At 40.6% G+C, this 72089-nt stretch overlaps 1 protein-coding gene across 1 annotated transcript; it reads right to left on the reverse strand.

The window, feature by feature from the left end:
* Positions 1–4388: 4388 nt before the first annotated feature.
* SEC63 (SEC63 protein translocation regulator) lies at positions 4389–34312 on the reverse strand. The gene is made up of 21 exons (XM_075202878.1): positions 34060–34312; positions 29592–29691; positions 28354–28468; positions 25065–25177; positions 23900–23961; positions 23245–23303; positions 23013–23063; positions 21776–21884; positions 20626–20720; positions 20407–20539; positions 20231–20323; positions 18349–18503; positions 17567–17714; positions 14475–14557; positions 14253–14312; positions 13665–13838; positions 12563–12712; positions 11949–12050; positions 7130–7228; positions 6384–6488; positions 4389–6066 (listed from the first exon to the last, which is right to left on the reverse strand). The coding sequence occupies exons 1-21, from the start codon at positions 34181–34183 to the stop codon at positions 5926–5928; spliced, it is 2271 nt and encodes a 756-aa protein (XP_075058979.1). The 5' UTR covers positions 34184–34312; the 3' UTR covers positions 4389–5925.
* Between the last annotated feature and the right edge of the window lie 37777 nt (positions 34313–72089).

A 72089-nucleotide genomic window follows, 5' to 3' on the forward strand; every position in this document is an offset into this window, starting at 1 on the left:
ATCCAAGAACAAGGAAGGCCACCACACTGTGTGCAAGGATCTCAAGGGTTTTGGAGATACCCAGATGCCCGGCCAATTTGTTCTCATGGGCCTGAAAGGACAGCTCTTCATAGAGTCACTGGATCAAATAGGCGCCCTGCAGGCGTTGCAGGATGGGCTAATTTCTGTAATTGACGCACGGTGTTACCGAAGTCTTGAGATAAACCAGCATGAATAATGGAAGATGGAATGATGGACTGCGGTTCTCCAGCAGGTAGTTGATGAGGAATGAAACTCCTCGACAAAGCATTCGCCTTGGTAATTTTGGAACCAGGTCTATAGGTCAAGACAAAGTTAAAACAAGTGAAAAATAATGCCCATCGAGCTCATCTGGAGTTTAACCGTTTGGCAGTTTCAATATACAAAATATTTTTATGATCAGTGAAAACTGAAATTGTATGAACCGCTCCCTCAAACCAGTGACGCCACTCCTCAAATTCCCACTTAATTTCTAGAAACTCTCAGTTGCCAACATCGTAGTTAACCTCAGCTACAGAAAATTTGCGTGAAAAGAAGGCACATGGATGCAATCTATGATCACAGGGGTCCACTGGGATAGGAGGGCACCAGAGCTTACTTCAGAGGCATTTACCTCCAGGATGAATGGTAACTGCGGATTAGGATGCTTGAGGATTGGAGCAGTAGTAAATGCCTTTTTAAAGGCCTTCAAATGACGCTATGGCCTCCGGTGATCAATTACTGGAATCCACCTCTTTGCGGGTAAGAGTTGTGATGGGAGCCACCAAATCAGAAAAGGCTCAGATGAATCTCCGATAATAATTTGCGAAGCAAAGAAATCTTTGGATAGCTTTTAGATTCGTAGGACATACCCATTCCAGAAAGGCTTGCTAGGATCCAAAGAGAATGCATCAGGGGAGATTATATATCCAAGGTAGGACACCCTTTGGACATCAAATTCACATTTTTCCAGTTTGGCAAAGAGGTGATGCTCTCCGAGTCTTAAGAGAACTTGTTGGACATGGACTCAATGCTGTGGTAGAGACCGAGACTAAATCAGGATGTCATCCAAATATACTACAACGTACTATCCAAGGTAATCTAGGAGAACTTCATTGATAAGATCCTGAAAGACAACAGGCGCATTACAGAGGCCGAAAGGCATGACCAAGTACTCATAATGGCCAGATTAAGTGTTAAAAACCGTCTTCCACTCATCGCCCTCCCTGATGCGTATGAGGTTGTAAGCGCCACAAAAGGTCAATCTTGGTGTAAATAGTAGCATCCCTAAGTTGGTTAAACAGGACTAAGATGAGCGGGAGTGGATATGCGTTTCTAATGGTGATCTTGTTTAAGCCATGAAAATCAATGCACGGGCGTAGCCTACCATCCTTTTTTGATACAAAAAAAACACCCAGCTCCCACTGGAGACTTTGAAGGTCTAATAAAACCTTTCTGTAAACTTTCCTCCACATAATCCTGCATTGCCTTAGTCTCAGGGCCAGAGAGGGAGTATATCCTTTCTTTGGGTAATTTGGATCCTGGGACAAGATCAATGGCGCAATCAAAGTCACGGTGTGGAGGCAGGGAATTGGCCACCTTCTTGGAAAACACGTCCTGAAATTCACAATAAGAGGGAGGAAGTTGTTCCGGTAGAGGCTGCAAAAGCCGGAGAGACAAGGTTAAACAATTTTGAGAACAATGAGTACTCCAGCGAACAAACTCTCCTAGATTCCAATCAATAACTGGGTTATGAAGGGGGAGCCAGGGATGACCCAGAATTAGTGGAACGAAAAGATATTGATGAGATAGAGGGACAGGGTTTTGGAATGAGAGACCCCACTGTAAGTTGTAATGATGGGTCATGAAGGAAATCCTGCCTCCGGGTAAAGGGCCTCCATCCAGACCACAGACAGTGATTGCAGGGTTGATTTTCATGAGAGGAATCCCAAGAGACTTGGCATAACAGATATCTAAGAAATTACCTTCGGCACCACTATCAAGAAAGGCTGAGATGGCAGAGGAATATAGTCCGAAGGAAATACGAGCAGGAACTAGTAATGCATTTTTGGAAGAAATTAACTGCAGACCTAGATGAACCTCTTCCACATTCTCTAGGCCTGTTCTATTCCCAACTTGTTGGGACAGGAACGAAAAAGGTGACCTTTGGTTTCACAATATAAACAAAGACCTAAGGTGCATCTCCTACTTCTTTCCTCCTGGGAGAGGCGATAGGCCCCTAGCTACATAGGTTCTGCAGGTTCCATAGTAGTAGGAGATACAGAAAGAAATGTACTTGAAGTAGGTGCTTCCTTCTCAGCTCTTCTTTCTTTGAAGCGTCTATCAATCTTAACAGCGAGCTGCATAAGTCCCTCCAGGAAGGTTGGTGAAAAATATTGTATCAGGGAATACTCAATTTGTTCTGATAACCCTAAACTGAACTGGCTGCGTAATGCTGTGTCGTTCCACTCGCTGTCAGTGAACCATCGCCAGAATTCGGCAGAGTATTCTTCAGCAGAGCGTCGGCCTTGCTTTAATGATCTGAGGTGAGACTCAGCAGAAGCCACCCGATCTGGGTCATCATACAGGAGACCTAAGGCATTGAAAAATGAATCCACTGATCTTAATGAAGGACTGTCAGAAGGCAAGCTGAAGGCCCAGGACTGAGGGTCACCCTGAAGGAGCGATATCACTATACCCACTTTCTGCTGCTCCGAGCCGGAGGAGATAATAAAGTTTACAGCCTCTTTAAAATTACGGAACAGGCTTCTGTCCCCAGAGAACCGGTCCGGTAAATTTAACTTGGGCTCCATCGTAGGTGACGGGAGGAACCTGTGAGTTTCTGTCGGCTTCTTCTTGTGCAGATAAACGATGAGAAAGACTTTAGACCATTTGGGATAAGGTTTGGATTTGGACAGCCAGCACCTGAGCTGGAGATGGGTTCGTCCCGGTTTCATCCATGGAAGCGAGTTCTTCCAGAGTTTTCACTGGCCAGTTATAAGGTTATGGCCTACGATCACCTAGATGAACTTTTAGAACAGTCAGGGTAGATATCTACACCTATAGCAGCCGCTTTTTCCATAGAGCTTTATGTGCTCCCAGGTCTTAGGCTCAGCGTAGTAAAAGCTCATCAAAGATGGCTGAAACGCAGGTGGAATCAGGGGCGCTAGCCCAAACTAGAGCGGGTGGTCAGAGGCAGGCCAAGGTCAGAGGTCTGTAGCAAAACAACAAAGTCCAGAATACAAGCCAAAAGGTCATGATCACAGGCAAGATCCAAGGTACAGGCAGAGGGTCATAACGGTAGATCAGGTACACAGGAATCCAACAGCAGGTAAGCAACAATGCAGGACTGGAACGCTATTACTGGCAGGGAGGCTAAGCCCTCCCTGTCTTAAATACTGATAGTAGCCAATCAGGAGGCTTCATAAGCAGATAATGGGACCCAGCTGCTAATAATATTGTGCCCAGAAAACAGCTTGCCGGGTCGCATCGCTAATTTAATTGACTCACGCGCCCCGCTGTTTTGCCTGCTGGGACACGTATAATGGCTGGAGGAGGGTCTCCAACCATTGCCCCGGCAACGGCCGGGTAGTGGCGGAAGGGACGTCCTGGTCATTGTAACAACGGCCAGGACGAGGGGCAGTGAGGAGCGAGCCGCGGCTCTTGACACAGACCACAGCTAAACATATATGCTGGTTTCTGTATGGAGCTATGTCTAGGACAGGTTTTCTATATTCTTGCTAACTCTTCCCTTCTGATTCAATACAATTTATTTTTCTCCTACACCACTGTACTTGCTATGCTTGATAATAGTGAAGTCTTAGTTTTACTCTGCACTGTTGTATCTTAGTATACCGTCTGTACTGCAATTTTGTACGGCGCTGCAGATACCTTGTGGCACCATATAAAGAATACTACTACTCTCTAACACTGCCATGACTGTAAACATGTCATATGACCTAGCAGTCATAAGATGTGCCATGAGGAAGTCATGTGAGTAAACAGTGGCATGCAGGGATATGGATTTCATATTCACCTATTGTGCTAGGGCTTCCTAGTAGTTCCAATGACATAACCACTAGTTTATTCCCACTACATTCAAAAAACATGAGACTCTGCACATTATTTTTGATTGGGTATCAGAAGAGAGTATTTGAGTCCTTACTAAAGAAATGAAGTGCATGATTTTACATTATGTATGTTTTTATTACAAAGTAATTCTTATTTTATTAATCAGTCTGCAACAGGACACACAGCAATTGTTTATTCACCGTCCAGTCACAAAAATCAGGATTTAGGTTTTAAGCATTTGGGATATTCTTGTGTGCTGGGCATGACAGTGGTGCATCATTTGTCAGCATGTGATGCGTTTTAACAATAACATACAAATATCATTTAACCTCTGAATTTTATTTGCAACTAGTGCATTACAAACAATTTCTCAGTGTTAATTTGCATTTAAAGTGACAAGCTGTTTTCAGAAACATGGCAATTTTTGTTTTCAACCGGAGGGGCCACATAAATTGAAGAATGGGAAAAAAGTGCAAGGAAAGTGATTTGCAAAGTTCTTTACCTCTGTATGACACACACAGTAAAATTCCTCTCACAAGAACCTTGTCTTGTTATTTATTACTACAATCATTGAGAACAGCTAAATAATTCGCATTACTGTAATATGAAAGATCTGTGAGTAACATTTATATTATACAAGACCACCTACTATCGGAAAAAGTAGTTATTTACAGTTAAATAACAAATATTTAGAAAATTATCATTTCCTCCACATTACTAATCAGTTGGAGGCCAGAAGAGGTACACATTACAAATGCAAAACAGTCATCAATGATGTACTTATTTTATTGAGCATTACACAAGTTTATCATATCTGTGTAGCCCGTTTTCATTCATAACATTTCTGCAGAAAGCCCAGTGAGCCTACACAGAAACATGTTCCAGATGTCGATGTCACAGCATCAGTAGCGAGAGTGAGCTTGGCACTTTCTGGAGACAACTAGAGAGTCTGTAGTGTAACTTATTTGTTTCTTTTATTTTAAAAACCATATCTTCCGTAATGATGGCTGGTAGTCCATTCCTCTTCTTTATTACAGACATAGCGCACATCACTATTTATCCTGATATTAAGACTTTCCAGACTTAAGTGTATAGCCCCTCACATTTACCCTTCACTAAAAAAGGCATCTTTGCATAAAAACCACAAACATACTGCAACTTGTGGTCCCATGATTTACAGAGCAATTCCTTTACCTAACCTCTGCTTACATTAAGTAGCTAGTGGTAACAATAAATTTATCAAATTTGCTAAAAAGATTTGTTAAAAAAAAATAAAAATAAAAAAGATTTTGAAGCATTTTCTCAGTGTTACATGATATATTATACTCTGGTAAAATTATATTTTGGTGGAATGTTTCATCTAATGAAATGCTGAATAAAATAGATTATTCTTATTGTGTATTATGTTAAAATTAAACTTCTGAAGATGGAAAAAAAGAAATAGATTGAATGAGGGACTTTGTTGTTTGAGAGAAAACAAAATCAACTTAAATTACATTACCACTGAATCAAGCTCTGGGTGACTGCTACACACAGATAGATCTCTTCTAATACAAAAAAAAATATCCAGTTTAATTTGTAGACAGAATTAAAAAAAAAAAAAACTTTAATTTTGTTTTTAAATGGAGTATGCAGCACTCTGCAACGGATGGCTTTAACAACCACTAGACATGCCATTTTTCTATGGCAAGGGCTTGTTTTATCTCCAAAGCCAAACACAGAACACTCAGGACTATTAAGAGTAACACATAGGAAAAAATAACAACTTTCTCATAAACTTCTACACTGTAGTTCTGGCGAATGGAATAGCTCCGATATCAGATAGATGACCATGTGCAAATCTTTTGTCTTTTTAACTTAATCCTCCTCCTCGTCTTCCTCCTCCTCTTCGTAGCTTTCTTCAAAGCCCTCACTGTCTCCTTGGTCATCATCACCTTCTATGGTAGTATCCCATTGTGGGTGGTTTTCAGGTATTGGTTTAGCTTCATGAACTTCCAACTATGAAAGAGAATACAAGTGGTTTTGAAAGAAAATGTACAATTATTTTTTTTGCTGGATGGGAACAGAGTTCAATTGCTCTGCATGTTTGTAGCCAATGGTTTTCAAGAACGTCACTCGGTAAATCAAGGAAAACTGTACTCAGACAACCAGCATTCTGGTATACCTTTGAAAAGTGGCACGTTTAGAAATGGTAACATTTTTAAATATTTCAATTTGGCTTAATCATTTCCTTTTAATGATAAAATTAAGGCACATACTTAAAGTATTTGTTTAGAATGTTCTTTTGAACATAGTTAGGCATAACATGATGTTACCTTCAATGGTTTAATTTGATCCAAACCCATGTAAGAATCCGACCTTAAAAACAGGGTGTACTGATAATTTCCAGGCTTACTGGGTGCTGGAAATTTTAGCTCCACCTACAAAATAAAAATACAAGGTCAGCAACCAATAGTGTTCACATGTGGTAAAATAATGAACATTGTACAGGTACTATAAAGAGAAGGAATAAAAGTTTGACACTTGACTCTTTACAATTATTCTAGTGTCACCCCTCTCTCATGCAGAAATGCTGTGAAGCAGTAATTATCATCCTCTCCAATATGTGCAGGACTTACTCTTCTTGAGCAATCGTAAAATCATTACAGTCACAATGAGAAAAATTCAGGTGATTAACATTACTGTCCATTTAACCCAAGTTGATAAGCGAATGTCAACCTCTTCTGTCAATCATACATGTGCATATATACCCTATGGATAAAATGTCTCATGCACACTCTGGTACCATTTGCTCTAATTTCATTACCATATTCATAATTGTTATTCAGAACTATAATTCTAGTTCTTTTAATACAGACCAGTACTTTCTCAAGAGGTGGGTCATATAGCCATCATGAAAAGTTACACAGACAGGATCCGATTAAATTTTTGTATTATAATTATTATTATTTTTATTTAAATGTATTTCATTTCATGTGTCACATCAAATAAGTTCCACTGAAGTGTCCAATGGAGACAAAAAACAAACAACCCTGCTTAACTAAGGCAGCACTACACTCACCTCTTCTTGATCCTTAAGCGTACACACATGATACGGCATAGATATTAATGTTTGATCCTTTCTGTCTGCAATGTAAATCCACCACCATTCCTGCTTCTCCTACAATATAGTAAATGGTATGTTGTTTAACAATGGACCAGACTGCAGAAAACCAGCATGCCAATCATTATTTGTCTATTTTCTGACAATATAACAATTTAAAGTGGACCAGTTTCCTATGCAGATATCTGAATAAACATATCTAAATAGATACTAAGGTTATTGCTTTATACAGCCATATAATTTATTTTGCGTTTGGTTGTCAATATGAAGTTTGTATGAATAGCTATCCTTTGTGGATACATCAAATATCCATGCAAAATACTATGACATCACAAAAGTGGTACATTTAACAGTTTGTTCACACATATGCATTTGGCTGCTGTACATTCACCGCAGAAAAAGCATGTATAAAAACACCAGAGAGGAAAAATGTGTAGACATAGGGATCATTAGCCCTATCACAATGTGTTTAACAGCATGCTATATTTTGATGCATTGGATTAGAGTGTGCTTTCAATTGTAAATGAGAAGAATATGCCATAGGGATCAAATGAGCCCTATTTGCCATGCTTTTTATGCTCTAGATTACACGCTTCACCTGCGGTAAACATATGTATAGCATAAGCTATCCAAGCTCCTGACTGGCAGTGAGTGATCCAAAAATTTTACAACTAGCAGAGTCTGAACAAGCAGTTGCAAGTTTCAAAAGACTCAGGATTTTTAACTCATAGGACATCCTTCACCAACAGCTTTTTGCCTAATGTAACATAGCAGGAAGTACAATAAAGGAGAGGTGCTATTTTTTAGTTAATTTTCTCTAGAATGGCAGGCTAACTAAATTACAAATAGACTTTACTAATTGTGTTAATTTTTAAAAAATGTTTGACAGTTCCACGATAATGCACTCATTCTATATTTCCTTGGAGGAAACAGCTGTGCAATAATTGCCTAAACAATTCTAACCACAATGACACAGTAATTGGGGGCAAGTATAGGAAGAGAGGCAGCTTTTCTTCACAGGCCTATTTTTTTTACCCTGAAGATGTTCTGTCACACTGAAAAAGCTAGCATTGGCAGATAGATGCATAGAATTGTTTGCACTAACAATCATACTCGAACAAAAGACCCAGGAAAACCATGCGTTGAGTGGGCACTAGACTGGATTTTTTGAAGTTTATAATCCAGCCCTGAGACTGTAAGGTCTGTGCAGTCAAATGCAGATGGGACTTCAGTCAAGACGCAGAATCTGCCTTGATCAGGAGATTGTCCAAGTACGGAAGGACTGTTACTCCTTGCTGATGTAAGAGATTGCAGAGATCACTACCATGACGTTCGTAAATGCACTTGGTGCTCTTGCCAGACCAAAGGGCAGAAGCCTGGAATTGAAAGCGAGATTAGTCCACTGCAAACCTGAGGAGGTTGTGATGTCCCTGTCATATTGGTATATGAAGGTAAGCATCCTTGATGTCCAAGGATGCTAAAAACTCGTTCAGTTACATTGAATTTATTACTGAACAGATATATTCCATGCGGAAACTGGGAACCCTCAAGTGAGCGTTGAGGGACTTTAAGTTTAGAATGGGACTGTATGACAGGTCTGGTTTTTGTACCAGGAAGAAATGTGAGTAAAACCCCAACCCCTGTTGTCCTTTTGGGATCGGTACAATCACCCCTGAGCCCACCAGGGAGAGCATAGCTTCTTGAAGGGCCACCCACCTGGCTCCTTCTCGCGTGGGGAGAGTAAGCATTAAACTCCGTAGGGGCGGTCCCAAAAGGTCTACAATATAACCCCTGCAAACTATTCCTTTTACTCAGACGTCTGTGTTAGAACTGTACCATTGGTCCCGGAACATCATGAGACGGGCCCCCACACACCACCGTGCTTCCGAAGAGGGGGTTGGGGAGTGTCATGAAGGATGCTTGACTGTTTGCTTTGGGCGCCGCCCTGTCCAAACCTGCCTACATCGCTTTGCGCCTCCCCAAGGTACTGATGAATGACCTCTGGTGGAGAAGCCTTTGGATCTACCTGCAAAACGAAAGGAGCGAAAACGTCTAGCTTTTGTCTTGGGAGCAGTCACTGGCAGAAACGCACTTCCTCCCCCAGTGGCCAGAGAGATAAATTTTTCTAAGGGTGGACCGAATAATGCGGAGTCATCATATGGCAATGCCTTCAAAGCCTTTTTGGATTCAGCATTGGCCTCCCACGATCTCAACCACAGTGTGCGTCTAGCCGCCACTGCTAGGGAGGAGGTCCAGGATAATCCCTGACCTGCGTCAAGTACTGCATCTCCCAAATATTCGGCCGCCTCCTTAATGTGGTCGGCCAAGGAAGACAGGTCAGCTCTAGGAACTCCCGACTGAAAACCATCAGTGAGGGAAGAGGTCCACTTTTTCACCCATTTTATCAGCCATGCTGCTGCCGTTACTGGACGGAGGGAAGCCAAATATATGGATTTCAGGATGCCCTCACATTTTCTATCAGTGATATCTTTTAAGTTAGCAGCACTGGGTAGTGGAATAATGGTGGATTTTGCTAAATGCGCAATGGGAGCATAAACGGTGGGGTGATTTTCCCATGACACCACTTCAAAGTCTGGAAATGGATACATTAGGCAAAACCTTCTTGGAATCAGATATTTACTATCAGGTTTCATTGTAGCCTAATTGTTTGTTTCTTTTTCTGTTTAAACATGGATACCTGAGAGGTCACCTGTTCTTCCTCAGAAGTGTCTAGCACTTGTTTTACCGCTAGAATGAGATCCTCCACTCCTTTCCTGTTGGGGGAATCATTCTACCAGGCAGATAACTCCTCAGGGTCTGAGTCTTCAACAAGTTCACCATCCTCAGTACGAGAGGAGTCAGTATCTGACTATAGCAGCTCTTGGGCCTGGGACTGAACTTGGCATTTGTGCTGTATACCTGAGCAAGAAGACTAATATTCCTTCCAGGGATGAAGAAACTCTGACCAGACCTTGTACAGATTTTTCCAGGTTTTGCATCCAGGTAGGTGCAATGGCCATCGCTGACATTTCTTGGGAGTTGCAGCGACACCTATCCTGAAGGAGGTGCCTCTGCAGACTGAGTCCTTAGGCAAGGAGTTAGGATTGTTAACACCTACCATTTCAGACCGTATGGTGTCCTGTTTGAGCTCCATAATAGAGATTGCCAGTTCCCTGGCCCAGGCTGGCTCTGGTACGCCGAAGGCCTCCCCAGATAAGCACTGGCCCAGGTCCTTAGCATCGCAAGTTGCGCATAGAGCATCCGGATCTAACCGTCCACAAGGTTAATTTTGTTTGGCACTTTGAACAAGAAAAATACGATGCCAAAGTGGTACCAGCAGCCTTGGACTCAGAACTATAGCAGCTCTTGGGCCTGGGACTAGTTCCTCTTTCTGACATGATGACACCGCAGAAAGGAGAGAAAAATGCAAGACACACTTTGTATAGAACAGTCTGACAGTATTTCATGCACACTCTGATTTTTGTGTCAGAAAAATCAACAACAGATTATTGTATATCATTACACTGGAATATTATTAGTATATATCCCAATACACACACTAATATAAATTATATATATATATATATATATCTATCTAAATATCTATATATCTATATATGGAAGTACTATTTGCGATTGCAAGTGTGTGCGAGTTTGAGGTAGTGCCTGCTATATAAGAAAGGGGAACAATACCTATATAGGAAAATATAAAGTACAATCAATTACAGGCAAAAAGTATGAGATAGGAATTCACTCAGCCCAAGAGTTGAAACATTTTTCACTCAGGACAACTGTGTCAGGCACCGTGGTCTGGCACCGCAGAGGCTGTGAGCAGTGTGAAATGGCTGCTGCTGTGAGGAAGGCCCAGGAAGGAGTGTCTCCTACCACTAGAAGCAGCTCCTCCCGTTCACAAAATGGTGCCTGCATCAGTCACAGAAAAACTAGTAGGAACTGTGTGCCCAGAGCTCCTTGCCAGTGAACTGGTACCTGGCATCCCCCGCTGTCTGTCCTCAAAGGTGCTGTGCTGCGCAGGTGTGGGCAGAGACCACTGGCAGCTCAGTCTTAACCCAGCTGGAAATGGGAGACTGGAGCTGCGGCTCCCGGCATGGTCCGCCTGCTGTCCTTGTACAGCGCTGTATCCCCGGTCACTTTCTGAATGACCGAGTGATCACTTCTGCCCGGGAGCCTATTTCAGTGTTCAGCCTAAGTTGGAGGGGAAAGTGCGGCTGTATGCACTCTTCTTCCCTGCTGTGGTGTTCACGCTGTGAACACCGCTGAACATTTCAGTCAGAAAAAAAATAAAAATAATAAATAAAATAAAATCTAAGTGAAAGAAATACGTGTCTACTCCAGTGGCACTAAAATAAAAACCGATATCTCCAGTGAGAAGGGGCATAGAGGGAATAGGAGCAGGCCAAACAGGTCTTTTTAGTGCCTAACTCCACACAGTGACCTCTATACCCCATGGTGAGCAGCGGCCCCCAAATGTATGTGCAAGAGAAAAGCTATTTTCACAACTCTAGCTTCAACCCCACATATTCAACCTGAGCGTTGGTCCACCGGTTTCTGTTATAGGATTGTTTTAATCATTCAGTGTCCATTACATGGAAATACATAAAAGTGGAAATGTAACGCCCTCCCTAAAACCATGTTAAGCATAAATAATCTACAATGCTGATAATCATGTGCCTATAACATTATATATATATATATATATATTTATTCAAGCAGATCTAAAACAGTCAACTTGAGTTTTTCTAACATAGATTTAAGTTACCTCTGGGAAATATAAACTATATACAGGATGTGTAATCTTCGATTTGGTTTCCAGTAAAGCTCGATCTTTACGTTGAATGCTTTGTTGTAATTCTTGCCATTCCTAAAAGAAGAAGATTTTGGCATTAATAATATAAGGAAAATTGTAACATTTGTGCAAAGACACAGCTTGTTTGGTACTTTTCAATCAAACTAGCTGATATCGCTCCACTGTTTTGACAAACTAAAATCCCATGTGGACCAATGGTATTTTTATCATTAATATGTATCTCATCATCTGCAGACTTTAATGCATGATTCCACCACACTTGTCACTATAATATGAAAAGTGAGGTAAGTCATACTATTGCCTTTGATGTTTTTTTAGGTTTCTGTTGTTTAATGTATTTACATTGGAAGAAATTCAGAACTCCATAGATTTTTGTTGTAAATTTAGTATCCACATTACGAATGCACAACCTATTCTAGGAGGTAAACTTTTCGGGTGTCAGTGAATGGAATATTGAGTATTGTACAGAATAAAAATGTTCAAACAGACAAGCACATTGTAAACCATGTACAACATTGAGATAAAACTGCCTCTACTGCATTCCAGCATTAGAACAGAAACCTTACTGTTTCATCATCTTTCCCTTGTTTCTCATCGGTCTCCCTATCAGATTCCTTGTCACTCCCATCACTTTGGGAATCCCGATTTGTATCTTCATCTTCAGAATCGCTGCCTTTATCAGAAAGGTCGTCTTCATCTTCCTTTGATGCAACGTCCTTAAAAAAAGATAAAAATGGTTAAAAAAAAAAAAAAAAAAAAAAAGTATATAGTTTTCTAAAATAAGTTGCAACTATTCAATTTATCATTATAAGGGGATGTATTAAACTAGTTGTTTTTGTGTGTGTGTGATAAAGGTGATTACTCACAAGAATCATCTTCAGAGGGTAAAATTGTCCAGAGTACATAATATAAATTTTGATTAAAGTTATTTGCTCTGTATAATATCTCAAATAAAAGAAATGTCTTATTGTGTTTTAGCATGGGTTGTGAGGAGGTGGCACTTTTTGTTTGGATGCAAAATATGTACCAGTATTACCTCTGCTCAGCTACTGTATGCAGACACTCCTCACTACCACATGCAAGTAGCAAATCATCATCACCATTTATTTATATAGCGGCACTGATTCCGCAGCGCTGTACAGAGAACTCATTCACATCTGTCCCTGCCCCACTGGAGTTTACAGTCTAAATTCCATAACACACACTCACACACAGACAGAGAGGGAGACAGACAGACAGGTAGAGACTAGGGTCAATTTTTTTGATAGTAACCAATTAACCTACTAGTATGTTTTTGGAGTGTGGGAGGAAACCCACGCAAACACGTGGAGAACATACAAACTCCACACAGATAAATCCCCTCTTGTTCCTGCTCAGACATCCCCACTAGATGCCATATAGATTGTAAAATAAATGGAAGTGTGTATAAGATTGTGACACAATATAAATAAAAAAGGTTTATTACCACTTTTAGAATAGATGTTGTAAGCAATACTACAACAAATTCTTACACTGACCTATGATCTAGAAATTGGAGACTTCACTGCACTTCAGGCAGCACAGTAATGTGGCGTTACCTGTGTTTACTTACAAATGAATAGAACACGCTATATAACAAATGGTAGAAATGGAGACACAAAGTACAAAATGAGAGAGAAGACGACTCACATTTACGGTCACATCATTCACTTGCTTCTGCTTTACTTGTTTCTGTGGCAATAAAGGTGGCGGAGCTGCCGCCTTCTTTTTTACTGGCTTTTTTTTCTTGGATTTGGAAGACTTCTTGGCAGTTTTATTTTTTTGCTGCCAGCCTTTGCTCTTAATTTTGCCACTTTCTCCTTGCTGAAAATGACAATAAAAACATAGATCATAATGTTTGCCGAGTAGCCTTTCCCGCACAATTATAACACAAGATGCACATGTATAACGCAAGCTCTTGTTAAATGATAATGCCTTCTGTCAAGCGTGCAGTCATCAACTATAAAAATTAATTTAGGCAAAGTTGAGAGTTCAGAAATAAGGTGCAATTTAACTCCTGTGATAGGTCGCATTGATGGCGTCATTCCACTTCTAACACATACGTTCACTAATGAGTAGGTGAGTTTAGTAAGGTAACATCGGGCACATTCTCCTACACAACTCAGAGGCCGTCAATTGCCTGAACAGTAACTGGATCTTAATAAAATGTTTTAGTCTACAATCCAGATGTTTCTTGTCTATTATAATTTGAATACACAAATTTGAATCCACACTTACTCCGTCCTCCACTGGCTGATCCTCTGCAGAGCAAGTAGAATGTTCCTTCTCAAACACTTCCTATGTTGGGGAATAGATAAAAAATTAACACTTCAATGGGTTTACTTATATAAAAAGTCAACATATAAACCTTTTTAACATTAGATAATGTTGATTTAAAAGTGGATTTTCTAAAACAAGTTAGTAATAGTTTAGTAAAACAAGTTGCTCTGGCATACTTACCACCATTGTTTGTCTTTTAAGGGTGACAAGAACAGTGACAAGGGAACCCACTGTGATGTTGTTACTATCTTCATCGTCTAGCACTGTAACCGAAATATACAAACTGAACATTGGGGCATTCTCATTGGATGGTCTATTATTCTTAAAATGTGAGAATGTATCAAGAAAATGTTAAATTAAATTATACTTTACAGAAAGTAGACAATGTTAGTCTATACAATTATTTCTCATAAAACAGTAGAATAAATTAAACCAGCTATTATCACTATTCAGGTGAAACCAAGCCCAGCAGTGATTTCACTTGCAGAAACTTTGCACTTTGTTCACATTTATCATCTAGAGAGCATTTCCAGACATGTACACATAATTACACATTACAATGGACAGTTTGTGTTAAATACCAAATTTTATAATTAGATAGAAAACCAAAGAAGTCTCAAGTTCCCTCTTCTGTTAACTCAGATGAGTTTTGCCTACTGACACTATAGTTACCAAAGAAGAGAATCTGGATCACATTATTTCAGAACAAGGAGTGTGTGGAGCTTTCAGTGCTGCAGGACTAAAGCTGTCCAAGGGATTCAATCTGACAGGACAGGAGGAAAGACCGAATGAGAGACAATTGGATAGTCAAGGCTCCTGTTCGATCACCTCCCATCCTGACAGATTTGAATTACGTTCCTAACCCTTTCTTCAGCACAGAAAGCAGTTAATACAAAATAGAAGACCCCTTAAAGTGACACACAGAACAGACACAATTTCACCTGCCTGTTTTACATAAATATTGGGATTTATTTACACAATCTGCAATTTGTTAGCAGTTGGTTTTACCTGTGTTATGTGTTGCTCAGTGGTGTAAATGTTAGGTCTCTGAACTAGCAAGGCTATCAAGATCTAACTCTCAGCACTTTCATTAGCTTATCAATCAACGTATATGTGGCCTGTTTACAATCATGAGCCAAACTATATCTTAGAAATACTCTAGAGGAATGCAACTGCTAGGAGCAAATGCAATTGTGATTTTTTTTTCCACCAAGTTATTTATTCACAAAGTGTACAAAATTCACAATTTAAAACACACCTGAACAACCAGTTAACACATGAGAATTACAAACCCTGTTTTTCAGCTGTTAAATGCATAAAAGGTTACATTGTTCAGGATTTATCTCTCTACTCAATTTGTCTTATTCTTGTGCCACATATTCTCTAAACCCTACCAAAGCACACAATGTTTACTAAACTGTTTTCTTACTATGCTTCCATGTCATTAATGTTCAAATTACAACATCCTGCTTTGCATCCCTTTACCCATATTGCCTCCTCTCATCATCACCATTTATTTATATAATATATATATTTATATAATATATATATATATATATATATATATATATATATATATATATATATATATATATATATATATATATATATATAGTGCCACTAATTCCGCAGCGCTGTACAGAGAACTAACGCACATCAGTGCCTACCCCATTGGGGCTTACAGTCTAAATTCCCTAACACACACAGACAGATAGACAGACACACACACACACACACACACACACACGGGGGTCAATTTGATAGCAGTCAATTAACCTACAACCTACCAGTATGTTTTTGGAGTGTGGGAGGAAACCCACGCAAACAGATAAGGCCATGGTTGGGAATTGACCTATTTTTTCCTATCTTAATTGCTTAACTGCAATATTCTCAAACTGTCACCAAAAAAATAAAAGCACATATAAAACTTACCATCTGCATTTTTCTCTTGCCTTCTGCTTCTATTAGTTAGTGATGCATCACCAAATCCAGGTCCCTCCACATCTCCCACACATATTATTCTGTTTCAGAACAGTAAATCTAGCAAACTCAAATCCAAAAACACTAAAACACATCACCAGTCTCCCATTACTTTCAAAATACTTTAACTGTGCCCTGTTGAATGCACGCTTTGTTTGTAACAAACAAACCTCCATTCCTGACCTCTTCCTCAAAAACATCAACCTTTTTGCAATAACAGAAACATGGCTCGCGAAATTAGCAGGACACTGCACATTTACAGTTCTACCAATAGTTCTATCACTTGTGTTCCCATCTTCTGAAGTACATATCAGGATTTTCAAACCCACCTCTCTGCTTGTTGCAGAGAGAAGGGGTTGAAAATGGTTCAGGTATCATCCACCAGGACCACACCAACAAGTCCTTGAAGATTTCTCTGCTTTGCTTCCTTTTTAATGATCCACTGACATCGCCACCATCATCATGGGCGAGTTCAACATCCCTATTGATTATCCACAATCTATTGACTCTCTTCAGTCAAGCATTCAAGCCAAACACATCACAGACACAGCACAAAGGTGGTTAGAGATCACTGTTAAATCTAAAGGCCATTACTGGCTTCTAAATCTCCTTGACCACTTTGCTGCATATGACACGGTTGATAACTATAGTCATAAAAACACTGCATTCCCAAGACACTATCCTATCTTGTTCTCATCCTATTTATCAAACTGCTCCTTTACTGTCCATTTATCTTGATCCACCTCCTCTATCAGATGCAGCACTACAAGGCTCTGCGCTAGGTCCCCCACTATTATCTTTATATACCACTTCTATTGAAAAATGAATAAGCTCCTTCGAATTTTAGTATAATCACTATGCGAATACCTCATTTCTATTGTACTAGATATATTGAAATGTGTGCTGGCAAGAATAAGCACCGACAATTATTACATAATATCTATTTAATATATCCCATGCAAGACTTCAGACTCACCACCCCCCCCCCCCCCCCACCACCAGCTTCCGTGTGGCCTACAGACTGGAAGAGTTATACCGCTATAGACAAGGATCGTCAATGAAGTATGTATAGTCAAGGAAGCAGGGAGAAGGGTTAAGTGAAGTTTAAACATAACTATTAGTTTAAATCTATTTCATATTCATCATTTAACATAGTCAGATACAAACACTGGATGGGTAACAGGGTGGGTGCGCTTACCAATTCTGATGGCACAACTGCAGGATTTCTGAGTTTATGCATTGAATAAAGCAAATGAAATAAACATGCAACATATACTTTAGTCCCCACATACCCTGAGGCTTTATCTCCATTGTGATGTTTGGAAAGCTGCCGAGAACTGCTACTAGCTCCTCATAACTGCTATCCTCCAGAAAGCTGAACAGCAGGCGACGATCTGCCTTCTTCATACTGACCAGGTCCCGAATTGTCTTAATTTTAAACTATTAATATGGATTAAACAAAGAAAACGAGACGTAAGAAATTGAACCATAACTGCTGCAGCACTTTTCTTTCTAACAATGCTGTAGCTACAAAACAGGTAAACTCAATTCTTACTAAGCAGTTATGTGTTTTTCTTCTTGTATGTGCCTCAGCTATATGTATTTTAGGTCTAATTTATAGAGCAGGTAAAGAGTAATTAGATATTAACATTGTAAAACAAGGTCATTGTGACAACTTTTTCATATTACACCGCAAAAGGTTGACACTTGCTAACTCTTCTGACCAGACTCCATAAAAGATATTGTGTCATTGATATGTATATATCCAAGGTACTTCCAGATTAAAGAAATATCATAAAAAAATTTGGAAGGACGTAAAAAAAAAAAAAGTGATGTACAAGCCTATATAGTAACTTTGCAGTCACAAACCAACAGAATGTGTGTTAATGATTGAATTTAAGCAAGAAATATGCTTAGTCATAAAACATTTAACTATTAGTTTCCGTTACCATGTTGTTGTTTTTTTAAATAGTTCATTGACTAAACAGTAGGGAAAATTTCCCTCAATTAAACCAATTGTGCCCATCTATCGGAGCCCAATGCATCATGGCAAGATGGGAATTAACTCCCATACCTTTTTGTGGTTAAAAACTCGTCTTAAGTGATCTTCTTCAATAAAAGGCAGCTGCAAAAAGGGAGATTTGAACTGTTGGAGGCCTTGTACGGTCATCTGACAGAGCTTCATGCAGTTCTCCAGAGAGGACAATGATGGTGGTCTGAGTTCCCTCTCTTGAGAAAAAGAAGAAGAAAAAAAAAAAAGAAACAGTTTTATTTGTAAATACTTGGGGATATCTCATACACACACTGCATGCAAGACAACCTAAGAATATTTATGCTCTTTATGGGTAGAAAGACTCTTGCTGCAAGAAATGTTTGGAAGCTGTGATTTCTGCCAAATGGGTTTATTAAGTAGAGACGAAAGGATACCCAAACTGTTAAATTCAGTAAATGAGTAGTATCTGTGCATTATAATGTACAAAAGTTTTGAGAATGACACAAGTATTGGTTTTCCCAAAGTTTGCTGCTTCAGTGTTTTTAGACCTTTGTTAGATGTTGCTATGGTATACTGAAGTAAAATTACAAGCATTTCATAAGTATCAAAGGCTTTTATTGACAATTACATTAAGTTTATGCAAAGAGTCAATATTTGCAGTGTTGACCCTTCTTTTCGAAGACCTCTGCGATTCACCCCGACATGCTGTCAATCAACTTCTGGGCCACATAATGACTGATGGCCGCCAATTCTTGCCTAATCAATGCTTGGAGTTTGTCAAAATTTGTGGGTTTTTGTTTCTCCACCCGCCTCTTGAGGATTGACCACAAATTCTCAATGGGATTAAAGTCTGGGGAGTTTCTTGGCCATAAACCCAAAATGTTGATGTTTTAATCTCTGAGCCACTTAGTTATCACTTTTGCCTTATGGGAAGGTGCTCCATCATGCTGGAAAAGGCAATGTTTGTTGCCAAACTGTTCTTAGATGGTTGGGAGAAGTTGCTCTTGGAGGATTCTCTATTCATGGCTGTGTTCTTAGGCAAAATTGTAAGTAAGCCCTCTCCCTCGACTGAGAAGCAATCCCACACGTGAATGGTCTCAGGCTGCTTTACTGTTGGCATGACACAGGACTGTCACCTTTCCTTCTCCAGACAAGCGTTTTTCCAGATGCCCCAAATAATCCGAAAGGGGATTCATCAGAGAAAATGACTTTACCCGAGTCCTCAGCAGTCAAATCCCTGTACCATTTGCAGAATATCAATCTGTCTCTGATGTTTTTCCTGGCGAGAAGTGGTTTCTTTGCTGGCCTTCTTGACACCAGGCCATCCTCCAAAAGCCTTCACCTCACTGTGCGTGCAGATGCACTCACACCTGCCTGCTGCCATTCTTGAGCAAGCTCTGCACTGGTTGTGCCCCGATCCCACGGCTGAATCAACTTCAGGCGACGGTGTTGGCGCTTGCTGGACATTCTTGGGCACCCTGAAGCCGCTTTCACAACTACTGAACCTCTCTCCTTGAAGATCCAATAAATAGTTGATTTAGGTGCAATCTTACTAGCAGCAATCTATATACCGTTCTTGTGCAAAGCAATGATGACTGCACATGTTTGTCATGGCAAAGATGGACTTTGAAATTAATAGCAATTCATCGGATCGCTCTCCATAACACTCTGGAGTATATGCAAATTGCCATCATAAAAACTGAGGCAGCAGACTTTGTGAAAAATAATATTTGTGTCATTCTTAAAACTTTTGGCCATGACTGTACAAAAATATGTTGATACCCTGCAGGGGTTGGATTACCTTATTTTCAGAAATTCAGTGAACCATGCAAATTGATCACGATACCCAAACTTTTGTATATACCTATGTGTATCCTGTTAAAATTAACTTTTCTACCCCAAATATATTTTAAACCGCATTTCAATAAAACATTTTAAGCAGTAACAAGCTAACTAGTCTTACCTTCTCGACTACGAGCCATGATTATCAGCTGGCATATAACATTAACCATTTCTTGGAGCAAAGCAGGACATTTCTTTAAGATAAACTGCTGATCTGTAGGACCAAAAACCAAAACACTCATTAGCATAGTACAAACTTGTGGAAATTTTCAAAACCAACAAAATCAAGCACTTCACCTTCTTTTAGTGCCTCTGGAATTTGCATCCGTGACAGGTGAGCCAGTAAAAGGACTCTGGCCTTAAGACTGTAGGGACAGGTTAGCGGAGGCTCATTCTTTTTCAGATTGATGCTACCAATTTCTCTTATTAACTAAAGAAAACAATAAGTTTGTTAGCACAATCAGTGATGTTTTGCATTTCTACACTAAAGAGAATGCTGATGAAAAGGTTTTTTACCTGTGGAATCTGTACATTATCTGCAGGCCTGCTTGTTGCATCTTTATTATATTGTGGATCAAACTCTGACGCCCCAGCCAGCACCATAATTAGACCTAAAAGAACAGAGGCACAGAATTACATACATTCTGACTGAACACAACACAAGCCTTGGACACATCAAGACACGACAAACACGAGTCAAAATTCAATATAATGTTCATCTTCAATTCCAATTAGATCTATTTGATATTCTCTTTAGTTTGTAAATGTGATGCAGTAATTTACACAGCATTTTTCAAGGAAAAACATTACTGCTCTGCATAGCCTACAATCTAATTTCAAATACAAAGATGATTATGAAATGAAACCAGGATTATAATTTAAGTCATCCAGAAAAACTCAGCATTGACCTATTAAACTAAATGTTGTCAACATGAAATGTATTTCTAGTGAGTGGGTAGGGAGCTTGTAGCAATATATACTGCAGGCTTACAAAGTCTTTGAATCAAGAATTGTACAGTGTATTAGGCCTATTTCTAAACTATTTTAGCTGCTGTTATTATGCAATCTATGGTTTGAAACAGAAACTAGACCAAAATGTCAATATATTTTTAAAGACCATTTGTGAAAAGAAATAAATATTTTATTAACCCTCGCTGGATTTATTTTTGCCAACTGATTTTAGCTCTAATCAACTTCAGGTCGTATACAGTTTGTGCATTGCAGCTCTTGAACAACATGTAGCCATTATCTAGATTTGACTTAGAAATAAAAACTCCAGAAAAGTAGATAAATATGTCCCTTGAATGTTTATTAATACTACTCCTAAAGGACTTTTACAAGAATACAGAAGAAACAATTAAATAAAATAAGCACTGAAGCTCCAAGCTGCATTCCCAAGGCTGTGTGATGGGATGAATGTGCATAGAGTAGTGGAAACAAGGCAAAGCTTAAAGCCTAGTTACCACAGTGGTCAGAAGCTAGCTTTTCACATATTCAAATCCACCAAACATACATACATTACCAGGGTGGATTACGGTGTACTCAATGGTTTTTTTTTTTTTGAATGATTGAAAAAAAAAAAAAGGAAAACATTACAGCACACAAATTGTAATTTAAAATTTTTTCATAGCAAGTTCATTGTAATTAAAATATAAACTATACTCACGTTTCATATCCATGTTCCGGGTCTTGTACACAAAATATGTATAAATCTGAGTAGTGCGAATAAGGATCTGATCTCCACTATAACGGATTGATTTATACCACCAAGAACCCTAGAACAACAATTCCACCAAATAAATATAGGCATGAGACATATTTTACAGATACTAGATACCTTATTTCGTGTTGTCTCAATTTCTAGTGTCTCCACTGACTATTCTAAAAATATGAAGTGTACAAAACTGGCATCAAACCATGTTTAAACTTTGAATCAACAGCTACAACTAAAATACCACTTAAAAAAGTTCATAAATAGTGCACCTTAAACAGAATACACAAAACATTTAACTGAAATCTATAAAAATAAAAATTGAAGGGTCATTAAAATAATGATAAATGGGCTGTAACGTACACATTTTTTTGCCTAATAATGACTAGGACAGGGCAATCTTTATGCTACGTTATCCCTCTGAACAGGCTTATAAGCACAGTTTCCGTGTTGTGTCTGATACAGAAAACCAAAAATATGACAAAGAGCTGGCAATCAGCTCTCTAAAGTTTCTTGGCCTATTTAAAAACAACATACAATGAAGTATAACATATGATTACCCCAGTAAGGAAATGTTTGATGTTAGATGGCCTTTAAAAGGCACTTATGAAACAGGAATTGATAACATGGGTCTATTCCGTATAGTAAAATTAAATGCAAACAAAACAAATGCTTTAAATCATACCTGTGTGGATTATTATGGGTTTTTAAATGTTGGAGTTTATGCTCCTTCATCTTTTGATAAAATATATTTATCAAACCTATTGCTGAAAACAACCAATAACCATAATTTTATTGACCACAAAATAAATGTTATTAAGTCAAAGGGATAATATTAGCATTAGCAAATATTATGGAGGTACAATGGTGGTAAAAAACAAAGTTGTACGTGCAGATGGAACTGAAAAGTCTGCCATCTGTCCCGATTCATTAGACACTGAAATCATTTCTGTTTTCAGAAGAAAAAAAAAATCTGCAAAAAAAAATAAAAAATACATTCTAAATGTCACACACTTTGCCAGGAACGTGATTCAGTCCATTCAACCACTATTTTCTTTATTCATACAGTTTTGCAATGGAGTTGTTTTTTCAGCTTTATAAGTATTAATGGTGTATTTTGCCCACTATATAGCCCAAAATATCAACTTGGTATCCTAGCACTGCCAACACAGACAGCCGGTGCTGCACTTACCACAACAACTGGAAGGATAACCATAAAGGCAAGTCCATACACAAGCAAAACCTACAACAAAAGAATATGGGCATGTCACATGCAGCACAAACATATCAATGTATTGTAATATGGTTCAATTAGTGATCCAACACCAAAAATCAAATCTAATTATGCAAGAACACAACCAACAAAAATCTTACATGTAACTCTAATGAAAATGAACACATTAAACCCATTTTTACCAACTCACCAGCATAGAATTTTTTGAATCCACAATCCAGGCTGGCAGTGCAATGCCAAAATTTGTAGCTTTAAAAAAAAAAAAAAAAAGACAGAAAATAATGTGAGCATTTATATTTTCAGGTACTGTTAATGAGTCGTAAAAAAAAAAAAAAATCATAAAAATAAATAATTACTGCAATGATTACATATTTTAAGAACAAGAGTAATACAGTAATATAATTATACTTTAGCCGGCCCGAAGGTGACAGGACCCCCCTCCTCGTTGCTTATTTGTGATCTCAAAAGGTAGATGCGTCACCTCTCGGAGTCCCATCGAACTCCGACATTTTCTCTACTCCTTTTCTGCTTTCCTTTTTCTTCCCTCCTTCCCCCTCCTCTCACCTTTCCTTCCCACCCAAAAAACCCAAAATGTAGCTCCACTAAGGGGGAACAAGGCCTTATTGTTGAATTATTTTATCTTCCTTTTTTTCTTGCTCAGGCCTAATGCTCTGGATACCGCCTTTAAGAGTGTTTCATTGTCACTGTAATGTCCATTGATTGTCTTAAACTTATTCTTTATCCTTCCTATGCATGCTATAGTTGAAAATAAGGGGGTTTATAAAAAAGAAAAAAAGAAATGATACCTTAACCACTATGTTTATAAGAGCAGTGTAGTTGCTTACCCTGTGGTCCATCAGGGTTACCAAATTCTTCCCAATTCTTTCTGGATTGTTCATCTGTTAAACTAAAAATGAGCAAAATCTATTGAATCATTGTTCAGAGACAATGGTTATATTATAAATAAGGACAAATCATTTAAGATGCCATGTGTCAAATCCATCATTAACAATAATATACTGTTATACACAGACCATGAATAAAAATTAATAAACTGTACATATAAGTATGTTCATGTAATGCCACACAGTCTTGTCCTTTCTTTCTACATTTCATTTTTGTCTAAAATGTATTAATAAATTACTACACCTGTCTTAACATTCACATTAAATTCCCTAGCACACATTAAATGATAGGTATCAAATTTATACCTTCTCTTTGTGGTCCAAGTGGCTACCCCCCCGTGGTTGTGCCACTTTGCATACATAATAGTTGGGTGGCCATTTAGCATTCATATATCAATGCCCACCAAGCGTTTCTACACCTGTCACTGACAGTACTTACTCTGCATTCTTGCAAAAAATGTCACAAGCCGGCTCTTGCTGCAGCCAGCACTGTCAATGATTATTACAACAATTTTATTTACTTAATGAATATATAATTTGACCATTCCAACAGCTTCAGTGGCACACCCTCACCTTTATAATGAAGCTTTTTTCTGTGCTGTTCTCGCTGCTCATAATTTTATTTTTTAGCACTATTTACTACACACTTATTTCTGCTGCAGGATCCATTTCACTGCACCTGGGTCAATGCTTCACACTTGTAATGCACATGTAAATGTCAATTTGGTCTTATTTCTGAAGCGTTAAGGCCTGCAAGCCATTTTCTATAACTCACAGACTATACAATAGGGTTAGTTTTGTCAGCAACAAAGCTCTTTAGTGAGAACATTGAGCCGTATAACTATAAAGTATTAAGTAAACATAACTGAGATCAATGATGTGTACAGGGAAAAATATGAATTTAAGATTCGAACTAATGAAGATTGTAGTCTCAATAATTATTTATCAAACCTATAGATAATAGGCATCGCACCTATATAAGTATGCATTAAAACTCCACAACATTTAAGTACACTGTAATTATGCATTTGAAATAAATAAGCAGTAGAAAATTTACTACTGACCCAGGCTCCACACAATACAATGTTTGAATTAAAATGCTTACGCTGCATAAGCCTTTGCGATCCTCATAAACATGACTTCATCTCCTCCTTTATCAGGGTGGAATTTCAGAGAGAGCAGGCGGTATTGTTTCTTAATTTCCGAGACAGTTGCACCCTTTGAATAAAAACAGTTACGTAAATTCTAACAGCAAAGACAATTGATGGCAGTAATATATGATGCGATAATACCCAAATAAACATGCCCACAATACGTGTGTGTGTATTTGGTGCGAGGGGGAGTTAATAAAGCAAAAGGAATTTAAACAAGATCCAAAGTTGAACAAGTCAGAGAAGGCTCTGATTTTGGAAATTAATCAGTGTTCTCACCAGCAACTATTTCCCGGGTGCTCCACCCGGCTGCTTTTACTTGCCACCCGGCACTTGGAGCCCAACAGAGTCCTATTATTATATAATAAACCACTGTTTCTTTCTCTTATTATAATAGGCTACGTTAGCACTACAGCCAGCAGTGCTGGTTAGACCAGTGATCACGAGTGTGACCAGTACTGGTAGGTGTCGGCAGTAACCACTAACATTTTTCATTATTATTGCAAAGTATTACAACTGCCCCTCCCCCTCCCCCCACCTGGCTGCTTCTTAATGCCCAACTGGCAAAATTTTCTGGGGAAAATACTTAATATAACCCCTCAACTGAAGGAGCATATTGAAAGGAATGTCAAAATTTGCTGGCAAAGCCACAAGCTTAATAGTCTCGGGATCTTTCTTAAGAGATACTACAAACAACTTTCTGAGGCAAACTACCCAGCACTATTTAAAACCTTAGCTGCAGACTTCCACAGTTGGAATTCATTTCTGACCTTGCAGGTCGGGCATGCCAGTGCAGTAAAAATGAATGCCCGCGGAAGGCTGATCTATATTTACCAACTACTTTCGATCAAAATGCCCACAAAAGCAATTGCAGCACAAGATTTCTAACTTATCTGGGAGGGCAGATAATTGTGAGTGCAAATGCACATCCTCCATAACTCTGGAAAGGAGGGTGGTCTGGGGGCCCCAACCTAACACTGTACTTTAGAGCAATTGACCTTGCTCAGTGTGTGAAGAATTTGGGTCTCTATTGAATCCAAACTTTCAAATTCTATTTTGATAAAATGCCCACTGCATCAAGCAGCATCCAAAAATAGCTCTTCGGGACTACAACACGTGCAGCTTCCCACTTCTCTCCAACTCCAATTAATCCCAAATTGGGAAAAACCCAGGCTTTCCCCCGGAATGGTTCCACGCCCCTTCTCTTCATGAATAAAACAAGGGGTGCCACATAGCAGATACTGCTCCCTTTCCAAGCTTCCCCACCGATGCAGAGATCCAGAATAGGCCCCGCATCTCAAATTCAGGACTTTATCAATGTATACAACTAAAGCAACTATATAATAGATTATAACGTCATTCCTCCAGCGCTCCACATTGGAGGTCCTATATTGTCAGAGATCTTCTACTAGAGGCCTGCTATTCACCATGTAGAGATTACTGCTTTCCTTTGAAGTGGACTTGATAAGATTGTATGGTAGCAGGACAAGGGAGACTGTGGTCCCAGAAGAATGGTTGACGATAGGAACTAACGTAGCGTCATTTTCATATGCGTGTATCGGATAAAATGCTGTTAAAGTGTTCTTGTGATAATATCTTGTTTCATCAAGACTGAATAAACTTTTTCTGAGCTCTCGAACTTGTACTGGAGGCTGCCTGAATGGTATGGTACCCTGTTGCGCTTTTGGTGGGAGTGCCTAAAGCATCCCTGTCACACCCAAGCATACACAAAAGTTAGATGACACATCTTATCTGCAGCAGTGTGTTGCCAGCCAGTTGCTGGAAAAAGCCTGATCCACCCTCAAAGTCTTTAATGTTATCAAGAATTTGGTATGTACACATGATTAAGCACACTACATGTACCATCACAAACTCTCCTGCCAAATTTGAATCCATTTGGTCCTCAAGGTTAGATTATCATGGGGCCTACCCTCCACTAAATCTTGGCCTGTAACTTTGTCTAGTACTCACACCTGGAGATGAGGGCGAGTCAATTTTACACCCCCTACCCCCACTGGAATTTCAAAACCAGTGAAGTATACCACTCGAAGACCCTCAGGCACTATCTGGAATCAAATATGCTTCTTTGTGGCTGTATGTATCCTTTACTTCATTGGGGCAAATTCAATTGGCTGCGTTACTGTGAAAAGTAACGCGATCGGCACACCATTATCGTTACTATGATAATAGTGCGCATTATTGCCGTTAGTACAGTAATGTTTAACGTTGATTTTTGCTCGCGGCTCAGTGAGCCGCAAGCAGAAATTCGGGTTAAAATTACCGTATTACATTGGAATTATTATATATTATGTAATTTGATAGACGTGCTGCATTCTCCGATTTAGATAAAGGCATTAAAGGGTTCTATGCTAAGTGGGGTATATATATTTAAACCTTAGAACCCCATGTCCAAACTCGAATTATGCAAGTCATGAGTTACGAGGGAACCAAATGGTCTCTATTGAGACAACTATAATGCTCTCCTATTTACGAGTAGTATTGCAATCCTGGGTTGTGGTTTGGTCTGAGCTATTTTGCATCTTGAAGTAATGTAACATCTAGTCTACGCTTCTCCTCCACCCACGCTCCGTATTGTTATACTTATTCTTCAGTTAACCTATTGCGAAGTCATGAAAATTTCAATGTCATGAAAATATACAGTGATATGTGTATCAATGTTTATTGATTTAAGTGTTTGGAATCACGGGATCTTGTTCTTCACCCCGTTTATACTCTCTTTATTCCTTCCTTTATGTTACCCATTCTTCTCCCTTTCCCCTCATACCTCCCTTTTTTCTATTTTCCATTCTAACTTCTCTATCCTTTAAAAACGTTGAAAATGCATTTGTACAATTCATCAATGACATACAGATCAGTGTATGTTAATATACTTTGTTATATCTGTACAATAAACGGTTTAAAAGAAAATAAAGCATTTTCCAATCTGTATTATACTGAAATCCAACCTGATCTGCTCCCCCCACCTCCTCTCCCATTTCTCCTCTGTACTTCTAACATTCTGTATGCAAAAATTAAATAAAAGGTAATAAAAAATAAACAGATGGGGAGGAGCCTCAACCATATATAATGAAGTGTGCTTCACGTTTACTTTAATAGAGCTGCAGAAGAATGTCAGGGTAACCTGAATGTGTTTTACGATTATTCATAAATTTCAGGGTTTATCGGTCCTTTAACGTATGAATCATTTTCATATGAGATTTACTAAAGAATTTAGCTACTTACCGGATCTAAACTTAACACTTCGTATGGGTTGTACTCTTGATATTCTTTATCAGTTTTGGAAACTTTGTAGGCAAGAAAAAGAAATAATGCCCATCCAATCAGCAACACTATTTTCCTGTTTAATATACATAGAAAAAATTAATAAATAAAAATACACAAGATCGGAAAATAAATATACAAGATTTTAAAAGCAGGTAGAAGTTCAGCACCTCATCTTTTTAATGCTCATATTACGGTAAGTTTTTTTGCACTGTAAAGTCAGTCATTCACTGGTAAATACAACTCTGAAATGTAAGGTGCATGGCAGACAGTAACAAACAAATCACGGCCATTACTTCAGATTAAACACTTGATCCCACAATAAAACAAATGCAGTGTTGGGAAATATTAAAGTTTAGACCCAAAAATGAAAATTTCAATGCTAATAACTTTCTGTCAGCAAGCAGGTAAGGAAGGGAAAAAGTGACATTCTGTTAGTAAAACAAACAAAAAACTATTTGGTTGTTTGCTTCATTGGCAATTACTTTATAATATATTTTATTGCACTTTTGCAAGCAGCAGTCACTTTCATTCGCAGGTACAGTTAGTTTTATGGAACCAGTTCAGTGATATGCCATATTCTCCTACTAACTTCATTGTGAAATTCCATTTGCTAACATTTCCATTCTGCCACGTCCAAATGTCCACTTGGTATGGTTTCCATTTTTGCTTACTGTTCCTAATTTGTAACATCATTATAATGAACATCTAGATCAATATATATGTCTAACTTACTTAAATCTCTTAATGTTTTCTCACAAAGCAATTCTGCCTGAAGCAGGATCCTGTGCACTGATGATGTTACACATAAACTTAACGATCATGATATTGGAGGAGAGGGAAGGTTGAGGCAGGTTTGGTCATATTATTAGAGAAGGGGAAAAAGGCAGCAGATCAGTCATATTATTGGAGGAGAAGGTCAGGCACATCTTGGGAGGCACTCCTAATTGTTGTCATTAAGAGCACTTAAGCAGCACAATCAGCTGAGTGTGGGCAATATTTTATTTATTATGCCCAGACACCTAAGGGATCCATGCAGTTGTGTTGCCCTGCACATAAACATAATGCCACTGGGAGGTGGAAGACCATTATTGTACTCCCTGGTATATACATAAATACATATTACATATTTAAAAATTGGAAACATTGCAATATATTGCTATAAAAAGGACATCAATAAGAAAAAATATTTCACTTACTTCACAGTTGGAATTATATTTTGCTGTGGCTTTATAGACTTCAGCTGGTACCATAAACAGCTTCTATATACAGGACGTATATTTTTCAGTCTAACATGTTCTAAAAAGGAAGGAGAAACAAAATGTAAGCAATGGTTCAGAAAGTGTTTGAAACTCAAGAATTAAAACGCATCTAACAGTTCTGCAAAAACTAGTGAAAACTAGCAAATAATAATGTAAGTGAATGGACCTGTACACACATGCCTTTGAAAAGCGCTCACTTCACATTAATTTCAACATTGCCTCCAGCAATAACAAATATTAACACTCAATAAAATATAACAGTTTCAAGGAAATGCCTGTTAAAGCACTATGTAAAGTACATAATATACTATGCTGCAACGCAGTTTTGAGATTCCCTATGCTTCAACAAGTGCTACATTTTCAATGACTGCTTGTAGGAGGCCTAAAACACATGTATCAACTGTACAGTATCAGTCAAAATACAGCCCACTGTTTTACTTTTTAAGTATACTGGTCAATCCGTTTTGAAAAAATCCAACATCAATAGTACAGACTGAGTAAAATCCAAATTATGTCATTTTGTCCAGGTCAATCAATAATGTAAATCAATAGTAATATCTAACAGTTCTGTGAAATTGTAGTTTAGCTCATGTCCATAGATTGTAACTTGGTATACAGAGAACATTGGATAGGTGAACATGATACTTGGACAATCACAAAGTATAACATATATCCACTTTCAAAACATGTAAAGTAGATTATCTTCCAATGATGTTGTAAGGATGTGCAAAGTTCAACGTGGCTTCACACCACACTGTACAGTCAGTTCAAACAACTTTAAAGAAAGCTCATGAAAAGTCCTTTGCAATGGTTATAATTACCATAGTAATTATCTTTGATGGCTGCCATAAAGGGACACCCTAAATGCACAGAAGAACTGGAGCAGCAATACCTGTTGGCAATTTCTAGCTGTGTAGCGCACTAACCTTCAGCATCTAACTGCAATTTGTAATGAAAATTCTACATGCAAAGAAGTCTAAACTAAAGTTCCTAAACACCATAGAAATGGCAGAAATGGCTTTCCTTCCCTAAAAGTATATTATTCAGAGTCGGTACTGGATTACGACGTTTACTTTCCTACCAAAGTCTGAGTCAAGTGTAGACATTAACATGTTCTACATTTTATCAATGTTGGGATGTTTCCTCCTCAGGCAGGTGGGCACAACAGCGCTATTAAAATAAGATATTTACCCTGATCAAAGTATAAAAGATAGCAACATATTCTAATAAAAGTGAACATGTTCTATTTTTTTAGAACATGTAGTTATGACAAAAGAAGGATGGCATTTCTTTATCATGAAACACAGAAGGGCTTTGCAAAACCAAACATGCGAGAGTGGCTTTCAGTCTTTGAGGTAGCAAACGTGCTGCAGAGTGTGTAGACTGTTAGGGGGCTATTTAATAATTAAGGGTTTTTTGCCCCATTAATCATCATGTCATCGCAACATTTAGGCTCCATTTATTAAAAGACAAACAAAAAAAAAAAAAAAAACATCCTGGGACAGCACATCAGATAGGAGGCTGTCCTGTCTATGAAATGGTGATGATAACTTATCTTACCTGTCAACTCCGCAATCTGTCCAGATGTCTGAACTGTGCATGCACAAAGGAATTTTGCAAATTTTACCGGAGGGGAGAGTAGCAAGGCTGCAGAGAGGGATCCAAAGTTCCCTCTACCGCAATGCTCTCCCCATAGGGTAGAATGGCCAACGCCATCTTAAAATATCGTTAGCTGATGGGCTCAAGCCCTGAAGAGCTAGGCTTTTGGGAGTTTGTTAAATTGCCACAGACCACAGCAACCATTGAAAATTTATGTGGACTGTGGTTTAATGCAAAACTTAGTCTAATGCAGGTGATATCCCCTACCCCAGACTTTTTTTTTTCTTTTTTATATAGCAACGTAACTTAGAAATGCCTAAACCATGGGGGAAAAGCATTTTCTGCATTATGGCTCAATAAATAGGCTCCATAGACAGGTCCATAATAATCTTAATGTAAGCAACACAGACATGTAATGCTGTATCATTCTTTCTTTTTAGTCCTAAGAATCAACAGCACACTTTTCACAACTTGTGGAATGATTATATTTGTTCATGATATGATAGAGGGTGGAGGAAATAATGAATATTAACTTTTTCTTACCAGAAATGTTAAAATCTTCATGTTTATACAGAAAACAGCAAACAACATAACATCTGCCATTTCTCTTAAATAGTGGGCTAATAAGCAGATCTATTTGTTATTCATGAATCATTTATTTATAGGGCGCCACAGGTTCCGTAGCACCAGACAATCATCTTACGGATATAACATATATGAATATCTACATTCAAGAACGATAGAAAATGCTTGTTCAAAACACTGCTTTTGCCAATGACAAGCTGCTTTTATGGGTATGTACATCCTCAGACAAATCGCATTTTTTAACACAATCAACCAAGAGACTCTGCAGCAGTGAGGCGTACCTAGCAGAAAAAAATGTTCATATCCATGGATATGAGTGTCACGTGATCAGCACACATACACACTCCTGTCACTCCGACCAAGTACGCACTGCTGCTGCCGAGCCACCCAGACTTTTGCAATAAATAATGTGATTCAGCTGGGGGTAACCATAGCCTTTAAAATGGATAACAATCAAACTGAGGGGACTGCTGATCACTATGGCAATCACTCTCTTCTTTGTTCCCATTTTATCTCATGGTAAAATCCAACACATTAAGAACACAGCATGCATCAATGGTCCCTATGACTATCTTTCTTTTGGTTTAAGCAGTTTGCTGCTGTGCATCCAGGCCTCATTTGCAGTTAGGAGCAAATCATTTAAAAAAGAAAAAAAAAAAAGGTGCAGATTTGCTCCTGGACAAAGTTGCAATGCATGGGGTGCAAATGCATTTACTTTATTTGCATACAGGGGAAATACTGGCTGTGTGTGAACGTAGCTGCACAAACTGTCAATGGCATCTTCAAATAAGGTGACCAGTGCTTTATGTACAAGTTGTTCCCTACCTCCTAGATAGTAAGCTCATTTGGACAGGGTCATCATTACCATCTGTTTCAATTCATTTTATAATACTTCTTTGTATCACAATCCCCTCAATACACAGCGCTGCATAATTGGTTGGAGCTTTATAGATAAAGGATATTACTATTATTAAATTCTTGGAAACAACTTCAAGAGCTCAGAGGTGATGTGACAAATATTTTAATATATCACAATTATTAAGGATTAACAATGGTAGTATAAGAATAAAGGATTTTTAGAGCAATAAAACAAAATATAAAAAAGTTGCGAACCCTAAACTAAAAAGCCTATGTACCGAGTAAGAAGCACTTTTGCACTACAAATACAATGCATCATTGTAGGTCTGAACAACAACAGTGAACATAACTCATACCAGTCAGTAAACTAGCACCACAAAAATACAGAACGAATGCAAACTCATGTCAGCAATTAAAAGGTCACTTCCAGGAACCACAATCTGATCATGTTACACAACTTGCTCTGAAACTGGTATTATCTGAACAGAACTGATGAACATTCAGACTTACAAGTCTCAGACAGCACAAAAGGATGACTAGTCCTACTTTGGTATGCCCTTCCCTAGGAAAAAAAAACTCTTATTTCTTTAATAATTAGATCATAGCATGTACACATCAGGAAAAAACCAAGACCACATTCAAAATATGTTTGGCAATTTATTTTGACTATTTGTAACATTCAGATGTAAATAATATATAAGCAAGGTGCTATGCGTGTGTGTGTGTGTGTGTGTAGTCTGATTAACAGTGGAAAGAACATCTGTTTTGCAGAGAGTGTATACAATGTAACCCACACTGTATGAACATATGCATCAATATGACTATCAATGACGTGTGAGAGAGTAGAGGCAGGCAGGAACTTACACCCCTTCCAATAGACTGACAGGAAACAAACCTACACATGGTAGATGGTGCCTGTGAGGCCAATACACTGAATATCCCCCACATATCTGTTCAGCTGCACGGTGTGGCTCTATAAGACACAGGCATAGTGCTGCTCTATATCACACAGGTACAGTGCAGCTATATATCACACAGGTACAGTGCAGCTATATATCACACAGGTACAGTGCAGCTATATATCACACAGGCACAGTGCAGCTATATATCACACAGGCACAGTGCAGCTATATATCACACAGGTACAGTGCAGCTATATATCACACAGGCACAGTGCAGCTATATATCACACAGGCACAGTGCAGCTATATATCACACCGGTACAGTGCAGTTATATATCACACAGGTACAGTGCAGCTATATAGCACATAGGTACAGTGCAGCTATATATCACACCGGTACAGTGCAGTATATACCACAGTGCTGCTCTGTACATGTCTCGCTCCCACTCCTAGTCACTCACCCGAGTTCTGGTCTCGGGGCCACAGGTAATATGTGGCTGGGATGACAATCAGCCCCACGAAGGAAGTCAGGAAGTAAAGAAACGTGTTGCCACTATCGTCATACTGGAACTGCTGGCCGGCCATGGCTGCCCTTCCTCTCTTCGCCGGGGAAACTGCCGGGAAGCGGGACCCTCACAGTGCCTGAGACTAGGCCACTGACCGACCGACGGCCGTTACCCGGCGAAGGCCCCGCCCACCTCCTCCTCTTTGACAAACCTACACATTACGTCATGACCAAGAAAACCTCGCGACAGTGAATATGGGAGACGTGTTATTTTTTCAAATAAACTTTATTGAGAAGAAACAGTAAGTAAGGTTACATTAAAAGACGATGGCATCTAATAGCTACTTTAGTGCAGAGCTTATTATACTATAATCGTACTTTAAACATTATCAGCACGAACTACGTTACCCTTGTCAAAGATAATTGCACAGAGATATGTAACGTTATACAGTGGCCATCATATGGTACCCAAGTCTGCAAATATATTATGGTGTTGTTATTTTTATCATTCTGATGCACATCACCCGTAAACTTACTTAAGAACAAGTAAAGGTTACAATCCTAACTTATACTAATACCATGACAGCGTGGACATGAAGGACCATACAGGTTCCACGTTGCACATGCTAGCAAACATATGTGACTGATCTTCGTTATTAAACTTGTTTTAAAGACATTCTTGGCTCAAAATGCACCTAACTACATATAACTTATTGTATTTTTCCTTTTAGCATCCATGTAATAACTCGCATTTCCTCACTAGTTTAGTGCATATGATGTTATTGAGCAGTTGGCACTCTAAACTTCATGACTTGTTACACTTCTTACCTAAGGAACATATACCAATGTGTTCACTCCTGACCTGGTAATACTTAAATCATATCAAGACTTTAGTTGGAAAACACATGTCACAGCTTTATTTAAATTTACCAGAAAAATAGTCACAAACTAGTGACTTCACTTAAGCCAGAAAGCAAAAAGCTTATGAGGTGTGTACAATTAGGTGGCTGAAGTTAGGTTCTTATTCATTTCTTATTCATGCTTCAGCTCCTCATTCAGAAAAGCTTATTTTTAAAGGATTAAATCAAGTTGGATTACTGATTTCACATCAAATTAACACTAAAGGGTGTCCGTTATACAAACTGCAATAGTATTTAGCCTCACCCAACAAGGTTTTGGGCATTATATCAGAGGGCAAATTCACCATATTTTATCATTTTGAATAAGTAGCTGTAGTTTTGCAAGGTTTGAATGCCGTTGGGTCACCCATTTGACATTGGGAATCAACACAGGATGGTCAGTTACATATTTAACACCTGTCTTTTGCCTGGCCCAACACTGTTTTGGGCATGAAATCAGGTGGCAAAATGGGCACAGATAGCATTTTGAATAAGTAGCTGTAGTTTTTAAATTAAAAATTGCAACAAAAATAAATCCCATATCACTTTGTCCAAAATAAAATAGACTATATACAACACCAAGGGGTAAAATGGACCAATAGGCACAAAACTTCACATTATCATAAAACCCAATTCTACAATCCCTCCACAAAAACTACTGCATCACTTTATGAGAAATGAGAATAATTTTATACATCAAAGAAACATGACATCCTCTAATACAATACTCTGCATTACAACAACCCCGTCACCAATCTATAATACCACCCACACACCCTTTACAGTCAGGAAATGAAAACAAACTTTAAATGTATGTAAACCTTACTAAAAAAAAAGGGATTTCCTCAAAATCTAATAGTGAAAGAACAGGATAGATAACGAAGAATCGAGAGATTGTCAGATGTTAGCTACCACGTAGGGATGTCTCAACCTCTGCCAGAGTCTTTACCAGCTTGCAGCATCCATCCGGCCCCTCTCCATTTCTCTTATTTTCGAAACCTCATGCAGGATGCTATCCACCACCTCACTACAGGGAAGGGTTTTGCCCCTAATGGATTTTACATGTGGAATGCACTAAACACTGTGCATTCCACGTGTAAAATCTAACAACTGCGCTAACTAAAAAAACAAGTGCTTAATTCAAAATCCCCACACCTTTTGAACGCTCCATAAACCCAGTCAGGGTTACTAAGCCCCGAAAGACAGAGAAGGCCTAAGGTGTGGGACACTCCCTTGTAAACCTCTATATTAAAAGGACACTGAAACAAGAAGTCGTCTATTGTCTCCACCTCTCCATAACATTACTGTTGTGGACAACCACGATCATCGACACCTCTATGCTTCATGTTCCCCTTAACGTAGAGCCTCCTGTGAAACGCAAGCAAAGTGAGATCTCTAAACTCTTCGAGCACATATCACATAGTCAATCCTTTAGTAACGGGCACATCAAAGTGAGTATGCAAAATCCTCCTCTCCAACACCCTCTTAGATGAGTTTTTTGCATCACCCACTTTGATCTGCCATTTCCTTGTCACCTTCAATCCCTGAACCACATAGGCCAGTAGGTATCCATGCATTGAGAAAGGGGTGCACCCAAACTCGAAAGCCAGCTACCCACCGAGGGAGAGACTACAAAAAGAGATTCCCAAGATGAGGTCAGTTCCTTCATCATTCAGTTGTTATGGATGAAGAAGTTGAGCTTTATCAAGAGGAGTGTGGCATACAAACCGAAGGATGAACATGGTCTGGAAATGGGAAACCCAGTGCTGTTCCTTGGTACTGCCTTCTTGAAGCTTCATCTTGGGAGTCTCTTTTTGGAGTTTTTGTTTTTTTAAGAATAATATTTATGAAACACCAACACATATTTTCCACAAACAAAGTAAGGATCGAAATAGGCCTTAGAAAATTACAATGTATAAATCCAGCAAGGACTGCACTTGCCCTAGTCAATAGACAGAAAAACATAAAAAGAACAAGCAAGTTAGACATACATTTAGTATGACTGAAATGAATAGTACAATCAGTGCCGTAACTAGACATTTTAGTGCCCTGGGCGAGACAGGGCATCGGCGCCCCCCATCTAAGTGGGAGTGACATTTGCCAAGTGGGTGTGGCCAACCTAATGTGGGGGTATGGCTAGCACTTTACTGAAAGAATTCTGTTACACATATTTGCAAAAGCATGACAGCTATATATATATATATATATATATATATATATATATATATATTAACCTGTACAAATATAAAAATCCTAAGGTGTACATGGTCAATATTTCAAGGCTTGCTTTATTCTTAAGGTGCCTTGCCTTGGTTCAGAGCACCTTTTCATTTTATGTTTATAACACTATTGTAACCTAAAGTTATTGAATCCCTTATCTCTGTATTGTTTTTTTGAACAATATTATTGTAAACTACACAGAAGCGTACCCATCCCTTCTCTGACCCATTCATACACATCGTTTGGAACTCTGTCATATATAAACTTCTAATACTCATCTTTCTGGCTCAGTTTGAGGTAAACATTTTAAAGTCACAGTATATTGTTCACCACAGTTACGGATACAGCTGATGGAGACTGTTTATATCCTCGTTGTGGTACCTACGTCAATCCCCCCTCTCCCCCGCCCCCCATTTTTTACACTACTAGTCTGAATCTCATCAGGGAGCATGTTGTAAAAAGTGTCAGTCTGACAGCTGTCAGTAATAGTCTGCGCCAGCCTTTAATAGCAGCGGCTGTTGAATACGCAGCATGACAGGCAGCGTAGAGAGAGGTGGAAATTGGCAGATCACATGCAAAACTCACAGAACAGTCCTAACTGTTTCTCACGCCAGGCATTAACATAGGTGGCGGCAGGTGATTAACCCAGCACCGATAGCAGCATATTTAATCACAAGCATTCAAAAGCCCATGACATGTAGTGGTTATATCGGTAGTAGAACGGTCGCAGTCACTGACAACATTCCGAAATGTGTTCCAGAAAGTTTTCGCCCAGTCTGAGGGGGCCAGAAGCGAGCCGCGGCGGCTGTGAGTACCGCCGCGGCTCGTGACAGTTACAACTCAGAAGGTACCTGTGTCAATCCGGATTAGCACTAGTAGACCAAAGGTGCGGAGTCTAACGGATTTCCCAATATTTACCAAGAACCGCCGCAAAGGCAGAATGGACTTTGCTACCAGGATCTCGCAAGTCACGGCCCTCTGAACTGCTTCTGGATGTTAACACAAGGCCCAAGGAGGAAGACGGAGAATTCCTGAAGAAGCTGAGGCCGTTAGAGAGTAAGCAGAAACACACAGAAATCTTCCCTGGAGATCTGGCAGATAAAGGACTACATACGGGTAGTTAGGCAGAATAGTAATATAGGCCAGGGTCTGGTACACAGAGAATCAGGCAGTGGATGGTCAGACAGGCTGGGATCAGGTACACAGGAAATCAGGCAGATGATGGTCAGACAGGCTGGGATCAGGTACACAGGAAATCAGGGAGAGTATGGTAAGACAGGCTGGAATCAGGTACACGGGAGTTCAGGCAGCGTATAGTCGGACAAGCCAAGTTTGGTACACAGAGAATCCATCAGCACGTAGTCAGACAAGCCAAGTTCGGTACACAAAGAACCCAGCAGCGCGTAGTCAGAGAAGCCAAGTTCGGTACACAGAGAATATAGCAGTCCGTAGTCAGACAAGCATAAATGGCATACAGGAGATCCAGCAGAATAACGCATAAGGAAGAACACAGGGGAGTCAGAAGCACAGCAACTGAATTGCACTGACACTGAGCAAGTGTCAGTGCCGTGCTTTTATAGAGAGAGATATTCAAAAAGCCTGCCTGGCAGCAAAGTCATGTGACCCGCTGCCCGGAAGTGCCAATCGCGGCACGGAGGAGACATTGCTAGAGCGAGGAAAAGATAAGTGTCAGGCGCCGTCCCCGTGCTGTGTCTGTCGCACAGGGACGGACGCCTGCTACTGCCGCTGAGCGTTCGGTTGCTAGGCAACCGAGCACACTTCCGGGTTGGCGGCCATGCAACGGAACGCTTCCCAGTAGTTTCGGCGGTGGTGTTCAGCGTCACCATCGCCGCTGATTAGAGTTGGCTATATAAGGATCACTCTGGCACTAGGAGAGTGCCAGAGTATTAGCGTTCCTGTGCATTCCTTGTTACTCCTGTGAATTACCCGGATTGTTCCTTACCACTCTTCTTCTGTACTCCAGGTGTATTAAACCCGGCTTGCTGACCATTCTCTCCTGCGCTTCTGACCTTGGACACGGCTATTCTTGACTTTGATATTGGATTCTCCCTGTGGCATATCCTGACTTTTGGTTCTGACCCGGCTATTCCTGACTACGATATTGGATTCTCCCTGTGGCATATCCTGATTCTCTCGGTTCTGACCCAGCCTGCCTGACACCGTTTCCATCCTACCGTTTCACTGGTTGCTCCCTCTGAGGACCGTGACCTGCGTGTCTCCTGCAGCTAAGACCATACTCCCTTGCGGGGGTTCCTGGTGAAGACCTGGGACACTTCAGACTCCGCGCCTCTTTGGTGAGTAGTGCCAAAACCAGTAAGCAGAATATTCTGAGTTGTGACAGTATACTCTGGCCATGACGTCAGATGGAACAGGTGAACCCTCAGCTCGGGATCTTATCCACCTGGGCCGCCGAGTGGAACAGCAGGAAGCCAACCAGGCCCGTTTACTTTAGTGTGTCCAAGGGATTATGTCTCGTCTAGACTCCTTAAGGCGGTCCAAGCTCCCCCGGCGGAACCTCCCGCTGCTCCGTCTCTGCTGCAGTTGCTCCAGTGGCTCCGTCTCCTTCCTTGGCTCATTCTACCGGGCTTGAAATTTCTTCCCCAGAGAAGTATGATGGAGATCCTAAAAGATGCAGGGGGTTCCTCAATCAGTGCGCAATCCATTTCGAGTGCAACTCCGCTGCCTTCTCATCTGAGTGCACCAAGGTAGCCTTCATGATATCTCTGCTCAGCGGACAAGCATTGGCCTGGGCTTCACCGTTATGGGAGCGCAACGATCCTTTACTAGAGAACTCCGCAGCATTTATTGACATGTTTCGCAAGGTCTTCTATAAACCGGGTCGGATCTCCTCAGCTGCCTCTAGTCTATTGAATCTACGACAAGGTTCGATGTCAGTCGGTCAGTATGCGGTACAGTTCCGTACTCTTGCTTCGGAACTTCAATGGAACAACGAGGCTCTCATCGCTACCTTTTGGCAGGGCCTTACTGACCGAATTGAGGATGAGCTGGTCACCAGGGAACTTCCCTCTGACCTGGATACCCTCATTTCCCTGTGTATCCGGATTGACCTACGTTTCAGAGAAAGAACGTTGGAGAGATCTCTCACAAGACGCCCCTCCCGCTTGGCACCTACCTTTCAAAATCCTATTTCGACTACGGAGGAACCGATGCAGCTGGGTCGCTCAAAATTGACGCCTGAGGAGCGTGAGAGACGGTTCAAACAGAGACTGTGTCTATACTGCGGAGAATCTGGACATGTATTAAGCCTCTGTCCTAAAAGACCGGGAAACTCTCCCTCCTAAACGGTAAGAGGGAGGCCGCCTTAGGAGTAGCTGTTTCCACTCCCTACTCAACTTCTAACCCTGAGTTCCTTATGCCTGTACTACTGGTCAGTTCTAAGGGACCCCAGCAGATTCTAGCCTTCGTGGAATCCGGTGCGGCCGGAAATTTCATCTCGGCCTCTCTTGCCTCACAGCTTCAGTTATCCATTCTGGCTCTTCCTCAGACGCTAACACTAACAGCTGTAGACGGTAATCGTGTCAGCAACGGCACCATTTCCAGCATCACTAGTGCCGTTCAGTTGCGGATTGGAGTCTTACATCAAGAGTGGATTCAATTCCTAGTGTTACCACAATCCGTCAATCCTTTAATTTTGGGTCTCCCCTGGCTCCAGGCCCACTCCCCACAATTTGACTGGGCTCGTGCCGAAGTTATCTCCTGGGGTCCGCAGTGCCATAATCGGTGTATCTTTTCTCCTCGTTCCAACGTTTGCCTTACTCAAACCAATTCTGAGACATCCGCACTACCCTCGGTCTACCTAACCTTTAAGGATGTCTTTTCCAAGCAAAGATCAGAGATTCTTCCACCTCATCGCCCTTGGGACTGTCCGATTGATTTAATTCCGGGAAAACAGATTCCTCGTGGTAGGACTTATCTCCTGTCTTTGCCAGAGACCCAGGCTATGTCACAATATATCTCTGAAAATCTAGCCCGAGGGTTCATCAGAAAATCTTCCTCTCCGGCCGGAGCAGGATTCTTTTTCATCAAGAAAAAAGACGGATCTCTACGCCCCTGCATCGATTATAGGCAACTGAATAAGATTACCATAAAAATCGTTATCTTCTGCCCCTTATAATGCACCTTTTTGACAGAATCAGCAGAGCCCGAGTCTTCACCAAATTAGATCTCCGAGAGGCATATAGTTTGGTACGAATCCATCAAGGGGACGAGTGGAAGACAGCGTTCAACACGCGGGACGGACATTTAGAATATCTAGTTATGCCCTTCGGGCTTAGTAACGCCCCCGCTGTCTTTCAGTCCTTTGTAAATGAGATCTTCCAAGACCTGTTATATCACTCTGTAGTTGTCTACCTGGACGACATCTTGATTTTTTCTCGAGATATTTCCTCCCATCGTCTTCATGTCAAAGAAGTTTTATCTCGACTACGAGCTAACCAACTCTTCTGCAAATTAGAGAAGTGTATCTTCGAAGTCGAGCAACTCCCTTTCCTTGGGTACATTGTTTCGGGATCAGGACTACGCATGAATCCAAAGAAGGTATCCGCTATTAATAGTTGGCCTCTTCCTCAAGGCACCAAGGCCATTCAAAGATTTGTTGGGTTCGCCAACTATTACAGGCAGTTTGTTAAGGGGTTCTCCTCAATCATTGCCCCAATAACCGCTCTGACCCGTAAATCATCCAATCCCAGAGAATGGCCTTCCGATGCCTTGAAGGCATTTGATTCCCTAAAGCAAGCCTTCTCGTCTGCACCAGTTCTTTCTCAACCGAATCAATTAGAACCCTTTTTTCTGGAAGTTGATGCATCCGCAATAGGTATTGGAGCACTGCTCTTCCAGAAATCCGAACTTGGCACTCATCTTTCCTGCGGATTTTTCTCTAAAAAATTCTTGCCTCATGAGAAAAATTATGGCATTGGCGACAAAGAGTTGCTCGCAATCAAGGCCGCCTTGGAGGAGTGGCGACATCTCTTAGAAGGTTCCCACATCCAGTAACAGTTTTAACTGACCATAAGAACCTGATTTATATCAGTGAAGCTCGGTGCCTCAACCCACGTCAAGCTCAATGGGCATCATTCTTTGCACGCTTCGATATTATTCTAATTTACCATCCTGGGTCCATGAACATCCGAGCGGACGCCCTGTCTCGATCTTTTGATAATACTGATCTCTGCACATCCCTGAAGCCGCTGCCTATCTTAACACCTACCAGGGTTATCGCCGAAAATTCGTGGCCTCATGTGCTACGTGTGCTCGTTGTAAAAACCCCAGATTGGCTCCTTCAGGTCTTCTACAACTGCTTCCTACTCCAGATCTTCCTTGGCAAAGCATATCCATGGATTTCATCACTGACCTTCCCCCCAGTAATGGGTTTACCATCATTTGGGTCGTCGTTGACAGATTTTCTAAAATGGCCCACTTCGTACCTTTGCCTGCTCTACCGTCTGCTTCTCAGTTGGCCCTTATCTTTATTAAGGAGATATTCAGAATCCATAGCTGTCCCCGTGAAATCATTTCAGATCGTGGAGTGCAGTTTGTTTCCCAATTCTGGAGAGCTTTTTGTAAAATTCTTGGTTCTGACCTCAAATACTCGTCCAGCTATCATCCACAAACTAATGGCCAAATGGAGCGGGTTAACCAGGACCTCGAAGTCTTTTTACGATGTTTTTTTTCAGACAGCCAAACCGAATGGGCTAATCTCCTACCCTGGGCAGAATTTTCTCACAACTTTCATCATCACGAGTCTTCTGGTGCCTCTCCATTTTTTGTTGTTTATGGAACCCAACCCACCCTCCCAGATTTCTCCGGTCAGGTTTCTTCACCAGTTCCAGCTGTGGAGGATTTAATATGGAACTTTTCTCAGATTTGGTCAACTACCAAACCCAAACTCCAAGAGAATTCTTTGCGTTATAAGCAAGCGGCTGACCGTCATCGGAGACTTATTCCTCGATTACACGTTCATGATAAAGTATGGTTATCTACACGCAATCTCAAGTTGAGGGTACCTTCTCAGAAATTGGCTCCTCGTTATATCGGACCCTTCCCTATAACACATGTTATCTGTCACGGCTAAGGATATTTTATGGATCCCTTTTGCCACTACTGGGATGTTATTAGCAGTGGATGGTGGAGGTTGAATAAAACACAGAAGATGATAGTAGCTTGCAATATAGTATATTGGTAGATGGTATAACAGCAACAGTGAAAGATATGTACAACTCAGCAAGCTGCGTACACGACAGTTCACAAAATACAATGAAATCACGAAAGAAGTTCAGTTGGTAACCAATAGCAACGGCATGAAGAATGAATGCACACAACTTGAATAACGGAACTGGCAACTAGCTTGGCAATATATTCTTAATAACAGTCCAGCAACTAATAATCAGCAGAGTAATAATAATAGCTGTACCAAACATAGATTCACAGATGACAAGGTAACTTGATTGTAGTTCAGTAAAGAATACAGGCAGCCGAGCAGAGAGGTAGTTGAGCCAATCAATATGAGTGCAGGCGTAATAAGCAACTCACGAGACAGTTCAGTGTGCAGATGTAGAAGTCCAGTACACAGGTAACAGCCGTAGGAGATTCAGTAAGCAGTGTGGAACTACAAGTACCAGGCATGGAGGTTGCAGATGTAGAAGTCCAGCACACAGGTAACAGCAGTAGGAGATTCAGTAAGCAGTGTGGAACTACAAGTACCAGGTATGGTGGTTGTAGATGTAGAAGTCCAGCACACAGGTAACAGCAGTAGGAGATTCAGTAAGCAATGTGGAACTACAAGTACCAGGTATGGTGGTTGTAGATGTAGAAGTCCAGCACACAGGTAACAGCAGCAGGAGATTTAGCCTAGACCAAGGTAGACTGAGTAACACGAAGATCAGGCCATGAGCCCATAACCTTGGGAGGTTCATCCTCCACCATCCACTGCTAATAACATCCCAGTAGTGGCAAAAGGGATCCATAAAATATCCTTAGCCATGACAGTAAGATCAGGCCATGAGCCCATAACCTTGGGAGGTTAATATAGTGCTCCAGGACCAATGAGGTTTAGGGAGTGGTCCAGATCACAGTAGCTAGGAACACCTGTGAAAGTAATGTCTCTGAAAAAGAAGCAAGCAGAATCATGGTTCTTAAAGGGAAAGTCACAGAGCCGGGACCTGACTATAGGACCAGCGTGTGACATTATCAACCCGGTGACCTATAGACTCCAGTTACCTCCGTCCCTGAAAATCCATAAAGTTTTTCATGTCTCTCTTCTGAAACCACTTGTACTCAACAAATTTCATTGTTTGCCTCATCATCCAGCTCCTGTACGGACTTCTAATGGTGAAGAGTTCGAAGTAAGTCGCATCCTGGACTCCTGTGTTCTTTATGGACGACACCAATTCTTAGTCCATTGGAAGGGTTTCGGCCCAGAAGAGAGATCATGGGTGCTAAAAGAGGATCTTCACGCCCCACGACTATTGAAACAATTCCTCGACCAAAGAACTATCCAACAAAGTAGGGGAGAAGGTACTGTCAGGCGCCGTCCCCGTGCTGTGTCCGTCGCACAGGGACGGACGCCTTCTACTGCCGCTGAGCGCTCGGTTGCTAGGCAACCGAGCACACTTCCGGGTCAGCGGCCACGCGTTCCGTTTCTTGCTAGGCAACGGAACGCTTCCCAGTAGGTCCGGCGGTGGTGTTCAGCGTCACCACCGCCGCTGATTAGAGTTGGCTATATAAGGATCACTCTGGCACTAGGAGAGTGCCAGAGTATTAGGTCCCACCTAGCTCTAGCGTTCCTGTGCATTCCTTGTTACTCCTGTGAATTACCCGGATTGTTCCTGACCACTCTTCTTCTGTACTCCTTGTGTATTAAACCTGGCTTGCTGACCATTCTCTCCTGCGCTTCTGACCTTGGACCCGGCTATTATTGACTTTGATATTGGATTCTCCCTGTGGCATATCCTGACTTTTGGTTCTGACCCGGCTATTCCTGACTATGATATTGGATTCTCCCTGTGGCATATCCTGATTCTCTCGGTTCTGACCCAGCCTGCCTGACACCGTTTCCATCCTACCGTTTCACTGGTTGCTCCCTCTGAGGACCGTGAGCTGCGTGTCTCCTGCAGCTAAGACCATACACCCTTGCGGGGGTTCCTGGTGAAGACCTGGGACACGTTAGACTCCGCGCCTCTTTGGTGAGTAGTGCCAAAACCAGTAAGCAGAATATTCTGAGTTGTGACAATAAGAGCATTACAGTATGAGCCATTGAACTTCCCAATGGCCGAGTTTACTCTTTTTCTAGCCCTGTGGATTCCTGAACCACTGTATGTGTCTTGCCAAGGTATTCTTGGTATGATGTGGACCTATGTCAAGCAGGAGAGCCGAGGTAGTAGCTGGGATTAATTTAGCATTCTTTTATTGTAGGATAAACTTGAAACAAGCACGCAGTGCAAACAGTAAAAGGAGCAGTGATAAATTAGATAATAAGAATGGAACTCAATGGCTGGAGGACGGACTAGACAATGCTGGTTCTGGGGTAGTACATCAGAGCACACAGGTAATACTTGCAGTAAGTAGACAATGCAAGTGCTAGGGTTGTACACAAGAGCCCACAGATAATTCTTGCAGTAAGTAGACAATGCCAGTTCTAGGGTTGTACGTAAGACCACACAGATAATACTTACAGTGAATAGATAGTGCCAGTTCTGGGGTTGTACACAAGTAGTAATTGCAAATAAACTATGAAATTATAAAGCAGCAGTCAGATTAAACTAAGGAATTGCACAGAGTCCAGAAATATTCCTCAACCACTATCTTAACCTCCATAGACTACCCTATTACCACCCTCTATATAGCTAACACAAGACAACAACCCTCTGACCAGCATTGTTGTGTGACTGATCATACAGCCCACTAAATACAATTTACTTTTGCATTCTAGCTGGATCAATATAATATAGCACTTACCCATGTGTATCAAACTCCCATTGTCCCATAGATTGTAAGCTTGTGAGCAGGGCCCTCTTACCTCTCTCTCTGTATGTATTACTCAGTATTGTTTCATTATTGTTTGTTTCCAATTGTAAAGGGTTATGGAATTTTCTGGCGCTATATAAATAAATGATGATGGTGGTCAGGTGTTCCAGAAATCCATAAGGTCCGGGACAAGCTAAAGTCCAAGCTTCCAGGGAAAATATCACAAACACAAGTTGCAGGCACTCAATGACTTCACAAAGTTCAGATGGAAAAGGCTTTCTTTTAAAGCATATCAATCAAACAGAATCAGAGGTAGATAGAACTAGGGAGCAATACAGAGCTACACACTGAGCATCCTCATGGACTTAGTCTTTGGAAACTGTTCTTGTAATGCAAATTGAGCATGCCCCAGGGGCAGTACACTGAAAGCTTTATTTTTTTTCTTGCAAGCATAGGATTTTGACAATATTAGATCACAGTATGGTCAAGCCTTTCCAACACGCATTCATCCAATTTCTATTGGCTTGAATGCCCTGGACTAGTTCCAGAGACCACTTTCTCCCAAAGTCATTGCCACCGAGGTGTATGACTAACACGTCAAATTAGGATTATTTTTCTGGCGGCATTTTGGAGTAGGCCCCAGCTAATGGATTTTCACTGTCTCCTGTGTAGACCCAAGTTTTGCATATGAAGACTGATGGCCCATCTGACTGTCCAGTTGATGTAGCGGTGGCCAACCAGCCAGATTACTTTTGTGCTCCAGGCTGTGGAAAAAGGAGAGAGACAGTTGTTAACACATCTTATGTTATCATGGCCCAAGAGTTATTATTTCTTTGTTGCTTACAGTTATTACTGCTATGTTTCTTGAGACCTTTTGTAGGATTTGTAGTTGTTAGATTTTCACCTGTCTAATTGTTTTGATCTCTTCAGCTAAGTACCTGTCAGGAATTACGCAAGACTTTTGGATCCAAGCAGCCAGACTGATTTGACTCTAACTGTAGTGGAGGCACAGATTCTAACAAAGGGTAGGTGTTCACCAGGGACACCCGCAATGTGGTATGGGCTTATCTGCTATTCCATAGCAGGTTGTGGCCCTCCGAACAGGAGTCAGCTGTGACTGACAGGTAGACATAATTAGGATTACAAACTAAGGTATATGCAGAATACCTAATAGTCCGGAAACCTCTGGTGTGAATGGAATAACCAGGAAGACAATGGAATGGATGAAAATAACCAGGAACGCATGGACACGGACGGAATAACCAGGGAGACACTGGAACAGATAAAAAAAATAACCAGGAGCGCACTGGCGTAGATTCAATAACCCTGTAGACACTGGAACAGATGAAAATAACCAGGAAAGCACTGATGTGGATGGAATTACCAGAAAAACACTGGTGAGGATAGAATAACCAGGAACACACTGGAATAGAATATTCAGCAGAATACTGGAACATAATTTACAGGAATACTGTGAAGGAGTCAGGAACCAACTTGTGAGGTCAAGAGACTACATCTACTGGCACCATCTTGCAGTCAGATGTCCCTAATATAGTGGTGAGTCAATAGGAGGCAGGGAGGCAGAGACCCAATAGCAGAAAGACCCAGTTTATAAATAGTGTGGCCATGCACAAAACTGCAGGAGCGATTCACTACAGCATTGGTGGCACCTGAGGAGGAAGAGATCCACGGCGCGCTTGAACAAGCAGGTAGCGTGCACTCGACCCTAGTGAGCACATTGGATAGGCTGGCACGTGACTGCACCCCTTGCTGATGTTGGAGTGCCTATCCTAACTGAATGCATACCACATTTTGGCGCTGTTCCATCCCAAAAAAATGCACTAATTTTCTTAAAATTGACTTTGACTTGGAATTTTTAAAGTGTGGATATGTTGCTGTGTATTAGGAATGGCTCTCCTTCTTGGCCTGGATGTAAGGTACTGCTGTACAGTTGTGACCGGTCAAATTATGTGGTCTGAGGGGCTCATGCAGAGTTGGGCCTACATCTGTTTGTTTTTTTTTGTAAAATGCATACTTCTGTAATGCACATGCACATCTAAAAGTTTGTAAGCATATATCTGTATGCAAATTTTGTTGCATCTTACACTTTTGACTCTTTACGACTGTAGAGTTGGAACTATGGAGGAAGCAGGCAGGTAACCGTAGGCCGAGTACAGGAAAGGTATGTTCTCTTAATTGCATCTGAGATAAACCTGTATGTAGATGCATATACACCTGCCAGGAAGTGTATCTGAAAGGTGCTGGAAGGATGGTGTACTAAGGCACTCAATTATGATGATCATCAGCTCTAATTATAAGTTTGCAGATTCTCCTCTCCAGCTGATAGTACTTCATACATTAGTGTGGCTCCTATAGTGTATGAAGCCGCGGCTTTCACATTTATTAATAACACTGTCCAGACACTATTCTCTCTTGTGTATGTGACACCTCATTGCATTATTATATTGTGTATAAATAGGCTAGTGTGACTTGTACATTTACTACTAACACTGTCAAGCCACATATTTACACTGTCTGTACACTACAGTTGATGCTCCTTGCTTATATGTTAGTATTGTAGAGTTGATTGCTTTGTGGGATGCGTCTGAATGAGCACATGCACTTAAGTATGTTTTTTCATGCGTGCATTTTTTCCTGCTAAAGTTCGTGGTGCAAATATGTCCAACTGTGCATGAGACATGAGTGTATTTTTATCTATCCATCAGATGTGTGTGTCCTGTAAACTATTGCCTGGGAGGAAGCTACTACATTCCTGTGAAGTATTCCTGTGCTTGTCAAATTACTTGACATTAAGACTAACTCGCTGATTCTAAATGATCCAAAAGTGACCATGGTGAGAGCTGTATGTTGTCTGTCTCCCCCTTGCTGCATATTAAATGTGCAATTTGCACTATTTCTTACCTGCTCCTTAAAGTTTGGTTCCTTTGTCCTGGGTCCGATCTTATGGTTGGAAAAGGGCCTCAAATGCATCGAAACCAGACTTGTGAGAATGATAGAGTGGACGTGATTATTCATCTCACAGCTTGTATTTTTTATAGAATACATCAATTTCATATTTTGCCTATAAACAGTCCAGGCATTGCATATATCACCTTGTCATAGTATAGAAAGCCCTGGTTCTACACTTTGCTGTAAAATATATATCTATTACCCGTTATATTACAAAAAATCTATGAGATGAAGTACTGAAGTCCTTCATCAGGAAATGTATATAAATGGACTTCGGTATGTTTATTGTAACATTATACACATTCTAAAAATGGAACTGCCTCATACTGACAATTCATTATAAATAATTAATGAAAAAGCGGTCATCTCAGATGACTATACATAATGGATGTATACCTGCATTCTTTATAAAACTGAGGTTTTAATGTTTGCAAGAAAAGAAAGAAGAACTCACTCAAAAGCAATTTCCCCCACAGACCAGTCCATTGGTCTATCTCATATGACATCTATTTATTAATAGCATAAGTACGACTTTTATGAGTGACTTATTTCTATGATTCCATTATCTGAGCAGGGCACATCCTATACATCAATAAAGGTCTTGGTCTGTAGATTTGCAGAACAATTTTGGCGTAATCGCTTGCATCGTTTCTGAGTTATTTCGCAAAACGATCATCCGCCATTTACAATAATACATTACTATTGTCCTCTGTAAAATGTGACAGCAATACAAATGTGCACCTGCTGGTTGTTCTGGAAACTGTGACAGTATTAAAGTAATTTTATCGTTTTCCAATAAGCATTGTCTAAGCGATTTCTTGTGTTTCCAAAGAACAAACAATTTATTTAGCAGAAGCAAAAGTTTTAGCAGTTCAATACATAATTATAATACAGTACAGCCGATACCAAATGCATACATACCGCCGTGCCCGCTGCACTCTGCTGGTACCAGCAACAGTACTTCAGTCCAGAAGACTGTGGTCAGAGATGACTGCAGCTGGTCCCAGCAAAGCTGTATTATATACACTCAGTGTTACAGTGAAAACAATACAGATGATGTGGCTTGCTTCAGGAGGGTCCAGTGTAATGCAGGTCAAAGGCCAGTTCAGACAACCCCCTCCAAGGGTTGTGGTCAACATTCCAGATGATTCTCTCACCCAGAAACCAGTTTAAGGTAGTCTATTTACAATACACAGTAACATTTTAAACATTTATTCCCTAACATCGCTAACTAGAGTATGCAATCCCTTCGGAGAATGAACTGGACAACTGCGGACACATAGGGGATTAAAATGATACTAAACATGACATGTTTCCTGTAACCTGAACCTTAAATATCACTAAAGTGTATATATAACCTTAATATATATATATATATAACTATAAACTAAATACCATCTGCTCATAAATCACCGTGAAATGGAACCATTATGTCACGACTCTGAATGGTTTTGTAGATCCCTTGCCTCTGTCTATAGAACTTGCCCAGGAGTGCGGAGTCTAACGGGTAGGAGGTATTCACCAGGAATCCCGCCAAGGGGATATGGACTCCGCTGCTCCTGTTCCGCAGGTCGCGGTCTCCCAGGCAAGAACTAACAGAGGATAGTAGAGGCAACACACAATGAACCAGGAGATGTTATTGTTCACAGGATAAAGTTCACGGCTCATAAACTTAAGTAATAATAGTAATAAAACACTGGAGATAGTAGTAGTGCTGCAGGACAATGTATTGACTGATGGTACAACGAAACAGATAATATATATATCAGCAGATACGAGACACACGGCAGTTGGACTACAGGCAGAATGCAGATCCTATCATGCTACTTCATAGTTGGTAACTTTTGACAACTGCATGGGATGAGTAAAACAATAGTTCAAACGTAGAGATGATAAACGGAAAATACGTAGATCCAATAATGTAACACACGGCAGATAAATGTGAATCACTGGTACAGCAATAGTCCCAACAGAATGAAATTGTAGAACTGCTGATCTGAAGACAGAAGTGATTCTACGTAGCAGGTGAGTTACAGGTATCACGGTAATTCTCAGGATGGAAAACAATAAACGTTGAACTTGTTGGTTCTACAAGTAGCAGTCCCAGATGATGGAGATAAACATAAACAACGTCAAACAGTTCGTTACCTAGAAGTAGTGAGGAATGAGGAGGATCCAAGCCATGTGTAGAACTACTGATGACAAGTACCCTCAGTAATAGAATTACCAATGAATCAAAAGCGCTGTAGGATCAGCCGGGTAGACAAAGAAACTTGAGTCGTAGAATAGTCACGGATGCAGCAGACAACTCGCAGAAGAACTTCAGCGTGCAAATAACAGCGGATGAGAATATCCGATAGGCCCAGCGTAGAACTACAGGTAACAGGCACCCTTGGCAGCAGACAGTAATAGTTCAGCGTGCAGATGAACAACGAAGAAGAGTCTCAATTGAACCCAGCATGGAAGTACAAACAAGTGTACAGGAGTAGCCACAGGTGCAGCAATCAACTCACAGTGGTAGTTCAGCGTGCAGGTTTGACAGCAGCGAGGATTCTCAGATGAGACCAGCGTGGAACTACAAGTAACAGGCACCCTTGGCAACAGACAGCAGTAGTTTAGCGAGCAGGTAACAGCAGCGAGAAGTTCAGCAAGCAGGTAACAGCAACAAGAAGTTCAGCAGAGGATAAATGAGAAGTCAGGTAATGGCAGTCAGGACCTAATTCAGACTGAGTAACACGAAGAACAGGCCATGAGCCAAGGACCATGGATAGTTTAAATAATACTCCAGAACCAATGAGAATCGGGAGGAGGTCCAAAAATAGGCAGCAAGGAACACCTGAGTAAAAGTAGTGTTTTAGAAGCAGGAGTAGACTCAATCCCAGTTTCTAGAGGAAAGTCACAATGCCGGCACCTATCTATGGGACCGGCGTGTGACACATTATAAATATGAAATATATAAATAAATGAATGAGAAAGTGCGAGTGTATGCGTGCGTATTTTAACCAATATACTTTCGTTCATCCAATTATACGACTTCGACAACAGTTAGTGAACTCTTCCTGCTGGGTGACCTGGAACATATGACCTGCTGGGTGGTCTGGAAACTGTGACAGTTATTTGCAGACCTGCTGGGTGACCTGGAACATATGACCTACTGGATGGTCTGGAAACTGTGACAGTTATTTGCAGCTACATATATCAGTGCATCTTGTGGGGACCTCAATCACGGGTCGCCCAGGGCGCACAGTTCTTACAGTGAAGAATATTATCGTCACAATTGAAGTATAACAAAAACAACTGATACGCCGCTTACATTATTTATTCATTATACTTCGTTGTTAACATTTCTACATGTAATGTAGTGTATAAACAAGCTGTTGAATTCTGTTAATAAAGTAATTTAGTCGTTACATTTCAGTTTAATTTAAGGCAGTCACCGCCGGGCTGGGCCTGATCAACCAATATGCTGATGGGGCGCTGGAGGCTGGGGGGCGCAGAATCGCAGAGATACCTTTTTTTTCTTTTTCTTATTTATGGCGTGCGGGGCTGGAGTCATCCGCACCGCCCCTGGTCTAAAGGAACAGTCCCGACTGTCACTACTACATGACAGGCAATCTGCTAGCTGCCTGTCAGTGTTGCTGCCGGCGCTTCTTACTGTGGTCATGTGAGATCAGGACTTCCACATCTCACGTGACCACACTGACAGGCAGCTAGCAGCGATGCTAGACTGCCTGTCATTTATAGCACTGAAGAGAAGACTGCTGCCCCAGAACAATAGCAGGTAAGTTGGGGGGGGGGGGGGCTGTGCAGGTGAAAAAGCTATAAGGGCATGTGAAAACTAAGGGGGAATGTAAAAACACTATGGGGGCATGTGAAAACTCTAAGGGGGAATGTAAAAACACTATGGGGGCATGTGAAAACGCTATCGGGCAGGTGAACACGCTAATGGGACAGGTGAAAACAATAAAGGAGCAGATGAAAATGCTAAAGGCAGTAGAAGAAGGGGGCTGATGAAATTGCTGAGGGGGGTGGCTGAAGGGGGCAGCTGTAATGCCTAAATGGGGTAGATGAAATGGCTGAGGTGGGTATTTAAAAAATAAAGAGCAGCTTTGGGAAGACATGATCTTTTTATTGCGTGGCGGTTATGAGGATGCTCTCTGTGGTCTGTAGAGTCACTAGAGTGTTAAATATTAGTCAGGTGGGGCTGATCGAGGTATGTATTTGATTATAGCTCTTTGACAACAATTTTCATATATTTTATTGCCTACATAGGCCTGTGATATGGGGCTGTTTTATCGACCATAATTGACTATTATGTTTGGACTAAAGAGCCTGATCATTCAGGGTTTTATTATTATTTATTATTAATATTTATTTATAAGGCGCTACAAGGCATCCGCAGCGCCGTACAGAGACAAACAAAATCACAATACAATGGGAGACAGCACAGTACAGTAAACACAGCAACTCAGTACGCTCAATGCACAGCTAGAGAGGGCGGGGAAGGGGGAGGGAGGATCCGAAAACGACGGGGTCCAAGAAGGGGGGCGCGGAAGACAGGGAGACCCCCAGGGGGGAGGAGGGAGCGAAAGTGGACGTGGGGTGGAGGACCTTTGAGGAGGAGGGCTAAGTAGCTGGAGAGCAGAGTTAGAAATGGTGGAAACAGGAGGAGAGATGGCCCTGCTCAGAGGAGCGTACAATCTAAGGGGAGGGGTGGACAGACAGAGAGACGCAGGGGAGAGAGGGAGAGTAGGGGGACAGAGGCAGAAGATAAGGTAGGAAGTTAAGTGGGAGACAGAAAGGCTTTAAGAAAAAGGTGGGTTTTTAGGGCCCGTTTGAAGCTGGACAGATTAGGGGAAGTTCTGATGGAGGGAGGGAGCTTGTTCCAGTGGAGGGGGGCAGCGCGGGCGAAGTCTTGGATACGCGCGTGGGATGAGGTTATAAGGGGGGAAGAGAGGCGACGGTCAGAGGCAGAACGGAGAGGGCGGGATGGAGCATGAATAGAGAGGAGGGTGGAGATGTAGGGCGCAGTGGAGTTGGCGAGGGCCTTGTAGGTGAGTGTGAGGAGAGTGTGAGTGTGAGTGTGAGGGTTTGTTAACATTTAGCATTATAAAACAATTGCTGCATATTTTCAAAACAGGAGCTCAACTTTCCACAAGCCAGCTAAAAGACAACAACAAAGCTGCAAGAGCAGGGAAGAGAGAAGAGCACGAACATATAAAAGAGAACTGCCTAATCTGTCTAAATTTGAATGCTGGAGAATACTCCTGAGTTCATATTCAGAATTATTCTATGCGCCTATATTGGGGGGAAGTAGGGGGGGGGGGGGCGCTACGGCTGTAATAGCCTAGGGTGGCCGGAACCCTTAATCGGGCCCTGCCACCGGGTTTCCCTTGTCTTTTCTTATCATACATCCTTGGACAGAATCAGCAGCAGCCATCTTCTGAACCCAGGGCCTGATTATCCAATAGGCTGCAACCTAGTGAGCAAGGCTTTACGGGAGGGGGGCTTAATATTTGGTTGTGCAAAATTGTGACAAGGAGAGGTATAAGTTCATTTTAAAATATAAGGGAGTAGTTGTAAAAAGAAAAAGTGATAAGAAAATACTGCATATTAGCCTGGCGTGGAAGACGAGGGGGCGCTGTGAGCAAAAGTGCTGAGCCGCAATTTTTGTGATTTCTAAATTACCTTTAGGGGCGTATTTATCAACCATGGTTTAGTAACATTAAGTTAACAGGCTGTTTAACAAAAGCCTAACACAGGAGATAGAGAGCATAGCAAGAGCGGAGTCTTCAGATCACTTCCCTGGCAGGTTTAGTGCTCCTCTTTTCACTCCTCTCGAATTGTATTCTGTGCATATGTGTGCAATGCAAAAACCAGGTCAGAACCTGGAAGTAAAGTGACTGCGATGGCAATGACTTTACTATAGACTACTGAACAATTTTAATAAATAGACATATTATATCATTTGTGATAACAAATGATAATTAACGTGCAGAAAATGTGAAGGGCCATAAATAATGGATGGAAACCGGTTGACTTGGACATGACAAACAGCATACCACAGAACATAAGCCCCAAAACATAATGTGTCTGATAACAGCCCCATTTTGCTAAAACCCTGAAAGGCCACACCTGTCTTAGCTTGTATGCACAATGTGTCTGATTCCATGATAATTTATGATTTAAAAAAATATAATATATCTATAATAAAGTTTACAGTAAATTGAGGCACCAAAATGACCACACTTTTTTATTATATTTCGTGTTTTCTACTTCATTATGACAAAATTACACTATTATATAATACTTGCAAACTTTGGCAAGATTGAATCCAGGAGATCCAGGGGGAGGTGGGGGTGGGGCTTGGATTATTGTGTCACTTAGCCTCGCCCCCTAAATGGACACATTCATATCTGGTCTATTGTGGCAGGGGGCGCCCGTCACTTAACTAATGAAGGGACAGAATCTGGGAGGTTTCCCTGCTCTCCCAGAAGTTTGGGAGTCTCCTGGATATTCCGAGAGAGTAGGCAACTATACATTATATATACTGATCATCAAGAGACTGGAGAGTAAATCAACAGTCATCACTAGGCACAATAATTCAAAGCCAGAAGAGAAGAGGCAGTTGAAGTTCTGACCAATAAGGAAATTCAATAAATTAGTAAAGTTATTTTTAAGCAAATTATGTTGGTAAAAAATCTAAAAATAAAAAGTGACAATATTTGCTTGCTTGAAAATGTGAAAGCAGTGTGAGTCCACCATTTCACTTCTTATGTAATTCACTAAAATAAAACCACAATTAAATATAGGGCCCCATCTAGAGGTAGAAGCTAATTCATCTAAATGGTGCAGACATGCACTTGGACAAACCATGTTGCTATGCAAAAAGTGCAAATGCATTTTTGTTTAATGCAGTAAAACTAATTGCATTTGCATGTAGCACGCAAGTACTGGGCAATCTTAAATCACAGTGTTAAAATAGAGTTGAGCATAGATATGCCCCCCCCCCCCTCAACTATAGATCTGTCCTTAAGCTTTAAATTTGGCTCCCCTGCAGCACAACATGGTTGCACCAAGGTGCCGAATTATACCTTATAGCTGGATTTGCTGCTTAGAAAAATGAGGCCCAAAATGTTATACTATACTACTTGTCATTTTTAGCTAACAATGTTGACAGTTTTGTTTTAAGATATATTTTAACATTCTTTTGTTTCTGTAATAATAGCTAGTGCTATTGATTACTTCCATAGTAATAACCAGCAGAGGGCAGTAGAAGATAAACTATAAAAATTAATAATATAATACATTTAAACATGCTTTTTAAAACTACTTTTTCATTTGACCAGGAAATCAACAAATCATCTAAAATAGACACAAACCCTAAGATTACTTTTATTTAGCAGGCTAGAAAATCATGTCTTTATCATTATTATTATTATTATTACTATGATTTAATTATTTTTGCAGCTGCGATTTGTGTTTATTTGATGTGTGTGGGATTCCTTTATTTTTTTTGTTCATTATTAAGGGACCAAAATATTCTGCAGCATCATATAAATTCTGTATGTAAATTAAGTGTAATACAATGTACAAGTATAACAAGCAAAAATATATAACATACAAGCCGTATAATGCAATAATAGAGAAATGACATAAAATATATCAAGTGTAATAGTATAACAATCAGAGTACACAAGAGGCATAAAGCAAACAAGGAAAGGGGGCTTGTCAGAGCTTACAATCTAATGGGAAAAGGAGAGGCTGACATAAAGGGGGGGGGCAGTGAGTGGAATTTGAGGGGAGGGTTATCTTTCAAATGGTATTAAGAGGTCTATGATAATAAGGATGTATGATGAAAATATGTACCTAGTTGTAAACTCATCCATATATTTGAAAATATGTTTGAATGTTGTATGACTCTGTGTTCTGTTTATTATTTTTCGTTACATACTTTGATTACCTTGTTCGTATTTAGTCTATTGGTATATTGATTGATTAGATGTGATTGTATCTACATAATGTATATATGCCAATTTGCAGCTATGCTGATGGTGGATTAAGATCATCTGGGGCCCCGAACTGTACTTAACGTTATGGGTCCCCACTCTTGCTGACAAAATAATATTAACTGTTAGGAAGGAGCTACAGTAAAGCTACAATTTTTTAATCCATAGGAACCCATGACAAGTTTCTATATACAGATCAACATATTTGTTTCATGAGAGCTTCCATATGGTCTTATACAGGGATGAGGTACATGAAGTCTTGGACAGTATGGATATGAAAACAATAATCTATAATATAAATGTCTAGTGGTGTGTGTTAGTCTGTCTGTGTGTCTGTGTGTGGAAAAAATAAAACCAAGCTGCAGCGCCACCTGCTGGGCGGAGTTATACACTGACCTACTAAATTCTTAGTGTGTGTGGAAAAAAAAATTCAGGAAGGGCTGAAATTTGGTATACTAAGATGTTTTTAATTTGTTAATTTAATTTGTTAATTGTTAAAAGTGTTTATAAAGATTTAAAAAAAAAATAATATATATTTCTTGAAGGAGTAGTGACAGTTGGGAGTGGTTGGTGGTTGCCGGGGGTGACAGTGGCGAGTGGTTGGTGGTTGCCGGGGGTGACAGAGTGAGAGGAGTGTGATACTCAGGAACGCTGAGAGAGATCCCTGTGTCTGGATAGACATCTGGATAGATGTGGCGATAAAAATGAAGGATGAGGTGATGGAGAAGAATGATGAGGTGGTGACATGTGGACAAAACCACGTTAAAAAAGGGCGCTTACGTTGGGAAGTAACGCTCTTCCCCTGAGGAGGCCTGGGCTATGGCCCAAATGCATGACAAGAACCTTTTTAACACCTTAAGTAGCTTGATTTGACTAGAATGCATGAGTATCATGCACGAGTTAACTTGTAGAATGTATAGTTGATGATTAACTTTTTGTTCCAAAGGACAAAACTCAAGGATTTGATCTGCTTTATCTGATCTAAGCAATATAGACAGTGATATATATATATATATATATATATATATATATATATATATATATATAAATGCCTAGTGGCATGTGTGAAAAAAAAAAACCAAGCTGCAGCGCCACCTGCTGGGCAGAGTTATACACTGACCTATATATTTCTTGAAGGAGAAGTGACAGTTGGGAGTGGTTGGTGGTTGCCGGGGGTGACAGTGGGGAGTTTTTAACACCTTAAGTAGCTTGAGGAAGGATGTGGCGATAAAGATGAAGGATGAGGTGATGGAGAAAAATGATGAGGTGGTGACATGTGGACAAAACCACGTTAAAGAAGGGCGCTTGCATCGGGAAGTAACGCTCTTCCCCTGAGGAGGTCTGAGCTAGGCCCAAATGCACGACAAGAACCTTTTTAACACCTTAAGTAGCTTGATTTGACTAGAATGCGTGAGTATCATGCACGGGTTAACTTCTGTGTGTGTATATATATATATATATATATATATATATATATATATATATATATATATATATAGACTAATACAAATTATTTATTAGGTAAGTAGAAAGGGTAGTTAAAATACCACTGGCTAAATGACAGTTTACATAAATTATGTCAACTGTTTGACACACATTGGTGTTAATTACCTTTCATTAAATTGATATAAAGAAACACTACACTAAATATTGTGCATCTATTTGAAGGAATAAATAACTATATTTCTGACAACTATTAAAGTAATTTTATCGTTTTCAAATAAGTATTGCCCAAGCGATTGTATTTTGTTTCTAACGCACAAAGTGATTTATTTTAGCAGATGTAAATAGTCAACAATTCAATACATTATTATATTATGATACAGTACAGTACAGCTAATACCAAAAGATAAGTACATACCAATGCTATCGCATGCGCTCGCTGCGCACCCACGGGACCCGGTGGACAGTATATCTGTTAGAATACTGTGTCAGAGTTGACTGAGAACCAGGGGGTGTGCAGCGATGATTATATACAGTACAGTGTTACACTTGAACAATAGAGATGACGTAGATTGTTTCTATAGGTCCAGACATTGGGTGGGTCCAGGGTAAACAGATCATAGGTTGATTCAATCTAAGGAATCCAAAGGTGGGGGTCGTCTCTCCAGGGGGGTCTGCTCCTTTCATAGCCAGCATCATACAAAGGATTATTCCCTAATATCAATAACTAAAGTATGCAATGTGCGATCTCTTCGCCGACTGCACCGGACAGCTGCTGATGAATAGGGTTTTAGTATGATACCAGACATGCCACCTTTCCCACAACCTGAACCATATATAATCACTGAAGCGTGCGTATAATCATTATATATATATATATATATATATATATATATATATATATATATATATATATATATACTACTAATAAATCAAATATTATCTGCTCATAAATTACAGTGTAACGGTACCAATATGAATACGAATTACATAGATAACTAAATGTTGTAATGCGAGTGTGTGCGTGTGTATTTTACCGTGCGATTGCATCACGCCACGTGTTACGTGGTGTAAGCTTCGCAATCGCACTGCAAACCAATATTAAACCAATATACTTTCGTTCATCCAATTATACGACTTCGACAGTCCACCCTTTGATAGTACAATAAACTATCACCTTAAAGATGTTATATGCAGGATCTCAGTACCACGTTTCATTGTTATGTAATACAAGTCCCCCTTGGTGTATGACCACGCTGTTTGTAGATCTAAACAAGTTATCATAAGAGAAAGTCTTAATCCTCTAAACGACTTCTTCTTTTACTATAAACCGTACACTTCTGGAGCTTGGAGATAACCTTTTGTATGCCCTTCAAGGGTGCAATAAAACACTTAATACATTATTTGGAAAGGTACAAGGTACAATAGAACATGTATCAGCTATACAGAATTCTCTACTACAGTTCTTCAAGTTTAACAGGTTCTTCTGTCCGACGCATGTCATTTAAGCTCAGAATACATTTAAACACTTCATGTTCATCAATAGCATCATCCTATGTCTATCAATAATGTCATATGCAATCTCCTTCAGCTTGCATTAATATACACACTTTTAATAATGTCATCAGTTCTTTTCATCAACACTTGTGGGCGGGCTATTGTCTGTTTGTTCTTCCCAGTCTCCCAATACTCAGATTTAACAGTGATCGGCTTGCAAAGCATTGGGAGACTTCAGACTAAGGGACCTAGGTGTCGTACTTTTTCCCCTAGTGACCTCCCACCTATAGTTCGGGCACCTCAAGAATATTTAGTGGAAAGAGAACTAATCCTACTTGATATAATCACTGAGGCACGTGTGAGCACGCCCAGCAGTTTGTTTAGTCTAAAACCTTACCCTCCCAAGAATGATAATCATTCTCAAGGATGCCTGCTCAAGTCCGAATATTACTGGACTGGCATCGCTGGGTGTACCTCTTTTCTAACCATGGGGTCACCGTACTTACGGACGTAATGCTACTCAGACAATAGCCCCTCGCACTTTCTCCAAGCTCCGAGGTTTCCAAATTTTCCTTTACCCCTGAATTGAATAGAGTAATTGGCTGGACCGATTATGCTACTAACTTCTCCTTCCTCCCCAATACCTCCTTATCATTACCTGAACCAGTCTCTGTCATCTGCTTATAATCAAAAGAATTAACCGTCCTGAGAAGAGAATGAAATGAGAGAACACAAAACAGGAAAAACTTCAACTTCATGCTGGACAACAGTCTTAGCCTTTGGCTCAGGTGCTACTAACTGCATTCGAGGCCTTCCAGAACAGACTCATGAGTGCCCTTGGACCCTTCTCTGAGTGTTGGCCCCTCTGCAGTGGGTAGAATGGGCACCAGTGTGTCTCTGCTACCCTTGAAGCCGTGATGCTGGTAGCCTACACCTGGTACCTGTCTGTCAAATGACCTGAGCCTAAGAAATTTCTGCTCCACAACTTACTCTCCCGATCCAACATCCTGACAGTTAGTGTGCCCTTTCAGGAAACAGTGTTTTGGACGTTCTTGGTTGCTGTCTCACTATTTACCTTCTCTCAAGGTCTAACCTAGCCTCCCAGTTACAATCTCATCTCACGAGGGGTCAAGAACATTTCAAAAACTGACAGGTTAGGAGTCTGCCCAGGAGTGATCTTTTGGTAGCGGGAAAGGAGTAGTCACTGAAGCTATCAGTCACTTCAATCAAGTTCCAACTCTTATTCTATTCAATTCGTTCTACCGAGTACCGTTACTTTATGTTCACACTGGTTTATGGCGAATTGAAAGTATGTGATTTGTTACCACTACTCATACATTATACATCTGTTATTAATAACATGAATACCCCTATCATCTATTATAACTCTAGGACTATCACATTGAATAACAAAAGCTTTGAGTATGACACAGTAATACATTAGACACATTTCAATATACCTGTACACAGACATGTTTCATTGGTACACCAGTGTATACTTGAGGATCCTGCATGGTGGTAATTGGATGACGTGTATTTGTTTTACCTGGAGGAAAACCCATCAGCAGGAGCGATATGGGATGGCTCTATTGGTCTACTTTGTCCATTTTTTCCAGAGTCCACCAGACTCCTCACCACATCTCTTCACCTTCCAGACAGTTTATTCCTCAGGTAACACAAATCTTCATATATTAACCAATATGTGTATGTGTGCATGTGTGTGTGTGTTCACATTTTAAAACTAAAACAATACAACGAAAAACAAAACAAAACATAAATTTGTTAGCTGTCACATAAAACCCTGCTGTCTATTTGACAGCTATGTTCGCCCTGGTGTGACAGCCATGTATGGTCGTGTGTGTAAGTGTGGACTTTACTAGCAGCTACTTCAGTTGGTAACTGTGTCACTGTATAAAGTCCTCTATGTAGTGTCCTAATCATGTGCTGGTATTACTATAAAACGATTTCTCAGTCACCTCAACATCGCCCTCTAGACTAGAAAAATGCTGAAGACCAATGTATATCAATCGATTTTCCCTCTGCCAACTCACATGTCATTCTCAGTACCTCACATTCAGCTACTTGGCTAAGTGAGAAGGACAAGGGGGTCTATTTCTATAACTCTTTCTTCAAATATAACAGTATCCAGTACATGTCTGTCTAACAGTGAAAAAATATAAAACATGAAAATTCTACATTTTCTAGGGTTTCACATTATGTCGTATCTTGTGGTAAAAATCCTACTCCAATGTTCTATACAGAGATGCATATCTGTATGCCTAACCTCCAGCAATCTCCTATCCACCCTTTGTGCCTCCATATAAAGGCACATTTTTGTACAGGAGGCACAAATCATAAAACAAAAAAAGAAAAACAAAAACAGATATGCAATCTATAAAACATGAATCGTATTTCCACAACAGAACCTTTCTGCTTAAAATCAGTTTCTATACACATGAAAACAAAACCCCTGACTGTTTCTGTAACTCATGTCAATCTAGTGTGTGTACCTCTGAATTTGTCTTATGTAAAAACAATAAAAATATGTCTTAGCCCTATTGTTGAGACTGTCTGATTTTATCTCTACCAGAGCAGAGAGAGAGAGAGAGAGACTAGCGCTTGTGTAAAGAATGAGAAATAAGAAAGCAATGAATGATGGGAATACAAAGATTTGAATACAAACATACATGCAGAAAGGGAGATTTTTACAACAAAATGACAGCTGGATTGGACTCTGACTCTATGGGGAAATGGCTGTATTCATTTAACTATGATCCCTCCCAAGAATGACTAGGGGGTCTTAACCGTGCAATCCAGTGTCGTCCGTCATTTGTTCATTAAGAACTCGGTATCTCATTGACTACATACCTTTTCAACAGACTTTCCTAACTTATAATAAAGAAATGTAAAAATTAACTGTTGATGACTCATCTGAGATACATAAAACGATATTTTGGAGCAAAGTATGTATATACTTCATTGTTGGATAATGATTCCCAGCCAAACAAATTATCATGAGACACTGCAGCCTAAAACAAAGAGTGTTCCATTTGTCTATTGTTAATTTGTCTTTCAAGAGTAATTCTTCTATTTCTCTATCTCACCCCTTTTAAACACTACGTCTATACTTCTTTTGTCTACCTTTACCTGTGAAGAAAAGACAAGATAGTTATCTTTAAACAACAAACAAACCAAACATTCTCATTCTTTACCATCGGCAAGCGATTTAGGAAAACAAGCATTTGACAACCTAGAACAAACAAACAAAATCAATAAAGATGACCTTTTAAACTCAGTTTCTTTCTTCTAAAAGTACACATTAATACTTACCACAGATTATTATTTGCCTTGCCTGGTCCTAATTTCTTAGCCTTGGCTCTAATATTTTCTTTACAATCTTTCCTCAAATGTCCCTTCTTAAGACAGTTAAAACACTTCAAAGATTTCTGTTTCTTTCGTCCCTTATAGTGGTTTTTATAATTCTGAGGTTGTGGATGTAGTTTTTCTAATGCCTGGATACTCAACATCATTAACCTATCACTCTGTGCTTTTTCCTTTTTACATATATTTTTATCATGTTCTATAGCATGCTCTCTAATATCATTTACCGTGAGACCTCTCCAATTAGGAAAAGAGGTTTGTATCCAGGTCCTTAGATCCTCCCGGAGGCTGTCCATTAGTACTGCAACAGCTACCTCCCTGTAATGTGGATTATCCTTATTTCCAATTTTCCTGTGTACTTAATCATGGCCGCTAGAGCCCTTGAAAAATAATCAGTTGTATTCTCATTACCTTTTTGTTTGATGGTGTATATTTTGCCCCATTCCATTGTCACTGGAAAATATATGGCCAACTCTGTGATTATACGTCCAATATTATCCTGATTGTCATCCTCAGTTAATGGTTTATCCTTCCCCAACCTACAACCCTTAATGAACTTTTGTATATCAGTATCGAGAGGAAGACAAGCTCTAAACAACACTCGCCAATCTTTATTAGTAGGCTCATGTGCATTACCTAAATGTCTAATAAATTTCTGACACTTGGCCAAATCTTTTCTAGGATCATGGAAATCAGACATAATTGTAAATAGTTCCGTCTTAGTCCAAGGAAAATACATTGCTACCTGTTTCATGGGAACTACACCATCTCTGTCCGCTTTCCCATTGGGAACTGCTGTTGTGCGGACATGATATAAGCCTACCAAATCACTATGTTCTGAACTAGTTGCTGAAATCGCTGTTGCAGTACAATGAATGTCTCCCCCTTTGATAACCTTTACATTATTCTCACCAATTTCAGCTACTGCCCCTGCTGGTGGAACCATTCCCTTTCCTTGTCCGTGTATGTTACTGGCATGGGCAATGGCTGAAATGACTGGGTACATTTTCTTCCTTTAAAACATTACTTAAGACATCATACAAGTTACTAGTTACAGTTTTTACATTTTTGGTATTGGCTGTACTATCCGCCCCGACCGAATTTGTCGGGGGCGTGTTTGCGCTCAGTTCTCCACGCTTTGCAACACACACTTCCGGAACGCACACTTCCGGTACGCTCATTTCCGCTGTGTGCGCACTTTTCGCCACACTTACTTCCGCTGTGCATTTGCTGCTCTGCCACGTGTTACCTTCCATTTGCCACAATTTTAAACAGTCATCATGTTCAATTCTCGTTTTTGTTGATTTAATCACCCGCACTTTATCTCTAACATTATTTAACACCTCTGAATCAAGACTATCTATGTTTGGGAAAGGTTTCACACACTCCCGGGTCATCTTGACCCATTTGTCGCAGTATGCCGTAGCATACGCACCGTATTTATTATACATAACATACTTTGCCGAACCAAACCGGCCATTCATTAGGCAGCACAACATGAACTATCTCTAGCATTTGCTTCGCATCCATTGTGAAAACAACCTATTTCTCAACGCTACACAAAAAGACTTTTACCTGTTCTCCTTTTAAACAGAACCTACTAGATATTTTTTTTATTCGTGGACATTTTCAACAGGCACGTCCCCTTAAAGATATCAATGCCCTTCCTAGTTTGAGTACTTTACCACTGTTAGCAACCGATATCAATCAAGAATATCAGTGATTGCAGCGTATTTCCTCCCACATCTCCCAAGTCGCAATCACGGCTGCACTAAATCAACCATGCGGTCCGATCACTCCGCTTACGGATACTAACTATCAGTAAGCTTAGCGATTAATATTTGGGAATGCCGCGAAAACCTGTTATTTTCGCTTTGAGTATGCGATGCATACTCTGTGGTGTCTCTTTATCACCTGCTCTTATTAGAACAGAACACCACTTACACAAAGGTTTCTTTATATCCTGCTCAGCCCTAAAACAGAACCTTTGTTGTCAGGTCACCTTTTTTACCATGCCCCGTCAGACACACCTGAACCAAAGCGCTATCAATTTTAAATAGTTCCACACTGCCCTCCCAATACTCAATCACGGCCTTGCCATGCGGTCGATTTGCACAGCTCAATGATTCATTATGAGGACCACAGATAACACCGCAGTACTCTGTCCCTTCCAGCAAACAATACCCTTTATCAGTGAATGTCGTGATTAGTATTGGGTGCGCGTGCAAAAACCTATAGTTGCCTATAGTTACCAGTATACTTTTGCCTTTATGTATAAATAACATTCACATACACACACATAACCTTTGTATTCTGTACAGAAAATAAATTTCCCAAACAATGGCACTATCTTTTCAGAGATTTTACCAAGTGATTACACTATGCATAGATAACAGACTATGATCATGACTGTTTACACACGTGGCAACAATACCGGAAGTATACATACTTTATGCAGGAAGTACACATACCTTATGCAATGCTATACCCTTTAAAACGCAAAACGACAATAAAAGAAACATTTTTTTTTTCTTGTCCCTAGATTCTAATTAGCGTTCCTTCAGTCTATGCAACAACGGACATTCGGTTTCGCAACACACAGTGGACCACAGGTCTTAAACACATTGCGTTCTTTCCTGTTATGTGACACGTCCGTCAATCCACCCTTTGTTGAGGAACCGAATACCGTGAGCGTTGCATACCTGCCGATAACGTAACTCCTAAACTCACGAGCCCCCAAATTATTAAAGTAATTTTATCGTTTTCAAATAGGCATTGCCCAAGCGATTGTATTGTGTTTCTAACGCACAAAGTGATTTATTTTAGCAGATGTAAATAGTCAACAATTCAATACATTATTATATTATGATACAGTACAGTACAGCCAATACCAAAAGATAAGTACATACCAATGCTATCGCATGCGCTCGCTGCGCACCCATGGGACCCGGTGGACAGTATATCTGTTAGAATACTGTGTCAGAGTTGACTGAGAACCAGGGGGTGAGAAGCGATGATTATATACAGTACAGTGTTACACTTGAACAATAGAGATGACGTAGATTGTTTCTATAGGTCCAGACATTGGGTGGGTCCAGGGTAAACAGATCATAGGTTGATTCAATCTAAGGAATCCAAAGGTGGGGGTCGTCTCTCCAGGGGGTCTGCTCCTTTCATAGCCAGCATCATTCAAAGGATTATTCCCTAATATCAATAACTAAAGTATGCAATGTGCGATCTCTTCGCCGACTGCACCGGACAGCTGCTGATGAATAGGGTTTCAGTATGATACCAGACATGCCACCTTTCCCACAACCTGAATCACATATATCACTGAAGCGTACGTATAATCATATTATATATATATATATATATATACTACTAATAAATCAAATATTATCTGCTCATAAATTACAGTGTAACGGTACAAATATGAATACGAATTATATAGATAACTAAATGTTGTAATGCGAGTGTGTGCGTGCGTATTTTACCGTGCGATCGCATCACGCAACGTGTTACGTGGCGTACGCTTCGCAATCGCACACCAAACCAATATTAAACCAATATACTTTCGTTCATCCAATTATACGACTTCGATACAACCTTTATTTTACACTACAAGTGTTTCTAATGCTGGCCATGCACATTAAAATGTTGTTGGACAGTTCAGTAATTTTTTAGTACGTTGTCTACAGCTTGAGTAATGGAAACACTTGTTTGAATAGATGATAAGCTTGCTAATACTTGCCATGTCTAGGTACTGTTTGCATAGTAAATAGGAAAGTAAACTGTCCCCGTCTTCTTGATCAAATCAAGCTAGATCTCACTGTTTGGTCACACCTTTACATATCTTGAATTGGACGCATTAATGCCGTTAAAATGAATATCCTCCCCAGATTGCTTTATTATTTCCAGACTTTTCCCATTCGTATCCCACCCTACGTTTTTAAATTCCTCCAATTTCACGTTACTAAGGTTTTCCAGAGATCCCCGTGGGGAGGGGACTTGGGGATTCCTGATTTCCACCGATACTACCTGTCAGGCCGCAGGCCTTCTGAGGAGTATAACGGAACTGAACACTAACCGGAATTAGCGCTACTGAACTAGCAGGTGCGGAGTCTAACGTACCCCTGGTTTTCACCAGGGACCCCGGCAAGGAGTTTTGGACTTCACTGCACAGGGTACGCAGGTCGCGGTCCTACTAGCCAGTTGCCGGTGTAGTGTAGAAGGGTCAGACGGTCCGGGTCGAGCCAATCAGGAATATACGGTACCAGGGAGAATCCGAGAGGGTAGTCAACAAGCCGAGGTCGCAGTACAATATGGGTCACACTGATAAGGATGGTCGCCAAGCCGGGTCACAACAGAGAGCAGAATAATGGAAGCACAATAGGGAACAAGGAAGCAGGAGAACCAGGACACTAGGAATGAACCTTTTACTCTGGCACCCTAATGGCGCCAGAGCCAGGTTTAAATAGGGCAGGTACAATGATGATTGGAGGAGCCAGGAGGCGGGGATTCCGCGGGGAAAGTAGCGTCCCGCAACGGGACGAGGCAGGGGGCATGCACCCGATAGACCTCTCAGATGGAAGCCACAGCGCGGCTGTTACCTAGCAACAGAGCGATGCGGCCGGAAGGAAGGAAGGCGTCCGTCCCCGACTGACAGGGGATCAGCGGGGACGGCGCCTGACAATACCTTTCTGCTTAACTCGCTCAATGTGTTCTATGGTGTGACTCCACAGATTCCAGAGTATGGTTTAAACTTGAGGCTGAGAGCCAGGGACTGCTCTCAGTCTCTTCTTTCCTATGGCTCCCAAGGTCTTGTCTCCCTAAATGTTTTTTACTCCATCCAGTCATCTCACATTCCCTATCCGTTTGGGACTCCTCCTCTCAAAAAAACGGCCTCTCACCTCATCCCTCTCCTGTGATACCGTTATTTAATTCCCCAGATTTCTCTCCGGGACTTCTCCCTAACTCTTTCAGCCATGGCACTCACGGGAAGTAAGATATCTTAATCACCTAACGTCTTCCACAATTTTTTCTCAATTTTCTGACATCCAATCTGGCTTTCATATTCCCTCAAAACACTTCTACCAGTTCCTACAACTACGCCATTTCCATAAGGCAGTCAAAGACTGCCTCTCCTCCCATCCTCTTTCGTAACTTCAGATTCCTCTGTTTTTGTCAATCTTCAACAAAAGGTCTCATCTCGACACTGTACTATGAGCTTGCTTCCTCTACTTTGGGCCTTTGGGACCCCCATGAACTAGCCTGGGAACAGGACCCCGGTGAGGTGTTATTAGTTGAGGAATAGTCTGAGATCCATAAGAATGCTGCCTCCAGTTCTATCTGTGTTAGAATTAAGGAGAATATCTATAAGGTGCTATACCGATGGTACTATGTGCCTTCGTGACTCCGTAGTATCCTCCCTGACTCCTCTGATCAGTGCTGGCGAGGGTATTCCCACAAAGGCACATTCCTTCATATTTGGTGGACGTGCCCAAAGCTGACAAATTTCTGGACTGAGATCAAACATATGATCCAATCAATTCTTTAGGTGGATATTCCCCTGGAGCCCATATTCTTTCTTTTTCCTCTGGGAGTCCCTCGGCAACCCAACGTCAGAATAAACTACTTGGGTACATTCTCTCTGAGGCTAATTGCCAAATAGTAGCAGACTGGCGGCAGCAATTTTCCCCCTCCTTGCAGACCATAGTTAATACTCCCACACGCGTATCCAAGACTTTGCCCGCGCTGCCCCCCTCCACTGGAACAAGCTCCCTCCCTCCATCAGGACTTCCCCTAACCTGTCCAGTTCCAAACGGGCTTTAAAAACCCACCTTTTTCTTAAAGCCTTCCAGTCTCCCACTTAACTACCTACCTTATCCTCTGCCTCTCCCCCTTCTTTCCCCTTCCCTGCCTCCGTCCCTCTACTCTCCCTCTCTCCCCTGCGTTTCTCCGTCTGTCCACCCCTCCCCTTAGATTGTACGCTCCTCTGAGCAGGGCCATCTCTCCTCCTGTTTCCACCACTTCTAACTCTGCTCTCCAGCTACTTTGCCCTCCTCCTCGACGGCCCTCCTCCCCCCTCTGGCGGTCTCCCTGTCTTCCGCGCCCTCCTTTTGGGCCCCGTCACTTGTTGATGCTCCCCCCGCCCTCACTAGCTGTGCATTGAGCTTACTGAGTTACTGTGCTTTATGTTTACTGTACTGTGCTGTCTCACCTTGTATTGTAATTCATTTTTGTCCCTGTACGGCGCCACGGACACCTTGTGGCGCCCTATAAATAAAAATTAATAATAATAATAATAATAATAATAGAGTTTGGCAGACCCAGCAAATGGAGTATATGACCAGTATCATCTGCAACTCCTCGAGAGCCTTCACCAAGGTTTGGGATCCGTGGCTTTTTTTTTCCAGGCTCGCTCACTGTTCACATAACTAAGTACTACTATCTTTCTCCCTTTCCTAGTTCTTTTCGCCCCTCACATTGGTTCTAGCCACTCCTCCCCTCTACCACTATTTTTTCTCTCCCCTCCCTTTTTATTTTATCCTTTCTCTTCTTCCTTCTTCTTCTCTCCCCTCTGTATGGAAAACTACTGCTCATTCTTTCTGTATATCTATAACTATATGGGTGAAGTGTTGAGTTCTTTCTCTATGCTGGTCATAGACTCTTTTTGTTTATCTTGTTAATTACAATTTGTGTACTCACACTGTCAGTTGTAAATTATCTCTCGTGACCTTGCAAAAATAAAACATTTAAAAAAATAAATAAATAGGAAAGCAAACTGACTCTATATTCAGGGCCTAATTATCCAATAGGCTGACTAGGCTGCAGTCTAGGGCACAAGGCTTTTGGGGGTGCAAAATTCAGAGGGAAAGCATAAACTGTAAATAATTCTAAAATATAAGAGAATGGTTGTTCTCCAAAGTAAAATTAAAACATGAAAATAATGTAGTAAGGCAAAATGTCGATTGCAATGTATGGGTTTATTGAGGGGCACTGCAAGTAAGATACTGGAAGTCCAAGGACTTAAAGGACACCTGCAAAGCATAATTAGAGGTTGACCTGGCATTGTGAAAGGGATATTAGGTAAGGAGATGAGGGCTTACTACTTAAAGCATTTGTGAGTTATTCTTACTATAGGGGCTGTTTTCCATTCATCCTGGGTAACAATAGGGCTAATTAACCATATGCCAGCTGGGCATAAGCTAAAAGATAATCAATAAGTACAGTTTATTGGACCCTATGCAAGTGTGTTTAATTCAGAGGCACACTAGTAAGCAATATAAATTAAACATTCACAAATAAAAGCTTAATGTGTACTATAGTTTAGTTTTACTTGAGAGTGGGAACATCTAAAACAGTGTTAAAGAGGGCATTCTACTTGCCACCAGGTACCCTAGGAAAGAGGATGTCCACTGACTTGGGAAACATTAAAGCTGCATTACCACCTAATAAGTGGTGGTAGTGCAGGGGCACCCTGGATTTTGGCCAGGGCTGTAAAAGGAAAAAAGGATCCCTGGGAAAAACGACTGCAAGGAGCACTTTTACTAGGCCGTAATCAGAGCTGTAACTGGGGCTGTGCGAGAGGGGCGACCGCCCAGGGCGCAATGCTGAAGGGGGGCGCAGTTTATGAATATTTTAGGTTAATTTGGTTAAAATTGAGGGCAAGGGCCAGTTTTCCTTCTCACTCCAGGCGCTAAAAAGTTACGGCTCTGAAGGTAAGGCAGCTTTATTATAACAAATCATGTGGAACAACCCTCACACTATAAAATACTCTCCATCTGGGTTCATTCATTGATTGTTAAAAAACACCCTTCTTATCAATGAATGAACCCACTCCAGGTCACTGCAATAGGAACTTAAGTGGGAAGTTCGGGAACAGAGCAATTTATACAATTGGAATAGGCCAGATTGGAGAGTCTGCTATACTGCTGATTACCACCGGGTTGTGTTATGTGTACATGATTTATTATTATTATTACTATTTATTTATATAGCGCCACTAATTCCGCAGCGCTGTACAGAGAACTCATATCAGTCCCTGCCCCATTGGGGCTTACAGTCTAAATTCCCTAACACACAGACAGACAGACAGCCAGACATACACACAGACTAGGGTCAATTTGTTAGCAGCCAATTAACCTACCAGTATGTTTTTGGAGTGTGGGAGGAAACCGGAGGACCCGGAAAAAACCCACGCAAACACGGGGAGAACATACAAACTCCTAACATGATTGCTTCCTCTAAACTGATTCTTCAACATCCCGCAGTCAGGACAAAGTGTCATTTTGCTACAATGTGTACCCTTTAAAAGTTGCAAAGTGGTTTATTAGCGGACAGTTCTATAAGCTCAGCAAAGAGTTTAACACCCCGAACCAGGGTAGCTGAACTAATATTCAGCATAACTGTACTAAGTAACTATAGATGCATAGCTATACTGTACTTTAACACACAAAAAAAATCTGACTTGCCCAAACAGCATTGACATTATTTATTTTTTATAAATATACAATTCAACAGTTAATGAGTTAATTGGCTGTACTAAATCATCCAGCTAATGG

This window comes from Mixophyes fleayi, chromosome 3, assembly GCF_038048845.1.
Source record: "Mixophyes fleayi isolate aMixFle1 chromosome 3, aMixFle1.hap1, whole genome shotgun sequence".
Classification (NCBI taxonomy): Eukaryota; Metazoa; Chordata; class Amphibia; order Anura; family Limnodynastidae; genus Mixophyes; species Mixophyes fleayi.

Bases quoted from the DNA above. Each gene is read 5' to 3' on its own strand.
- SEC63 (XM_075202878.1), bottom strand. From the start codon at position 34,183: ATGGCCGGCCAGCAGTTCCAGTATGACGATAGTGGCAACACGTTTCTT. The intron at 20,721-21,775 runs GTGAGTATAGTT...CTGTTCTTTTAG, and splicing joins CCGGAACATGGATATGAAAC to GTCTAATTATGGTGCTGGCT. The intron at 12,713-13,664 runs GTGAGTCGTCTT...TCTTTTTTTAAG, and splicing joins TGAATGATGTGACCGTAAAT to GACGTTGCATCAAAGGAAGA.